General features: G+C 51.4%; 3 protein-coding genes across 9 annotated transcripts in view; 2 read left to right on the top strand and 1 right to left on the bottom strand.

Annotated features, from left to right (window-relative positions):
* Nucleotides 1-7,670, top strand: part of TRIP10 (thyroid hormone receptor interactor 10) — an 8,960-nt gene extending 1,290 nt beyond the window's left edge. The window contains exons 2-15 of one of the 2 annotated variants that reach the window (XM_086699287.1): nucleotides 53-168; nucleotides 254-310; nucleotides 1,157-1,304; nucleotides 1,386-1,448; nucleotides 1,664-1,768; nucleotides 1,897-2,025; nucleotides 2,613-2,759; nucleotides 2,874-3,068; nucleotides 4,130-4,297; nucleotides 4,572-4,681; nucleotides 6,447-6,579; nucleotides 6,806-6,951; nucleotides 7,030-7,151; nucleotides 7,271-7,670. In XM_086699287.1, coding sequence (XP_086555413.1) covers nucleotides 53-168; nucleotides 254-310; nucleotides 1,157-1,304; nucleotides 1,386-1,448; nucleotides 1,664-1,768; nucleotides 1,897-2,025; nucleotides 2,613-2,759; nucleotides 2,874-3,068; nucleotides 4,130-4,297; nucleotides 4,572-4,681; nucleotides 6,447-6,579; nucleotides 6,806-6,951; nucleotides 7,030-7,151; nucleotides 7,271-7,419 — 1,788 coding nt within the window. In that variant the 3' untranslated portion in view covers nucleotides 7,420-7,670. The remainder of the gene's footprint in view (nucleotides 1-52; nucleotides 169-253; nucleotides 311-1,156; nucleotides 1,305-1,385; nucleotides 1,449-1,663; nucleotides 1,769-1,896; nucleotides 2,026-2,612; nucleotides 2,760-2,873; nucleotides 3,069-4,129; nucleotides 4,298-4,571; nucleotides 4,682-6,446; nucleotides 6,580-6,805; nucleotides 6,952-7,029; nucleotides 7,152-7,270) is intronic. The other variant, XM_086699288.1, reaches the window with a different exon arrangement.
* Nucleotides 7,671-7,862: 192 nt separating this feature from the next.
* On the bottom strand, nucleotides 7,863-18,669 carry SH2D3A (SH2 domain containing 3A). 3 transcript variants are annotated; one of them, XM_086699291.1, is made up of 10 exons: nucleotides 18,540-18,669; nucleotides 15,033-15,169; nucleotides 13,176-13,525; nucleotides 12,726-12,802; nucleotides 10,661-11,145; nucleotides 10,421-10,536; nucleotides 10,074-10,248; nucleotides 9,884-9,995; nucleotides 9,418-9,603; nucleotides 7,863-8,556 (listed from the first exon to the last, which is right to left on the bottom strand). In XM_086699291.1, exons 2-10 carry the CDS (start codon nucleotides 15,099-15,101, stop codon nucleotides 8,396-8,398), a joined length of 1,731 nt encoding a protein of 576 aa, XP_086555417.1. In that variant the 5' UTR covers nucleotides 15,102-15,169; nucleotides 18,540-18,669; the 3' UTR covers nucleotides 7,863-8,395. The 3 variants fall into 3 exon arrangements, with proteins under 3 accessions (XP_086555417.1, XP_086555415.1, XP_086555416.1); XM_086699289.1 differs by having other exon boundaries at nucleotides 8,439-9,603; nucleotides 10,421-10,566; XM_086699290.1 differs by having other exon boundaries at nucleotides 8,439-9,603.
* Nucleotides 18,670-21,185: 2,516 nt separating this feature from the next.
* On the top strand, nucleotides 21,186-68,085 carry VAV1 (vav guanine nucleotide exchange factor 1). Of its 4 annotated transcripts, none has more exons than XM_086699286.1 (27): nucleotides 21,186-21,489; nucleotides 42,140-42,256; nucleotides 42,779-42,837; nucleotides 42,954-43,022; nucleotides 43,942-44,053; nucleotides 44,158-44,253; nucleotides 45,234-45,302; nucleotides 45,451-45,554; nucleotides 46,129-46,228; nucleotides 46,868-46,963; nucleotides 47,165-47,233; nucleotides 47,503-47,589; nucleotides 47,700-47,785; nucleotides 48,113-48,245; nucleotides 48,569-48,678; nucleotides 49,624-49,725; nucleotides 49,967-50,064; nucleotides 50,151-50,173; nucleotides 50,346-50,391; nucleotides 52,916-53,052; nucleotides 53,382-53,447; nucleotides 57,502-57,533; nucleotides 61,176-61,292; nucleotides 62,796-62,883; nucleotides 64,693-64,807; nucleotides 66,006-66,154; nucleotides 67,779-68,085. In XM_086699286.1, exons 1-27 carry the CDS (start codon nucleotides 21,286-21,288, stop codon nucleotides 67,830-67,832), a joined length of 2,538 nt encoding a protein of 845 aa, XP_086555412.1. In that variant the 5' UTR covers nucleotides 21,186-21,285; the 3' UTR covers nucleotides 67,833-68,085. The 4 variants fall into 4 exon arrangements, with proteins under 4 accessions (XP_086555412.1, XP_086555410.1, XP_086555409.1 ...); XM_086699284.1 differs by having other exon boundaries at nucleotides 21,187-21,489; nucleotides 64,693-64,813; XM_086699283.1 differs by having other exon boundaries at nucleotides 21,187-21,489; nucleotides 64,693-64,813; nucleotides 66,003-66,154.
* The last annotated feature ends 472 nt before the right edge of the window (nucleotides 68,086-68,557 follow it).

Below are 68,557 nucleotides of genomic sequence, written 5' to 3'. Positions count from 1 at the left end.
GCCGGCAGTGGGGTCCCAGCGTCTTGTTCCGGATCCCCACACCTCCTTCCAGGATCAGTTTGAGGTGCTCGAGCGGCACACGCAGTGGGGGCTGGACCTGTTGGACAGATATGTGAAGTTCGTGAAAGAGCGGACCGAGGTGGAGCAGGCTTATGCAAAGCAACTGAGGTGAGACCTTACGGTGGACCCGCCCCGGGGCTTGGGGGAGCTGTTGGAGGGCCAGGGGCTCAGCCTTTCTGCCTCCCTCCGTTAGGAGCCTGGTGAAAAAATACCTGCCCAAGAGACCTGCCAAAGATGACCCGGAATCCAAGTAAGGACGGAGAGGGATTGCAGGGCTAGATTTGGGGGCCCCGGGGGTGTGGGTCTCACTTCCTCTCCCTCACTAGGCTACCCCAAGCAAGTCCCTTACTTCTTGCTTCAGATCCCACCTAGAGGGCTGGGCATGGTTGCAACAGCCAGATTACCTGGGTCAGAATCCTAAATCCACTCCTTTCTAGCCCACCTGCTTTGGGCAACTGACTCAAGTTTTCCATTTTACTCTCCTATCAAGTGAGAGAGAGGCTCTAACAGTTACTAAATGAGTGAGTCTGGGCAATTGACTTCTGTTTTATGCCTCTGTTCTCCTCACCTGTGACACGGGGATGATGATGGTGACCTTGTAGGGCGCATGCGAAGATTAACTGAGATAATGCATTGAAACGGTGCCTAGGCAATAGTAAGTGTCATAGGAGCATTTCGCTTTACCCCAGGTCCCCAGTTCCAGAATCCAAAAAGCTCCAGAAATCAAGATTGTGTGGGTAACTTGTCTGGCAACAACCTCTGACCTAAACTGACTTGATGTTGATCACGTCCTCGGTCTTTATCCCACTTAGTGTGAATATTAATGCCTCTGGCTGCAAAAATACTGTGTTTGATGCTGCTCTGACCCCACTGGGGTGATGCAAAAAGACATCAGCATTATATCCCCTTTCTAAACCTGAACAATTCTGAGTTCCAACATGTATCCCACTGAAGGGTTTGGGGTAAGGGATATGGACCAGAATTTAAGGTTGCTTACGGGAGGAATGTGTTGGGGCTTTTTTTTCCCTTTCCTACATGGAGGTGGGTCCGGGGGGGACCTGACTTTGGCTTGCTGCCCCCTCCCATCCTGCCCCAGGTTCAGCCAGCAACAGTCCTTCGTGCAGATTCTCCAGGAGGTGAATGACTTTGCGGGCCAGCGGGAGCTGGTGGCCGAGAACCTCAGCGTCCGCGTGTGTCTTGAGCTGGCCAAGTACTCACAGGAGATGAAACACGAGAGGAAGATGGTGAGCGATTCCCCCTCCCTGGGTCTTCTCAGGGGCCGCTTACCGCAACCTAGGTGAGCCTAACCGCTTCTGTTGGCACAGCACTTTCAGGAAGGCCGTCGGGCCCAGCAGCAGCTGGAAAGTGGCTTCAAACAACTGGAGAATGTGAGTCTGTGGGTGTGGAGAAGGGTGGCTCTGTCCCTGAGGGCCAGGGGGGGGTTACTGATCCATGGAGCTGTTGCATTGTCTGGCCTGCAGCCCTCTCCCCTGGGGGCTTCTGCCGTGCCCCTCATCCCCCGTTTGCTGGGTCACTTTCCGCCAGTCCCTGAAACCTTGCTGTCTCAACCTACTACCTCCTTCTGGTTCTGCCCCCAACACAGAGTAAGCGCAAATTTGAGCGTGACTGTCGAGAGGCTGAAAAGGCAGCCCAGACTGCTGAGCGACTCGATCAGGATATCAATGCCACCAAGGCTGATGTGGAGAAGGTACTTGCAGGGTCTGGGACGGGCTTGGTGAGGGGAGATGGGGGCGGGAGGCGGGGGGGGGGGGGGGGGTGTGTCTGGCCGGGATGCGGCCAGGACCCGGCAGCAACTTCTACCTCCATGCTCCTCAGGCCAAGCAACAAGCCCACCTTCGAAGTCACATGGCAGAAGAAAGCAAAAATGAGTACGCAGCCCAACTACAGCGCTTCAACCGCGACCAGGCCCACTTCTATTTTTCCCAGATGCCCCAGATATTCGACGTGAGTGTCCCAGGCCCCCAGCCCCATCCTCCTGAAAACCCCCCCAGAGTGAATCGACTCTTACACACGTGTCGGAACCTCAGCAGCAATGTCCCGATCTCTCAGCTGAAAAGCGGTTAGAAAAACAACCAGGGTCTGCGAGCTCTGTCTTTACTCAAGCTGTTCTTTCTGCCAGGGACGTCTTCCTTTTCCTTTTGGAACGCTCTGTCCGTTCTTCTAAGCTCCAGCTCTAACCTGCCCTCTGAAAGGTCTCGCATTTCCCCTCTTCTTCTTCAGCCTTCTGGTCTACTCTTTGTCCCAACCCTGGGACTGGCAGTGTCTGTGTGAGGTCTGCTTTTTGAGCACGGTCACCCACTTTGAGAAGCCTTTCCTGACTCCCCTGGCAAGGCGGGAGCTCCTCAAAGTCCTCTCTGAAATCTCCCCTGTCCCATGTCTCCTCCCATGACCACCCTGGGGTGGGGTCCGTTTGATTCTGTGTCTCCCCCACCAGACGGCTCGGGGCTGGGCCAGGGTGGAGCCCCATCACGATTGTGAGCTGGATCGCTGCTGCTGGCCCCTCGTTAGTGCCCCTGTCTCTGTCCCCGCAGAAGCTTCAGGACATGGATGAGCGTCGGGCCACCCACCTGGGGGCTGGGTATGGGCTCCTGTCAGAGGCCGAGCTGCAGGTGGTACCCATCATTGCCAAGTGTCTAGAGGGCATGAAGGTGGCTGCGGATGCCGTAGATGCCAAGAATGTGGGTGTCTGGTCCCGGGTGAGGGGGCTGACAGGTGGGCAGTAGGAGGACCCCAAAGGCTGAGCATCTCGTCTTGCCCCTGACTGCCCCCCCGCCCCCCACCGCCCCCCACAGGACTCCCAGGTCCTAATTGAGCTACACAAGTCAGGCTTCGCCCGCCCGGGTGACGTGGAATTCGAAGACTTCAGCCAGCCCATGAACCGCGTGCCCTCAGACAGCAGCCTGGGCACCCCCTCTGATGGACGGCCTGAGCTCCGAGGCCCGGGCCGTAGCCGTGCCAAGCGCTGGCCCTTCAGCAAGAAGAACAAGGTGGGGGCCGGGGCCCTTGGGACGGGGAATGTGAGTAGGGACAGGGGGGCCCCCACTGAGTCAGCCCCAGCCGCCAGGACGCTGAGTCCCAGGCAGGAATTTTCCTCTTGGCTGCTGGCCCGGGCTGGAGGGAAGGGAGGCGGCCGGGTGATTGGCCTGGGAGTCCCCCAAGGCTGAGTGGGGTGCAGGGAGGGGGCCTGTGGTGTCTGTGTGCTGCTTCTCAGGATGCTAGGAGAAGACCTGCTTCTGGGGTTCAGGGCTGGATGAGGGCTCGAGACGCTGGCCCTGGGGACTCCCCTGGAGTCTCTCCATCCTGCCAATGTGACTCCAGGCCTGTGACCCTCAGGCTGTTTTTTCTTGGGGTTTTTGGCTTTTAATATCAAGCACATACCTGGACACTCCTGTTTTATAACTTAGACACCCCCCACCACGGTTATATCTTCAGACACCGTCCCCCGGCCCCACGGTTATATCTCATGACCCCTGTTTTGTATTTTTGATCCCTCTTGACATATAATTTGATACCCCTTTTCAATTTGTACATGAGACTCTCCCAGCTTAAACCCCACCTGTAACCCTTCTGATCCATCGTGACTTCTGTCCTTCTCTTAGCTTGCCTTTGACCTCTGTGGCCACGTACCTGTCTGAGACCTTGATTCCTGCATGTATCTCCCTCTACCTTCTAGACTGTGAGCCCAGAAAGCTGGGTGCACGGAAACCTGGGCCTCCCTGCCTCCCACCCCCCGGCCCCATTCTTAGGTACTGGATATGGGATTCAACGGTGGTGCAACATAGGGGGTTAGGGAGGGGTCCAGCCTTCTGGCTCACAGTCTAATGTCCTCCCCACCACATCCCAGATTTTTATGTTGCTCTTTGCATGCATTTTCTGTGTGTGATTGTGCATCTTGAGTTCTGGTTTTCTTACCGTTTTTTTTTTTTTTTTTCTTTTCTTTTCTCCATTTTGTTTTTTCTCTTTTCTTTATTACGTCCATCGTCCATCCTCCTTCTCTACATCCTCCCACCCCTCCTGACCCAATCCCCTCCCCTGCCCCCGCCGGTAGCCACGCCCTCCACCCTTCTCCCCCCTGGGGGGCCCCCTGCCCTCGGCATTGCCTAATGGACCCCCATCCCCCCGCTCCGGCCTCGACCCCTTGGCCATACTGAGTGAGATCAGTAAGTCGGTCAAACCGCGGCTAGCATCCTTCCGCAGCCTTCGAGGCAGCCGTGGGGTAAGTGAGGCCTCGGGGGAGGAGGAGGAGGAGGAGGAGGGGGCGGCCCCAGCCCGCCCAGCAGCTGGGTGGCGGGACCCTGGGCTCGCTTCCTGCCGCCGGCCGGGCCCGCTCCTCCGGTTGCCAGACCCGGACCTGCTTTGCTCTGTGCATGGCCTTGCCCCCCAAGAACCGTGGGTGGGGAGGAAGGTGGACTTGGTGTGTCTTAGCAATGTAGAAGAGCCTGGAAGCTTAGCATTCCTGATCCCAAACGCAGTGTCTTCCTACCTTGCAGACAGTGGTGACAGAGGATTTCAGCCACTTGCCCCCAGAGCAGCAAAGAAAGCGACTTCAGCAACAGCTTGAAGAACGGAGCCGTGAACTACAGAAGGAGGTTGACCAGAGGTAAGGTTGGGGGCAGGCAGGCAATGACCGAAATACAATAATAAGTGAACTGTACCGGAGTGGTGTTCGAAGATCTTGCCAATAAACCCCAGGCCTCGGTGGTTTTATAGGTGATTCCTACCACACTGAAAAGGAAAGCGTTACTTCCCCTCTTAAGTCACTCCAGCAAACAGAAAAAGTGAAAGCTGCCAGCTCCTTTAGGAGGCTGGTGGAATCCATTCCCATATCGGTTAGCAAGAATTCAAGGAATTGAAATTTCACTTATGATCTTAGATGCAGAATCCCAGCCAAACAAATCCAATGATGTATTTTAAAAATGATGTATCATGTGGTGGCAATGATTGCACACAGCGTGGATGTAATTTAATGCAACGGAACTGGACTGGATGCTTCAAAATGGTTCCAATGGGGAATTTTGTGTTCTGTGTATTTTACCATAATGGAGAAAAAAAAATTTTTTTTAAGTGTTATTAAAAAGAGAGAGAGAAACTACGTGCGAGTTCACGAGCAGGGAAGGGGCGGAGAGAATTCCAAGCAGGCTCCAGGCTGTCAGCGCAGAGCCCAACGTGGGGCGTGAATTCACAATCCGTGAGATCATGACCGGAGCCGAAGTAGGACGCTTAGCCAGCTGAACCACCCAGGCGCCCAAAAAAACGACCTTCTTAAAAGACGAGTCATAATCAATTGGGTGTTATCCCAGTAATGCAAAGATGGTTCAATATAAAAACGTCTATTAGTCTCATTTACTACATTAATTGGCTAAAAGAAAAAAACCATATGGTTACCTATTTAATACTTCAAACGCTTAAAATATTAACAATAGAAAATCTGCCAGATTGAAAAAAAGAAAATCTTTGCTCACTTCTTCCAAGCAACAAGATTCTCTTCCCAGTCCCCTTACATAATAGGAATGACGTTTGCCACTGTGGACAGGCAGCCAAATTCTGTTTTGCCGTTTGCACAGAACCTCTTGTACAAAAACTTTTATTGGTGTAGGGTTCCATATGGAACTTTGTCGTCCCTGGGTTTTTATGGTAGAGGGGTTAAGGGGGCAGCTTTGGAGCCAAGACAGACCGGCCTTGAATTCCAGCTGGCCCACCTCTCTGTACCTCAGTTTTCTCATCTGTAACATGGATCCCGTATTAGGACGGGGAAGAAGTTGAAACCAGGATTGCCATACTCCAGAGCTCTATGCTTGTCACTACTACTGCCTGTGTATATAGTCCTGGAGGAGACAGGGACCGGAGGGAGGCTAATGATAATGATAGTTAGCATGTATAGAGTGCTTACCCTATGCCATACACTGTCTCAAACCCTTTACGTAGATTCACTGGAATTCCCACGTTTTCCTGAGACTGAGCAGAGGCAGGACCCTGATTAGGGCTTGTTTAGGGCTATTATTTCAGATGCCTGGAACGGCGCCTGGTATGTGATAGGTACTCTGTATGTATTTGGATAAATAAAGGCACTGTTATAGTCTTGAGCTCCCGTGAGCTGTACGTATCGTCATCCCCGATGTTCCAGATTTGCATCCTGAGACCGAGGTTCAGTAACTTAGTCCAGACTCGCTAGGATATGTGCCCAGACTGGGATTCAGACCCAGGCAGTGAAGCACTAACGTTTGAGATTTAACCTCTTGTCTTGCTACTTGTTCCTTGAAGCAAAGCACATGTTTTGTTTTTGGTGTGTGTGTTTTTTTTTGTTTTTTTTTTGGCTTGTTGAGTCCCATGGGACTGTTGTTTCCGATCTGTCTGTGTCATCCTAGAGAAGCCCTGAAGAAAATGAAGGATGTATATGAGAAGACACCCCAGATGGGGGACCCTGCCAGCTTGGAGCCCCGGATCACGGAAACCCTGAACAACATCGAGCGGCTCAAATTGGAAGTGCAGAAGTATGAGGTCAGGGAAGACCCTGGGGAGGGGTGGGGGCCAGCGGGCCTGGCTGAGTCACTTCCTGGGGGGGGGGGGGGGACAGGGAGGTGTTGGTGGGAGGGGGGTTGCTCCAGCTGTGTCTCATCACAGCCTTGGGTGTGCATGGGTGATCTCAGGGAACCTCCAGGCCCGGAGTGGGCCGACCGCGGAGGAGCCCTGCCCTGGGATTGACTTCGTGGCTCCCTCCTCTCAGGCTTGGCTGGCAGAGGCAGAGAGCCGAGTCCTGAGCAATCGGGGAGACAGCTTGGGCCGCCACACCCGGCCTCCAGACCCCCCAGCCAGCGCCCCACCAGACAGCAGCAACAGCAACAACAGTAGATCACAGGATAACAAGGAGAGGTGAGCGGGGGGGACAGAGTGGGTCTGCCCCCAGGACCCAGGAGGCCCATCCTTACCCGCTTCGCTGTCCCCAACCAGCTCTGAAGAGCCCCTCTCAGAGGAGGGTCAGGATGCCCCCATCTACACAGAATTTGATGAGGATTTTGAGGAGGAACCAGCATCCCCCATAGGTCACTGTGTGGCCATCTACCACTTTGAAGGTGAGGACGGCTTGTGTGTCGCAGCTGATGGGGTGGGTTGGGCAGGGGGTGGTGTTTTTGGCTCGGTTCTGTTTCAAGGCACGGGACGCACATCCGAGCCCACTGCTACTCCATGACAGGGTCCAGTGAGGGCACCATCTCCATGGCCGAGGGTGAAGACCTCAGTCTCATGGAGGAGGACAAAGGCGACGGCTGGACCCGGGTCAGGCGGAAACAGGGAGGTGAGGGCTACGTGCCCACCTCCTACCTCCGCGTCACGCTCAACTGAACCCTGCCACAGGCGGGAAGAAGGGGGCTGTTGGCTGCTGCTTCTGGGCCACGGGGCGCCCCAGGACCTACGCACTTTATTTCTGCCCCCGTGGCTTCAGCCGAGACCCGTGTAACCTGCTGCCCCACCCTCCACCCCTTCCGAACGGACCCGCTGTGCCTTCCACTGTTGATGTACATACTCGTGTTTCAGATCTTTTCTTCCTGCCGCTGGGCTAGGGCCATTTTGTTTTATATAAAAAATTACCTAAAGCTTTTGGAGTCTGAGCCTTATTGGTAGATTTAGATCCCGAGGCTGGATAAGCAGATGGCACCCTCCTTCCTGGCCACAGAGGGCATGAAGAAAGGGAAGTAAACTTGGGCAAACCTTGGACAAAACTTCCCCAGAGCTGGGTGCTTGTCTGTGACTTCAATGTAGGGGATAAAGCACCAAACGTCCTTGCCGTGTTTGTTCGTGGCAACTTTACTGAGAAAAGGCAGTGTTGAACACCCACCGCGTGCCAGGCGTTCTCCACCCGTGATCCCTAAACTCCCGAGCTTTAATCCCCGTGACAACCCCCAGAAAGTACACGGCCTCACTTTTACGTTGAAGGCAGACACAGAGAGGCTGAGCCATTTGCTAGAAGTCACACAGCTTTTAAAAAGCATTTGAACTCTGGCTTCCGACTAAGAGCTCTGCAAGTTCTCGTCCTATCAGAAGCCTCATGTTCACCATTTGTAGGTTACAGTGTGGGGAGGTGGGGGCTGGGATAGGGGGTCCAGAGCCTCCAGACACCTGGGTCTTCTAGTGGGGGGGCGGGGGAAGGAGGCCGTCCCTCACGCTAGGATTCATGTACACTTTTAGGGAGCAGGATGGGTTCTTGCAAATCTGGCCCCCACTTTCTGTGAGGCAGAATGGGTTTCCACTGCGATTGGCTGCGTGAGCAGCGTGGGGCAACTGCATGGGTGTCCCCGTGCGAAGAAGGGGGTCTGTGCTTTCAACCATCCGGCTCCAGGCGCTGTGAAAGGACACTGAGGACGCGCTGGAACTTCTCAAGACGTGCAGCTTGCGGTGCCCCCACGCCTCGGCTTCCCCAGAGCAACCTTTGCACGAAGCCTGTGGTCAGGGCCTCCCTCAGCTGCGGGTCCGGACGGAATCCTGGGGGCGGGGCCAGGAGGGCTGGGGGCAGGGCCCAGGCTCCAGCCTTGCCCCTCCCTGCACCTGCCTTCTCCCAGGGGAACTTTCTCCCAGCAGGGACCTGGAGGGACTCTGTCCAGAAGCTCTGGGCAACTGGGCGGGGTTGGCGGGGAGGGGGCTCTCAGAGTCGCTGCAGGAATCGGGGTGGGGTGGCTAAGGAGCTCGGTGGAAACAAACTGCGCCAGGGTGCATGGGAGCAGTCTGTTCCAGGTGCGTGATGCTGGGGTGGGGGCTGGGAGGGGGCCTCGGGGCTGTGCCTGGAGGTGGAACCGCCTGGGGAGGGGGCAAGATTTGGAGTCTGGGCCACCCAGCACGGCACATTTTGGGGGAGGTTGAGCCTTTTTGGAGAGAAGAGAGCTAAGGTGGCCAGCGAAAGCGGGAGTAACTCAGGTGGGGATTCTGAAGGCTGGGCCTCCCCCAGCACGGGAGGAATGGCTCTGAACGCAGTGGGGGTGCTGTTCTACCAGACCGAAGGAAATGACTCATTTTGGAGAGGGCTAGGCATTACTGGGGGGATCGAGATCCTCTGGGGGCAGGGCCATCTCAGGTGGGAGTCGGGGACTGGGACTCCGTGGACGTGGCTCCGGGGCCTCTCTTGGGGTGGACAGCAATATTCCTGTCAACACTGTTGGCTCGGACGCGCGCGGCCTTGGGGCGAGAACTCCCTGGGGGCCGGGTCGGCCCGGTTTGGGTGGGACTCCGGGAGGCGTGGCGGAAGGCTCTGGTCCCTGGCCGGGTGGGCTCTGGGGCACACAGTCAGAGCATGCGGGGTGCTCGGAAAGTCCGGACGCGCTGGCAGCCGGGAACAGAGGGGGAGCTCACCTCGCAGGCGCCGGGCCGCCGCTTCGCGGAACTTGGGCGCGTCCTGAGCCATCTGACGCGCCCGGTGCAGGGTACGCAGCAGCCGCTCGCAGCTTTCGTCTAGCGGCCCGGGGAGTTCCTCGCCCTCCAGCAGGCGCACCGCGGGCACCACGTGCGGCAGCGCCACCTCGCCGGGGTCGCAGGGTCCTATGCGGGAAGGGCTCTGGGCTAGGCTTGGGGCAGAAGTGGGGTCTAGGGTGAAGAGGGTGGACCCTAGAGTCGAGGGACCCTAGAGTCTAGGTCCTCCTAGAGTCGAGGAGGACCCTCAGAAGCCCAGGAACACGGGTTCGAGCCTAACAGAGCAACCGGGCCAGGGGCGTGGCCTAGGACTGGGGGCGGAGCCTAGGACAGAAACAGGGGCGGGGCCTAAAGCTGGATCGGGATTGCGATTAAAGGTTGGTGTGGACCTCCGAGTGATGCCACTCACCGGCGCCCTCATCCAGCGCCCGCATCAGAGGCTTCAGCTCCTGCTCGAAGGCCAGCGCGGCCTCTGTGTGGCTCCTTCGGAGCTGGCGCCACGTGCGTTCCAACCGGGACACCTGGGGGAGGAGCCCTAAATATGCTTCCTCTTCCCTCTTCCCTGCACTCAGGCTTCCTCATTTCCGCTCCCCACGCACCTGGGGCATGAGCAGGGCGCCCATGACCGCGGCCAGTCCAGGCAGGTCCCCCGCCGCCCCTGGCCCCAGGGCCAGTGCCAACTCCACCAGGCCCCGAAGGGTTGCCGCGCGCTCCTCCAGCGGGCCTGCGCAGCCCAGCACAGCCAGAGCCCCAGCCAGCGCCAGCGCCTCATGTCTGCGGGAGTGGAGGGCAAGGGTCTGGGGGCAGTGGGAGGTTTGTAACTCGGAGCTGAGGCGTGTGTGTGTGGGGGGGGGGGGAGGCATGCCCACCCATCTCACCTCCTCCCTGGGGGACTGTAAATGGGGCGAGATTTGAAGACCCTGGGGATTCCAGGCGGCTGGCTCACCTCTCCAGAAGTTCCAACCTCAAGCGATGCCCATGGGGAAGCGTGAGCAGCTCCAGGCCAGAGGCAACCCCCATGGCACCCCGCTGAGCCTTGGTCACTCCTAGAAGTCCTGTAGCCTGGGCAGCGGGAGTTAGTGGGGATGTCAACTGAGCAGAATGAGTATACGGGTTTGAGGTGCCGTTCGGCCTTGGCCTGGCTTCAGCCCCTGTCTAAGGAGGAGGGACCTGGTAGGTGACCCACCTGACAGTCCACCAATAATAGGTGGAGGGCAGTGCTCCCAGGATGGTGCTCCAGGAACAGGCCACGGAGAGTACTCAGGACTCTGGGTTCCAGGGGCCGATTCTGGGGGCCCAGCAGGCAGGAGGGGTTGTTAGGGGGGCAGAAAGAGACCTCAGCCTGTGGTCTTGCAAAACTTCTACTCTCTTCCTCCTCTTCCTCTTCAGCTTCCCACCATGGGGCCTCTGTCTCCGGGCTGCTGGGGCCAGGGGGTGTTCCTTGGGCACTGGGCACTCGGGGCACCAGCTCACAGTACGTTGGGGGGCGTCCAGACGCATCACGCAGCACCAGCGAGGGTGTTCGAGGTGGCTTGGTTGGTGCCTTGGCATGAAGCTGCCCATCGGAGGCCCTGAGGCTGTCAGCAACGGACCCCAGGGGAGCTGGGGTCTTTAGCAACACGGGGTCACTACCCATCCGAGGGAGGGCACACATGGGCATGGCTGAGGCTTCTAGGGGTCAAACAAGAGGGAGTGAAGGGGGTACACAGAGAAGATAGCTGGGGCCCTCTTGGTTCATGTCGTCAATAACTAGGTATCTTGGGGTGGGTTTGAACTTAAAAACTTCATTGATCTAAATGCGATACACTTACCAATGGTTTGAAAATGAACTCTCTTTGACACTTATGTATGAATTCTGAATACTATGGTTTAAACTTGAATTCTTTTGGTTTTGGCCCTCTGGTTAAAGATGGGAAGCACATACAAAACTAAAACAGAAACAATTCTTCAAAATTCACAAAACGGCAAAAGCACCAAAGACACAGAGTTGATCAAACTTTCAAATGATGTCTTTTGTTAAGCTTCTGATGTGTCTACTTCTGAGGTTATTAGAACTCAAAGCTGCACCCAGACTTTTGGGAGGCTCTGTATTTGCCAAGCATATACGTAGACCCTCTTATAGGGGCTCAAAACCTTCCCATGGTTCTAGCTCACTCTGAGTAAAGGCCAAAGTTCTCACAGTAGCCAAAAAAGGCCCCTGATATCTGAATCTCAGATGGTTCAGCTATACTCACCTCCTTTTGGCTGAATCGACAGTTCAAACTCTTGTTTTGGCCCCAGGACCTTTGCACTGGCTCTTCCTACCTTTTTTTTTTTCTTTTTTTAAAGTTTATTTGTTTATTTTGAGAGACAGAGGGAGAGCGAGAATCCCAAGCAGGCTCCATGCTGTCAGCCCAGAGCCCGATGAAGGGCTTGAACTCACAAACCATGAGATCATGACCTGAACCGAAATCAAAGAGTCGGATGCTTAACCGACTGAGACACCCAGACACCCCACTGGCTGTTCCTTCTCCCTGGGCCACTCTTACCTCCAGATAGTCACATCATTTCTTCCTTCACCACCTTCAAATCTTTCTCCACGGGGCCTGTCCGGACTACTACTAAAACTGTAATACTCTCATCCCTCTCCTCCCAATCTGCCTGTTTTACTTTTAAGTTTACCCCAACTTGACTCATTTTTGTTGTCAATGTCCATCTTCCTTTAATGGGATGCTGGCACCACCTGTGCAGAGATCTCTGTCTTCCTTGGTGAGTGGTATATCTCAGCATTTAGCCCAGTGGCTGGCATGCAGTGAGGGCTCATGTTGAATGGGGGGAGGCAGGACAGATGGGACAGACAAGCCGCAAGGAGAATCGTAGGGTGGACGGTTAGGGTCAGCTGCTTTGAGAAACCAAGTTAAATGAGAAGTCAGTCAGGAAAAGATTAGGGGAATGGGCTTCCCCGTGGTGAGGATAGCAAGTGCAAAGATCCTGAGGCAGCAACAAGACGGTGTGGCTGGAGTGAGGAAGGGGTGTGGCAGGAGTTATTAGAGAGGTCAGCCACGGTCAGAGCACACAGAGCTTCTGGGAATAATCATAAACCCACATTTTAAAGCCCTCACAAAGTTCCTGTGTATTTGTTAATCACCATGACAATTTTGAAAGCATTATTGTCCCCATTTTCCAAGAGGTTAAGTCACTTGCCCAATATCACTCAGGCAGTGAGAGGCACAGCCATCTCTGAGCCATGTGCTGTCCTGGTGGACCCTTACCTGGTCCACAGTGATCTTCTCTTGACCGCCCCATGTGCTCCAGCCCTGCAGGCTGACTGTCACTCCACTTTCTAGTCCTGGGGGACAGAGATGAGGGAGACGTGTAGTCCCACCCTGAGCAGGGCAGCCCCCACTGATGCCCAGAAAACCCTATATCCACTCATTCAGGATCAGTGGACCTCAACCAGGATATCCTACCCACAGGGGACACTTCACAGGGTCAGGAGACATCTTTTTTTCATTGTGGCAACAAGGGGGTGGGGTGGAGAAGATTCCACGGGCACCCCATAGATAGAGGCCAGGGATGCTGTTCAACATCCTACGATGCACAGGACAACCCCCCACAGGCAAGAGTGATCCGGCCCTAAATGTCAATAGCGGTTAGTGCCCAGGTAGAGGAATTCTGGGGGGAACTGGATGTCATCTGAGAAGTAGGGAGCCTGTGATTACCTGGGCAACTCTGTCAGAGCTGGGCTGCCTCGGAGGGTGTCCTCACTAAAGCTGCGTCGAATAGGTCCTTGCCGTATCACGGGCCTGGAGGCCAAAGCCCCGGTGGCCTGGGAGAGCGGACGTTGCCCGGTCACATAGCTGAGAACCAGGGAGGTCAGGCTTGGGAAACGCTCATCCTCCAGCTGAAAGAGGGCTGTGGGTCGGCCTGGTCGGGGACGCAGGGCCACACGGAGCACCTCAAAGTGCAGGGCTGAGCCCTGCCAGCGGCAGGAGATCACTGGGTGGCCCCCACGGGACCCGGAGGCACGAACCAAGAAGTCTCCATCTTGCTGAAGGAGGGCCTCAGCCTTCTGGGGAAGGAGGACAGGGGCAGAGGGCTTAGGCATGAGCCCAGATCAGCAATTAATGGTGATGCCCCACCCCCAGCCAGCCCCCACCCAAGAAAAGCCACCCCAGGGACGGGGTAGTTTTACACCAAACCATCCCCCCTTTTCTCAGGGGCACCCCTCTGGAGTACATTTCCCAGGTTCCTTTGCAGCTTGTCATCATTCAATATGATCTGGCCAATAGGAGGAGGGCAGAAGTGCAGCTGGGAACGTCCAGACCTGGCTCACAAGCCCCTCCTGCACAATCCTGCACGTTCTGGCCCCTACGTGTCAGGGAATGTCCCCAAAGCCCTGGTGGAAGGAGGAGCCACAAGATGGAAAGAGCCCGGATCCTGACCGATTTCTGGAGCTCCGCACTCCCCACTCCTCAACCACCTCATAGTGCTGGCTGACATTGACCAAAGCAGCTTTCCACCTGAGTAAATGCACTAGGCTTGGTACACAAACGTGGCTTCAAACAAAAATGCCATTAGCTGGATCCTTCCAAACTGACTGTGGCCTGGAAATCCTCCTTTATTAAAAGTTTTAAGCAGTCTTATGCCAGCCATGGTGGTGGTACCACAATAGGGGCTGGGGGCCGTGACACCAGAGGGGGAGGCAAAGCAGAGTTGGGGACAGGGGCTGGGGACTGAACGATAAATACGGTGGACGCACATATAGCCCTTACTATGTATCGGGCTACATGCTGTAGGCATATGAACTCATTTAATCCTTTACCAAGGTTAAGCAGTAGATACCATTACTCCCATTTCACATATGGGGAAACTGAGGCCCAGACAGGTCAAATACCTTGCTCAAGGTCACACAGCTGGGGTTTGAATCCAGGAGGTCTGGCTCCAGGGTGTGGCATTTTAGCCAATAAGCAATACTGACTCTCACAATTTGACTGGATGCCCAGGGTCCTAGGACTCCCGAGGGTGACAAATGAGTTGGGGATGAGGGTTGGGGAGACTTGGGTTGACAGGGAGATGCTGTGACTGCTCAATACTGATTGAGCACTCACTGTGTGCCAGGACCTGTCCTAGACCCTGGAGACACAGGGATGAGTGAGACCAAGGCCCTGCCCTGCGCCGTCTGGTGGGCAAGATACACGAGAGGCAAGCACACGTGAATTGTCCAAGAGTAATCAGTGAAGGTAATAAAAGAGGGAAATGGGGTCTTGGTGGCCACAGGTACTCGGGACCCAGAGGGAAAGACAAGCAAAGCCAAGGAGTCGGACGGGGGGGGGGGGGGGAGCATTAGGACCCACTTAATCTCTGTCACCCTTGTCCATACCATCCCAGAGAAAATGGTCATTTACGTGTAAGGAGTGGCATGATACCAACCAAAGTTCGTCCCCAGACCCTCAGCCACCTCTTCCAATAGACCTTGACCATAAGTCCCTCATCCAGGACCCAGGAATCCCCAGCAAGTCAGGGCGGGAGAGGCTCCCCATCAGACGGTCCTGAGGCTCTGTAGGAAGCAGAGGTACCTGACGGGACAGGGGGCCGTGGTACCAGGGCTGGCTGGCGAAGTCTTCTCCATCCTGTGGCACCTGCATGGAGCTCTTGGGGGCAGAGGGTACAAGGGCTGAACTCTGTACTTGCAACAGTCCTCAGTCTTCCACATCTGTAAAATGGGAATAATTATTCCTTCCTCCTGAACTTCCTTAGTGGCCAGGTCAGCCCTTCCATGGTCCTCAAGCCTTACAATGCCACTCTCTCTCTCTGTATATATATAAAATAGCCATATTCGAAATTAAACAAGTTATTCAGTCAAAATATATATATATACACACAGCAGATTTTGTTTATATATGTGTGTACTTATATGTATACATTATATATGGTAGATACATATAATTGGGCTATGATTAAGATTAACTTAGAATTGGCTGTGATCTCATGCAAACAGTTGTGCATTCACTGGTATTCTTGCAAAGGGAGAAGACCTAGACATTGCCTTCAAATGTAATGCAATTTTTAAAGAATGTTTGTTTGTTTATTTGTTTTGAGAGAGACAGTGCGTGAGCGGGGGCGGGGGGGGGCAGAGAGAGAGGGAGAGAGAGAATCCCAAGTAGGCTCTGCACTATCAGCTTGGAGCCCAAGGTGGGGCTCCATCCAGGAACTGAACCATGAGATCATGACCTGAGCCGAAACCAAGAATCTGACGCTTAACTGACTGAGCCATCCAGGAGCCCCTGTAATGAGATTTTTATGCAGATGACATTTTACAGAAATGTCATTAACTATTTCACTCAAACTAATATCTATGGGGCACTCACTGTGTGCCAGGTACATACTCTAGGCACTAGAGGCCCAGCAGGAACTAGACAGGGGCATCCTTGGGGAGTTGCTGTTCTAGTGGGGCAGAGAGCAACCAAGAAAATAAGTAAGTAGGGCACCTGGGTGGCTCAGTCGGTTAGGCATCCGACTTCGGCTCAGGGCATGATCTCGCGGTTCGTGAGTTCGAGCCCCACGTTGGGCTCTGTGCTGACGGCTCAGAGCCTGGAGCCTGCTTCGGATTCTGTGTCTCCCTCTCTCTCTGCCCCTCCCCGACATGCATTCTCTCTCCCTCTCTCTCTCTCTCTCTCTCTCTCTCTCTCAAAAATAAATAAACATTAAAAGAATATTTTGAAGAAAATAAATAAGTAGATGATGGAGTAGATAGATTACAAAGAGATAAGCAGAAAAATAAAGCCAGGGATGGGATATGAAGTTACAAGGGGTGGAGATAAGATTTTCCATAGGGTGGCCCGGGAGGGTCTCAATTAGTACCAACTGGGAGGATTTTGAGGGAGCGAGCCAGGTGAAAGAACATTCCAGGCCAGAGGGAATCTATGTTATTAATCTATAGCTTCTTAGCCATCTATGTGCACACTCAAGAATTCTTAGGATGTAGGAACATCTGACCCATACATGGCTTTCCCATGTCACACCATTTTTAAAAACTTTATGTATGCATTCTTGTATTCTGCAAGAGAGAGAGAGAGTGAATGTGAGCGGGAGAGGGGCAGAGGGAGAGAGAGAAACTTAAGCAGGCTCCACACCCAACATGGAGCTGGACACAGGGCTCAATCTCATGACTGTGAGATCATGACCTGAGCTGAAATCAAGAGTCACCCACTAAGCCACCCAGGTGCCCCTTAAATTTATTATTATTATTATTATTATTATTATTGTCATTATTATTATCTTTACACCCAATGTGGGGCTCGAACTCACGACCCTGAGATCAAGAATTGCACACTCCTCTGACTGAGCCGGCCAGGCCCCTCTCCAACATAATACCATTTTCAAGGACAATAAAACGTCACATTTTGTAGAAATGTCAGCAAACAGCAATTTTGCCTTTGCAGATTCTTACATTTTGGAGCCCATACGCTTTGTTATTCTTGTGGCCAAATTTAGGTCTCTGACATTTTGGGGCTCCCTTGATATTGTGCAGGCCTCAGGCTCTGTGTGTCTGGAGTCTGGTGGAGAAAACCTGCTCTGGGTGGGAGGGAAGCAGGCGGTCTGCTTCTCACTGCCTCCACCCCTAAGGTCTCCTGCGCCTGGCTGTGCAGGGAAGTAGCACCAGGATTCTCGTTTCCTGAGTCAGCAAGGCTGAGGGCCAGAACCGGGCAGGAAGTTCCCAGACCTGCCCCAGGTGGCTTTAGGGGTGGGGAGCTGGGCAGGGAGCTGGCTCCAGGTGCTGCATACCTGAAAGGCCAGGTGTGCCTCCTGGATGCCTGTGTACTTCCTGTTTGTCAGCTGGGCCAGGCCAGCCTCTGTCTCGACTCCCCTAGCCTCAGCTCCCTCTATCTTGTGCCCTCTTTAGTGGGCATGCAGGTGGGTCACCGACAAGGCTCTGGCTAGTTTGGTGGAGGGGAGCTGGGATGAGGGAGGAGCTCAGGGTGGGCACAGGTCAGACTCAGGGCAACCAAGTCATCCTCCTGCCCTTCATCCTTTGGAATAATTTCTGGATATTTGGGCAGGGGAGAGAAGGGAGCAGAATCAGGAAGAGGGTGGGGTAGGGTCAACCATGGGGAAGGGAAGAGGGTTATTCATGCCCTACAGACCATGCCAGTGTGCACACATATGCAGGGGGGCAGCCCCCTACACACAGACACATGGACACAGATAGACATGGGTAGTCAGACTTGACATGGAGCAAACGCTGATTGGCTGAGCACTTACTGTGTTCAGGACCTGTTCTAGACCCGGGAGATACAGTGATGAATGTGACTAAGGCCCTGCCGGGTGCTGCCTCATGGGCAAGTCACACAGCAAACAGCACACAAATGAATGAAGAAGACAAAGTCTAAGAATAATCACTGAAGACGATAAAACAGGAGCGTGGGATAAAGAAGGTTGGAGGAGGCAGCTACTGTAAATAGTGTATAATCAGGCAGCTTTCTCCCTCCATGGAGGGACTTTGGAGCTGAGATCTCAGTAAAGGGAAGGAGACGGTTACACAAAGGTTTGGAAAAAGGGCAGTCAAGGTGGTGGGGGCCGGGAGAGCGGGTGCAAAGGCCTGGGGGTGAGATGGAGCTTACTTCTAACATTTTACACCATCAAGAGGCCACTGTGGCTGAAACGCACTGAGCAACCAGCTAAGTGGAGAGCGGCGAGGTCGACAGGCGTGAGACCATTCTGGTGGACCCGGAGTTTTCATCTTAGTGGGATGCAATGGGGGTTAAAGAAGGGTTTTAAATGAGAGAGGGCGCGATCTGGTTTGTGCTTTAAAAAGATTGCTCAGGCAAAGTGGCAGCCTGGAGGCTTTCCGTGTTCCACAGGTAACACGCTTAGAGGAGCACTTTCAGGTACGTCCAGGTACACGGTCACGCGTGACGCACAGCGACCCAGTCAGGCACTCGGCGACCCCTTCTATGTCCTCGGCTGCTCGGGGACCGACACCCCGACCTTCCCTTCCGGCCGGGGGCCCCACCTGGAAAAGAGAGGACTCTTCCACCCCAATAATCCCCTGATTCCAGATGTACCTGCGTCCCCTCACTCACCTGGGCCGGGACCCGCGGAGCTGGCGAGAGGCTGGGGCCGGGACGAAGCCTAAAGCTCTGCGGCTCCGGGCCCCTCCCTCCCCGCCCCAGCGGGCCCAACCTTCTCCGGCCGCGCCCGGCGGGAACCGAGCCCATTCACCTGGCCCCGCCCCCGAGGACCCCGCCTCCAACGGTAGCCTTCCAGGCTCTGGCCCCGCCCCCGCGCCCCGTCCCACCCCTTCAGAGGCGTTCTTGGCGCTAACCTCGCCCCCTTCGGAGAGAGCCTCCCTCCCATAAACCACGCCCCCTTGGGAACCCCGTCCACCGCTTCCACGAGGCCCCGCCGCCTGGGGCGTCGCTCCGCCCCCAGGAGCTGGCCACGCCCACACGCTCTTTTTCCCTCTCTCAGTCCCGCCCTTTAGAGCTCCGCTCCTCTCTTTCCCGCAAGGCTGGTCCCAAGTATCCCTGACCCCTAGGGACGTGGTAAGGGGTGTCTCTCTCCTCGCCTCCCAGGGGCCCGCGGGGGGACAGGCCGGCCCTTTACGGGCTCACTCTAAGCGCGGGGGCGACGGCTGCTGTGACGTAGAGAGAGGTGCGCTTCCTCCAGACCGTCCCCCTGGGTTTCCCGGAAGGGAACTCCAGTGGGTGTCGGGCTTTGTGGAGACAGATGCGGGAAAACACGACAGCCTCCACCAGTAACAGCACGAGGGGAGAGGAGCTCGACTCTGGGGGCTCACGGTGGGGAGACATTCAGGTGGTTTCCCTGGTGGGAGGAAGGAGGTGGGAGGGGGGCTTCCATCGTGATGCTTGGAGCAAGCACGGAAAGATTTGGAACAAGAGGAAGGACGCTCTAGCCACGTTTATTGAGAGCTCACAATAATAGCAGTTTTGAAAGCACTAGCCGCAACTAACACTTACTGAGCGCTTACTGTATGCCAGGACTCTTCTGCTTGCCTGACCTGCTTCAACGCATTTAATTTTCACATAGACCTGTCAGTGAAGGAGGTACTAATTTTCATCACCCCCATTTTCCAGATGCAGAAACTGAGGCGCGAGGCAGCCAAGCCATTTGCCCAGGTTGACCCGGCTTGCGAGTGGCAGAGGTGGGATTCATACCCCGAGCCCTGGAGCGCCATCCTGTCCTCCTCGCTTTCATCCGTGCAGCCCAGCCCCACCATCTCTGATCTCTACCATAATTCTCAACGGTGAAGGTTACCATCACCCATTTTACAGATGAGGAAATTGAGTCGTAGAGCGCCAAGGACGCTTGGGGATGAAAAGTTTCAGTGCCTGCGGGATCGCAAAGCTGGTGATTTCCAGGCTTGGCTTCCCCCTCAGCGAAATGTGGAAGAGACTCGAGGCTGCGGAGGAGGAGCTGAGGGGAGTGTTTTTTTCCTTGACCCCCTCCCGCCTAGTTTCGGTGCAGAGAGTAGAGCGGGGTGGGGGGTGGTTGTCCAGTGTGGGAGTCTAGCGCCCCCTAGTGGTTGGAAGCATTAAAAAAAGAAAATCTGAGGGGCGTGCCTGTGAGATGGGCGGGAGTCTACTCAGCTTAGTGGGGTGGAGGTGGAGAGAGAGAGACCTTGTAGACGAGATGTTTTCAGGTGGAGATAAGGGCTACGAAGATGGTGTTTGCTAAACGAATAGACTAACGAAGAACACCATCGATGTCTACAAGGAAAAAGATGGTGGGGGCCAGGGCCATGGCAGTATATGGATGAGCTTGGGATAAACGTCAGAGGTGGAGCCAAAAAAAAAAAAAAAAAAAAAAAGCTTCCGACCATTTATTTATTCATTCAAGAAAGTTTTATAGCGCGTGTATATGCGCCAGGTGCTGGGAACAAATGAGACACATTTCTAAATAGGCAACAAAGAAACAAGTGTATAAAATGTCAGGTTTGTTGGATGGTGGTCAGGGCTTAACACGGGGAAGTGGGAAAGAAGGGCTGTGATTTAAAATGGAGAGATTTGGGAAGATTTCCTAAGAGGGTGACATGGAGTAAAGAACTGCTGGGGCCGGGGAGCTAGCCATGAAGTTGCTTGCCTAAGGCAGGGGGGGAGCAGCATGTGCAAAGGCCCTGTGGCAGGATTTGGAGGCAAAATTCTGCGGTGGCCTCATGTGTTGGAGAAACAGTGAGGAGGCCTGCGTGGCCGGGGCAGGCTGAGTGAGGGAAAGCGGTGAGTGGGAGACATGAGGGCAAGGAGGGGTAAAGGGATGTGTCATGTGGGGCCTCGTTGGCTGCAGGGAGGTGGGCTGTAAGAAGGGGGCATCACGACTTGACCCGGGTGCTCACAGGTGTGCTCCTCTGTGGGGAGGATAGACTGTGGGGGGGGGGGCAAGGTGGGGAGCCTGGGGACCAGGGTGGAGGGGGAATGTGTTGATTCAAGCTAGGATGTTGGGGGGCCAAGCCAGAGTGGAGGCAGAAGAGAGAGGGTTCAGAAGAGAGCAGATTTTGAGTATTTTGCCCCGGGGGGGGGTACTGCTCGTGGGTTGGATGTGGCTGAAGGCATCAGGCCTCAGGAGCTCCAGCAGCAGCCCCCCACTCCTAGGTGCGCTGTGTTGGGCGGGAAAAGAGTCCTGTACAGGGGAGGCCGGACTGCTGATGCTCCTGCCTCTCCCCGCCCCGCCCCCCCCATGGCTCCGCCTCCTCTACCCCCTCCGGGGCGACAGTTACAGGCAAAGAGGAAGTGGTAGCCGGCTAGCATAGGCAGGCAGGCAGGCAGGCGGTGGAGGCCGCGAGGGCGCGGGCCGCCCGGCGAGGCAGCAACCATGGAGCTGTGGCGCCAGTGCACCCACTGGCTGATCCAGTGCCGGGTGCTGCCCCCCAGCCACCGCGTGACCTGGGATGGGGCCCAGGTGTGCGAGCTGGCACAGGCCCTGCGGGATGGCGTCCTTCTGTGCCAGCTGCTCAACAACCTGCTGCCCCACGCCATCAACCTGCGTGAGGTCAACCTGCGCCCCCAGATGTCTCAGGTGAGCCAAGGGCTGGGAGTGGGGGGGTGTACCCTGGGGGGGCACCGGGAGGGGTAAGGCACTGAAACTCTGGGCTTGTGATGTGGAAGGGAAGCTCTGGGGCTGGCGTGGAGGGGAGGATGGGGGGGCGGCTGGAGGGGGCGGTAAACTCTGAGATTCTGGGGTATTTCACCCAAGGTTAACAGGAGTGGGTTAACAGGCTCTGAGTTAGTGCACGTCCAGGCTGAGAACTAGCAAACTCGGGGTTAACGCTCTCGGGTCCCGGACTGAGTCCACTGAGGTTCAAGCCCCAGGTGGGGCTGTGTGGGGGTTATTGAGGGACACCTGGGAACCCCCAGGTGTCCAATGGGGTGCCTGAGGTTTTGGCCTCCTTTGACATCCCCCCCTACTTCTGCCTATGGGGGAGGGGCCTCCACCAACTTCTTCCCCCACATGTGTCTCCTCCTCCCGGGCCTGGGCCCCTTCCTTCCCCTCACATCTTCTTCCCCTTCGCTTCCTGCCTGGGCCTGGGGCGTGTGGGGCGCATGGGGTGGGTGGGGGGCTGTGGGCCCCTGGGCTCTGGTCTTCCTAGCTCTCTCCATCCCTAGGTGGCATTGAGAAAAGCCCCTGGTCCTGAGCCCGAGAGTGGATCCTGGGGTCTTGGAGTCTAGAAACAGCTGCCCTTTCTCTGTAGGGCTTTCTGCAAGGGCCCAGGTCCGGGGAGGGTGGATGGACTGAGCTGGCCCTGCCAGTCTCAGGAAACATATTCAAATCCCTATTTGAATGTGGTGGGGGTGGAGGAGATAACGTGACTGGGGCCACTGTCTGTAGCACCTTCTCTGGGCCGCTGTGGTCTCCTGGGTGCAGGGTGGAGGCCGTGCGTGCTGGGGTCTGGGGGCTCTGGTTGCCTCACCTGCCCTGGGAGTCTGAGGGGACCCTGGCCTCTGGCCCTCAGGCTCCACTCTGGAATGAAAGCTTTGTGCCGGGATCTGTGCATTGTTTCATTGTTCTGGGGCCTTTTCTCTGGTCCGAGAGGCCATGTGCATATTAGGGGACTGGGCCCATGGCGGGCGAGGGGGGGGGGGGTCCCTGGGGGCATTCCCCAGGGACAGGGCCATGGGGTGGGAGAGGTGGGTGGCCCACCCTCCTTAGCCTAAGCAGGGCTTCCTGTAAGGGTGAGGGAACTCCTGAGGCCCAGCCCCTCTGGCCACAGGCCATCCCAGATTTGCCTACATTTGCTTACCTCCCAGCTTCCAGCCAAACGTCGTCCCGTCTGGCCCCAGGCTGGCAGGCAGTCAGGGTCCCCAGTGAGGCTCTAACAACAGCTGATCAGGAAGTGGGTAGACTTGAGCATGAACTTCCACCCTGCCTGCATCTAGCCTACAGCTGGTTCCCCAAAGGAAGGGCACGGGGACGTGGAGTTACTGTCTAGGAGGGAGGCTGTGGGGGGCTGCAGGGATACAGCTTCTGTCTTCGTGCCGGGCCGTGCGGAGGACCCAGGCGTGGCCTTCCGGGTGCTCCCAGGCTGGGAGACACAGACACCCCTAGCCCTGTGTTGTCAGGACTGGGACAGAGGGAGAAACCTCTGGGCTGGGGGCCCTTGAGGCAAAGGCAAGACATTGCCTGGTGATGTCAGGCTTTATACAAGAGGGGACATTTGTGTGCTGTTTTGCAGCATGAGTAGGAGTTCTCTCGTTGCTCTGGCTTCCTGTGCCCAGCTGTGTCAGGCCCCAGGCTGCACAAGGGGGTCCCCCAATCCTCCCCATCTGGAGCTCTGTGCCTTCCTGCCCCTCCTCGTCTCGTCTCCCCTCGAAGCTCAACCCCGTGTGCTGTTCCTAGCAGGGATGTGTGCAGGAAGCTGAAAGGTGGCTCCAGTAAGGTGGAGGGAGGTGAGGTGCCACATGAATAGAGCAGGGCCCCGTCTGTCAACTGATATAAGCTGGGGATGTGGACTGCCTGTGGGATGTGGCAGTGGCATTTGGGATACAGAAGGGCGAAGGGCAGAGGGAGAAGTGGGGAGGGGTGGGGATGCCCCTGGGCTGAGCAGCTGGCTGGAATTTGGATACTTCTCCATTTCTCTCTTTTCCTCTTCACAGTTACTCTGCTTTTTCTCGGTTGTTTCCAGGGAAGAGGGCTGGAAGAGGGCATTCACTCATCACCAGTTACGATGTATGTCAGGCCTCTTCTTGGTGCTGAGACGGTGGGAAGGACACACACACAGAGCCCCGTCGCTGAGGAGCCCGAATTGCAGTGGGCGAGACGGACAATGTCTAACTTGTGGGGAGGGGAGGGACAAAACAAAGCAGCGGAGGAAGCACGGGAGTGTGCGGGTCACGCTTTTGAACAGGGGGTCCCGGAAGCCTCGCTGGTAAGGTGACATTTGAGCAGAGCCCTGGGGAAAGTGAGGGAATGAGCCTTGTGAATTCAGGGACACAGTGCTCCTGGCAGGGGGTGTGGCCAGTGCAAAGGCCCTGAGGTGAGAGCTTGTGGGTGCCCACAGAGTCTGGTGGGAGTGGTTCATGACTGAGGTCGGACCAGGGGGAGTCTCTAAGCTGGATGGTCCCTCTGAGACCTGAGATCTGAGGCTGGATGGTCCCTCTGAGATCTGATATCCTCACAGACGGCACACTGAGCCGCAGACAGCCTAACTCAGCTCCTTCCTCTGGGAGTCTGGGTGGCAGAGATGAAAGTGTAAGGCCAAGGGACTGGGGAGGGAGGGATGAATGTGACAGTCATTGTGGGAAAGACCCGCCAGGGCGTGGGAGCTGATTAGATCTGGCAGGGACAGGCGCTGGGCCCTGGATGATGTCAAGGTCCCCAGCCTGTGAATGCCCCGGTCACTGGCAAGGCAGTGGAGAGGGCAGGAGAGTTAGAACAGGGCCTCAGCTCGAGGGAGGTGGCTCTGAGGGGCCAGAGTTCAAATTCTGACGCACCACTTCCTGGCTTCACCTCTCTGAGCCTCAGTTTCCCCATCTGTGAAACATGGGTACAAATGGCACCTTTATTTGGGAGGACGGTTGTACTATTTCAGCACTGCTTAGCACGGTCTGTGACACCTGAAAACGCCTGATAAACTGTCTGTTTAGGAAGGACGGGGGGTAGCAGGAGGGTGGGTAGCATAATGGCAAGCAGGAATTTGGGTTGGGGTAGTATTTCTCAGCTGGGGTGATTTTGCGCCCCTGGGGCATTTGGCAATGTCTGGACACGTTTTTGGCCCATCATATCTGGGAGATGCTACTGAAATGTAGTGGGTGGGTATCAGGGATGCTGCTCAGTATCCGACACAGCAGAGAATGATCTCCCCAAACATCAATAGTGCTGAGGTTGAGGGGCGCCTGGGTGGCTCAGTCGGTTGAGCATCCGACTTTTGATTTCGGCTCAGGTCATGATTCCAGGGTTGTGGGATCGAGCCCCGCGTCCACTCAGTGTGGAGCCTGCTTGAGATTCTCTCTTTCTCTCTTTTTCTCTCTCCCCCTCTGCCCCTCTTCTGCTCATTCTCTCTCTCTGTCTCTCTCTCTCTCAAATTAAAAAACAATTGAAAATAGTACCAAGGCTGAGAAATTCTATGCTAGGGGACAGAGAGCCTGCAAAAGGCTTTAAAATATTTGGTTAAATAATACATTCATATGGTTCAAATATTAAAACACATGAAAAGGTGCACAGGGAAAAGTTTAACTTCTAGTCCTGTCCCTCAGATACCCAGCTCCTTTCTTTCCTCATAAGTAACTTTTTTCTAAGTTGACTGTATATCCTTCCAGAATTTATTGCAAACATAGGCAACTAGAAATGTAGGTTCTTATTTCCTACCCTACTCCCTTAACTTGAAAGATGGTACATACAACTGGTTCCTTTATATCTTGCTCTCCTCGCTTTGATAATCGTCTTGGGAATCTTTCCAAATCAATATAGAGAGAGTGTCCTCATTCAAAAAAAAAAAAAAAATGACTGTATGATATGCCGGATAATCCATTTGTTAAACAAATTACTTCTGTTGAGCTAACTATGTGCCAAGCATTAGTCCAAACCAGGGGCCACCAAACTACAGTCCAACAGCAGAATCTGGACCACAGCATGTTTTTATAAATAAAGTTTTACTGGCACCCAGCCATCCCCACTGATGCATGTATATATCGTCTATGGCCGCTTTCCAGCTGCAGCTATGGAGTTGAGCAGTCGCCACAGAGACTCCTCCCTGTGGAGCTGGAAATATTTACTATACAGAACTTTGTAGAAACAGTTTGCAGATCCCTGTTCTAAGCACTTTTTACATTTGTTTAGTTCTCACAACACCCTGTTAGGTGTAATTATCCTCATTTTTCACATGAGTGATGGAGGCACAGAGATGTTGAGTAACCTGCTGCAGGGCACCCAGCTTGGAAGCGGCAGACTTGGGGACTGGAACCGTGGGCAGCCCGGTCCTGGGGTTCTTGCTGTCCGCAGTCACCCTAAAATGCCTCTGTCCCACTGCTCAGCTGGGTGATCATTTATTTTATCATCCTTTCTCTCAGCAGACACTTGGGTGGTACCAGGCTTTTGTTATGATACATTTACTGCAGCCATTAACCTTGTCCACGAATCACTTTTTGCTGACTCCACCCTGTGACCTTGGGCATGTTACCTGTCTGTGCCTCAGTTTCCTCATCTGTAAAATGGGGATAATAAATCCCTATCTTTAAGCCTCATTGTGACAGGTAATGGATTACTCTAAAGAATGTAGAAAAGTCCCTGGCTACATAGAAATCTTACTATTGCTGCCATACACATGAGCAAGTGTATTCATGGCATACGTTCTCAGAAGGACTTGCTGGCCCAAAGTGTGTGAGCCTTAGTGTTTCTGGCAGATGTGGCCAAGTTGTTCTCCATATGGGATTGTTCCCCGGTGGACTGTTCTAATTACATTACCACTAGCAAAGCATAAGAGTGCTTACTGTCCTTGGAGCTCTGCCACCTTAATGGGTGATAAAGCTCACTATAGATCAATTTACATTTCTCTTATTCTGAGTGAGGTTGAACCTCTTCCTTTGTCTAAGAGCTATTTCTATTTTTTCTCGGCAAAGTAATATCTGTTCATTTCATTTGCCCATTTTTTTTTTTTCCCTTTCTGGGACCGTTTGCCTTTTTTTCTTATTGATTTTTAGAAACTCTTTACATATTAGGCTGGCTTGAATTTCAAGTCAGGTACTTACTACCTTTGTGATCTTGAAGGGAAAAAAAAATGTTTCTTACTCTGTCTGAGCCCTGGTTGTCTTATCTATAAAGTGGGATGTGAATAGCACCTTTAAGGCTTGGGTGAGCCTTAAATGTGATAGGTTAAGTTAAATTCCTTTTTAATGTGATTGATGTGCTGAATTTAGCAAATGCTAAAATGGTGGAGGCACTCTTTTGGTTAATTTGATTTCAGTCAGTCTGAGTTGGCTGTACGATGTGGCGTAAGTCAGCGTGTGTGATGTTAGCTGCTGTAACAAACTGTTCACTTCGCTGGCAATAAGAGTTTACTTCTTGCTCCACAAACTGGACCACAATCCAGTTTGGGTCAACTGGGAGCTTAAGAGGGTGGCTCTTCTTTACAAAGTCCCTGTAGCACCTGGGCTCTCCCCATCCCATGGCCCTTCTCTCCCTAAAGCCCTTGGAGCCGTCTCTATCCCAGAAGGTAGGGGAGAGGAGTGTGAGGAGGGAACCCATGAGAGGCTGTCATGGGCCAGGCCCAGATGTGGTGCTGTCATCTCCATTCTTGTTCCATTGGCCAGAACTCCATCACATGGCCCCCTCCAACTGCAAGAGAGGCTGAAAATGGTCTGGCTGGGAGCCAGGGAGGATAGGAAATGGGTTGGGTGGACATAGAAAAGTCAATGTCGTAGAACCCCGGAGTGATGCCTCGCTGCCTTCAGAGAGGCAGGTCTGGAGGGGTTGGCTTGGAGGAGTCCATGGTGGGAAAAGGAATAAGGAGGGCTTGAACCAAAGCCACAGGGGAGGGATCCAGCTAGGGATGGGGAAGCCTGGGTGGGAGAAAATTGCAGCAAAGTAGGTTGGGTTGGGTTGACCAGAAGATCTTCTCTGAAGATATCTACTACGGCTGATGGGGCTGGAAGTCTGGGAGCGTCAACATTTGGTATTGTGCCTTCTCTTCTAACGTTTTATTCTGTGTACTGACCTCCTTCTGGGTCTAGTACTGGGAAATGTCACCCTTCAGGACTTTGTTTCCTCACTCTATTCCAGCCACAAGAGCCTCCTTGCTGTTCCCAGAACCCACCAAGCCCCATCCAGTCTCAGGGCCTTTGCATGTCTGTTTTTTGTCTTGTTTTATTTTTTTCCGTAGCACTTACCGCCCTCTGACTTACATAGATTTTACTTGTTTGTTTATTATCCACTTCCCCCCACTGGATGTCAGGGAAAGGCTTTTTGTCTGTTTGGTTCACAGCTGTGTCCCTGTGCCTAGAACAGCACCTGGCACATAGTAGGTGCTCAATAAATATTTCCTGACTATTCACTTCATCCATCTATTCATTGTCCCTTTAATACAGGAACAACAAACTATCACTTATCAGGTGGCTGCCTCATTTCAGAAACAAAATTTAATTGACACAACAAATCACACATCTACGGACGTTTTGTCTGGGGCTGATTTCATGATATGACTAGTCATGACAAAGACATGAAGCCAAAAAAAAAATTTACTATCTGTCTCTTTACAGAGTTTTCCAATTGATCCCTGATATAATGGGTATTTGTTGAGTGCTTACTTATTATTGGTTAGTGGTAGTGGTTTAGCAGTGGTTAAGAATGCATTGCTTGGGATCAGTCCAGCTTCTACTAGTTCCTAGTTATGTGACTTTGGGCAAGTGTCAAGGCCTCTTCTGCCTTTGGTTTTCTCATCTATAAAATGGGGAAAATGATGATGATGCTAGTAATAATAACGATGACACCACCCACGTCATAGACATTTCCTTTTATTAGGCCATGTGCAGGATGATAGAGAATTCCATGATGAACGAGACACAGACCCTCATGCAGCTCTTTGAAGTAGACCAGGAAATGGGCAGTTACAAAGGAGCGGAGCACAGTCCATGATGGGTGGGTGGAGCCCAGGGCATTGTGGGCACAGAGAGGAGGAAACCCCCAGAAGCAATCAGGGTAAGCCTCCTGGAAGAGGAGACATGCTGATTGAGTGTGGGAGGTTGGGGCATATTTGAGGAGCCAGAATAAGTTCTGTTTGTCTCCCTTGTTAACACTAATGGCCAGGAAGTGGGCAGAACCTGAGGCTGTGTTGGGTGGGCATAGCTGAGCTCCTAAAGACCTCACCACAATGCAGCGATGAACTGTCGACCTTTGATAGCAGGGATGGTGTTCTGAGACCTGGACTTTAGGAGGAACTTGGGGGTCAGGTCCCCTGGGGAAGAAATAAGGGATGTTCAGTCAGAGAAGTTTGAAATTTGAGGAAATTCTGAGCTCAGTCTGCAGAAATTTTAACCAAGAGTTTTAGACCGTGTGACAGAAAACCCCACTGAAACTGGCTTAGTAAAAAATCGGACTTATTAGCTCCCATAAGTGAAAAGCTTGGGAGAAAACGTCTTCAGGTCCAGCTGGATCCAGAGGCTCTGACGGTCTCAGGAACCCCTCCCCGCCCCCATCTCTTGGCTCTGCTGTCTTTTGAGTGTTTTCCTGCATTCTTGGCCATTCTTTCCCCTCATCGTGGTGGGCAGGGATGCCCAGCTGCTCCAAACGTATTGCCTGCAGTTCTGTGTGCAGTGGAAAACGGGCACTCAAGCCCAATCTGTGCTTTCATTGGACGAGATTTCTTTGCGGGGGGCGGGGGTGTGTGTGTCACGTGTCTGTTCCAAACCAATTGTTGCGCTTGGTAGAATACAGCGTTCTGATTGGCTGGGTTGAAGTCACACACCCATTCCAGCAGCTGGGGAGGAGGGGTCCCCATCCAAAGGAGCAAGATTAGGAGGAGGGGGCATGGTTCCACAGGGGACACCGAGGGTCTGCTGGCAGAAGAAGTGGGGAGTAGATGTCAGGAGGCCCCCCACGTTTGTATTGGCTTCAAGTACTAACTTCAGCACAGATCTTCACCGTTGACATTGGAAGCTGCATCTTTCTCTGTCCTGAGGGCTGCCTTGTGCCTTGCAGGATTTTTGGAGGCATCCCTGACCTCCACCCACCCCATGTAGCACCCTCTCCCCTGCAGTTGTGACAACAAAGTATCTGCAGACAGTGTCCAATGTGAAAGTGTCCAAAACAGAAACTCTGTTTTGGAGGGAGTGAGCTTCCTGTCTTGGGGAGGGTCCAAAGAGAGGTGCATGAACAATTACTGTCTGAGGACAGTAAAGAAGAGATTGTGAGCTTCTTTGAGTTAGAATAATCATTTATTTTAGTATCAGCCACAGGCGCTGTGCTGAGTGCAGGGCTTATGGGACAGGACACAACAGATACACTCACTGCTCTCCGGAGTTCATGGCCTTGTGGGGGAGAACGGTAGTGTACTTGTTTCCTGTGGCTGCCCTAATAAAGGATCACAAACTGGGTGGCTTGAAATAACAGAAAAATATTGTCTCATGGTTCTGGAGATTAGAGGTCTGAAATCAAGGTGTGGGCAGGGTCAAGCTCCTTCTGGAGCCTCTTGGGGGCAAACAGTTCCTTGCCTCTTCCAGCTTCTGGTGGCTCCAGGCGTTGCTTGGCTCCTGGCTGTGTCACTCTGTCTTCACAAGGTTGTCTCCCCTGCATCTGTGTATCTGTGGGTCTCCTCTGTGTATCTTGTGTATGGACACTTGTTGGAGGATTTAGTGCCCCCCTCCCCAGTAATCCAGGATGATCTCATGATCTCAAGATCCTTAACTACCTCTTGCAAAGTCCTTTTATTATTTTTTTTTTTCCTGAATAATGTCACATTCATAGGTTCTACGCATCTGATGTCACATCTTTTGGGGAGGGCCACCATTCAACCCACTATAGACAGTAAACAAGAAAATCAACAAAATATGACAGTAAGTGTTGCAGACCAAATAGGCCAGGGGTCAAGCTGGAGAAGAGGAAAGGGTCATGCTTCTGGAGGGTGCTCAAGACAAGCTGAAAGATGTAGGATAAGGAGCTAGTTCTGGGAAGAATGGGGGGGGGGGGGCAAATGCTGTGCAAAGGCCCTGTCGTGAGGAGGGTCTGAAGGAAGGTGAACGATGAAGGGAGAGAGCTGGGAATAAGATTGGGGAGGAAGGCGCTTCACTCGCCTGGCTGTGGGTACGTGTGCAAAATTAAACGTGATGGGAAGTCCTTGGAGGGTTTAAGCAGACTGGTAGGTTGACGGGGTCCTACCAGCTGCTCTGTGGGGGACCAGGCTGTAAGGGTGATAGAAATGGAAGTGAGGGGACATGGGCAGAGGGAGTCGATGGAGGTGTCCCACAGGGATGTGATGGTGCCATGGACTAGGACTTGGGACTAATGGATGGGCTCCCATTTTGGTGGTTGTGCCAATCAGAGTTTCTGATGGTCCAGATGGGGGAGGGGTAGAAGTGAACGAAAGGAGGCAAGATATTGTCTAAGCTTATAACTTAGGAACCTGCCCAAATGGGGACATTGTCTGCTAAGATTGGAAGGCTGGGGAGAGCCAGGTTTTGAGGAGTTCTGATGGGGCTGAGTTACCATGGAGAAGGAAGGCGGCATAGCCTAATGGTTAGTGCGGTGGGGAGTAGCTCTGTCCTCCCAGGGGACATTTGGCAATGCCTGAAGATATTTTTGCTTGTCACTACTGGAGGGAGTTGTGTGCTCCTGGCATCTAGTGGGTAAAGAACAAGGGTGCTGCTGATATCCTAACTGTCCTATAATCCCAGGGGCAAGGACTCTAGCTGCATGGGGGTCTGAGTTCCAGTCCTGACTGTGGGATCTTGGATGACTTACTGAAACTTTCCATGACTCAGTCTCCCCACTTTTCAAATGGGGGTCACGATAGCCCATGCCTTATAGGTCTGTCACAAGAATTAAGTGAGCATAATGGTTGTAAAGTCGTCACATGCCGCAAGCAGAACCTATTGTGATTGGTAAACAAACTCATTCGGGTGGATGAGATCATCTGGAGAGGGAGGGGGGAGAGAGAGAGAGAGAGAGAGAGAGAGAGAGAAGGAAAGGGGTCTGAGTCCCAGGGTGCAGCAGCATGGAGAGGTCAGGGAGAGGAGGAAGAAGCAGCCAAGGAGTCAGAAGAGAGCCAGTGACTCAGGAGGGAGGAAAGCCAGAAGGATGTAGTATCCAGAGGCCAAAAGAGGAAAGTGTACTCAGAATGATCCCCACCTGAGTACAGTGAGGTGTTGGTACTCGGAAAAGAACAGTTTTACTGAAGTGGACGGGAATAGTGTTGGAAAGTATAATAAATAACAATAGAAACAGGTCTGATGTATGGAGCCCTTACTATGTGCAAGTGTTGTCCAAAGTACGTAAAACTTATTACCTCCTTTGGTTTTCACAGCAAATCCATGGAGTAGGTGCCATTACGTTCAGGTTACCTCTTCTGTGAATCGGAGCACAGATGACATCCTACTTGATGATGTAGGACAACCATTTTAGAATTCTCACAGATTCTGTGAGTCAGGAATTCAAATGGAGTGTGGAGATGATGGTTTGTCAGCCCCACGATGAGAAGCCTTGAATGTCTGAGGGCTGGAATCAGCTGGAGTACCCTTCACTCACGGTCTGGGCTGGGGTGACTCAAGGCTGAGCTCAGCTGGGGCTGGTGCCTGGAGCACTGGCATGCAGGCTCTCTGTGTGGCTTGGGCTCCCTCACAACATGGTGACTGGGTTTTGAGAAGGAGTGCGGAGAGACCAAGTGTTTCACAAGGTGGAAGCCGCTGACCTACTTGGAGACCACGTAGTGCTGCTTTGTTGCAGTCACCAAAACCTGCCTGGATTCCAGGGCCGGGGAATCAGACTCCACCCCCTGAGGGTGGTGTGACAAATCACACTGCAGAAGAGCTTGCTGCATGGGTGATATGTTTGTGGCCATCTTTGGAAAGCACAATCTGTTACTGATTATTAACCCTAGTCTCACAGATGAGGACATGGAAACGTGGAAAGTTTAAGTGAGTTGCCCAAGTTAACAAGTAGCTATGTTGGGATTTGAAACCCCAAACCTGTGACCGCCATAAGCACTATATGAATATTGCCTCTTTGAAGGGACATATGAACCTTAGAAGATAGTCTTGGCTTCACATTTCTGGTTTTCTCACTCAGGGTTTAGCCAGGAAAGCAGAAATCATCTTAGATCTTTCAGAGAGGATTTAATCAGGGAATGGCTCATGGATGATGGGGGAGCTGAGCAGACAGATGGGGAATACTGAGGCAACCCAGAGAGTGGCCACTAGGCTAGAGAAACAGTAGAAGAGGTGACGTGACTAGGATCCAGAGGCCAGAACCATGCAGGGGATCCAGGACGTTGCTCAAGAGCTATTATTATCAGGGAGCTGAGACCAGGAAGGAGACATATTTGTTGCTGTGAAGAGGCACAGCAAGAGAGGGAGAAATACCCTGGTTTCTCTTTCTCCCGCCCTCTGGTTTCCTGCCTGGGCATCCCATTGGCTAAGCCTACCTGGAAGTCAGGGTGCAAAGGAGCCTGGGAAATGTAGTTCCCTTTGCTACAGAGTAGAGCAAATGGCAGACAGGGAATGGCTCTGAGAGCAAGCAGGCCAACGGTCCTCATAGTGACTGCCTCTTTGAGCTCAGTGTATTATCTCAACGGGAGCAGCTGCTACTGCTATTTGCCTGAGAACAGACGAAACGCAGCGGTTTTAATTTGCAAGGCAGGGTCCTTTTTAGCTCTAATGGCTCTGGTGGTTTTGGAGTTCAGCTCAATCTTAGATCAAACCCAGATCTCCTTTCTTTTAAATTTTTTTTTCAACGTTTATTTATTTTTGGGACAGAGAGAGACAGAGCATGAATGGGCGAGGGGCAGAGAGAGAGGGAGACACAGAATCGGAAACAGGCTCCAGGCTCTGAGCCATCAGCCCAGAGCCCGACGCGGGGCTCGAACTCACGGACCGCGAGATCGTGACCTGGCTGAAGTCGGACGCTTAACCGACTGCACCACCCAGGCGCCCCCCAGATCTCCTTTCTTAGGATTCTCCACCAGCACACAGCTCATCAGCCTTCCTCTAGATAACCCATCAGAGATCTTCCTGCTGTCATTATGTCCCCGGCTTCCTCCAAGTCACCTCCAGGCCTGGTGGAACACCACAGCACCTTCATGGCTGCTCAGTGGATAGTGTGTTTCCAGAAATCCACCTGGGGTTGTCTGTCTTGTGCCTGTTTGTCCTGGGGCCTCGGAATGATCCCCACCTGAGTACAGCATCCAGCACCCCAAGAGATGTGCGGCTGTTCCCTTCAGTGTGCTCTGTGTTGGGGCATGGGACTGGGGGAATTGGGGGAAAGGCATCAATCATTTGTGCTTCCCTCTCAAGGACTCAGAGATATGGCCAAAGGGTGGGGTGCTTGGGGGACAAGCACCTGCCCCATTTTGATGGCACAGTTTTGCTCTCCAGTTTTGGCAAACACTACCCTTTGTTCACTCCCTCCCACTCCCCCTTTCTCATTCTGCTCCAGCCATAGTGGCCTCTGACCTCTTCTTCCTATGCACCAGGCAGCATCCTGCCTCAGGGCTTTTGTCCTGGCTTGTCCCTCTGCAGGCAGGCACCCACCTGGATCATTCCATCCTTCAAGGCTTTGCACCGACATCACATTCTCAGTGAAGCCTCCCAGACCTCCTTATTTAAAACTGCACCCCCTCCTGGCATTTTCCATCCCTTTAATCCCACTTAGTTTTCTTCCTTAATACCTCCCCCCCCTCCACATATGTATTCGTGTAACACTTTGGTTGTGTGTCTCCTTCTGCCAGAGCGTCAGCCTCGCACGGGCAGGGGTGTGTATCCCTTTTGTTCACAGCTGTATCCCCAGCACTGGAATCAGTACCTGAGGCCTAGGTGATGCCCAATAAATATTTGTTGAATCAATGAAGGGGTGGTTGCAAAATTAGAGTGTTCTCTCATGTGACATCATCTGATCATATGTTATGTACCCTTTTAGTTTACTTCTTTTTTTTAAATATATTTATATATTATTTTATATATTTTATAAATTCTATAAATTAAATGTAGTTTATATATTTATTTAGAGGGAGAGAGAGAGAGTATGAGCAGGCAAGGGGCGGGGAGAGGGAGAGAGAGGATCCCAAGCACGTTCCGTGCTGTTAGTGTGGAGCCCGACGTGGGGCTCGAACTCAGAAACCGTGAGATCCCGACCTGAGCAGAAATCAAGAGTCGGAGAGTTCACTGGCTGAGCCACCCGGGGCGGGGTAGTCTGCTTCTTTCACTCGGCACCTTCTTTTGCGATTTATTGTAGTGCTGTGTGCATCAGTCCTTCCTGCCTTATTCCTGAGTAGTATTCCAGCACACAGACGCCCCCCCACTTTGCTAATCCTTTCTCCCGTCGATGGACACTTTGGGTGGCCATGTTTTGGTTACCACTGGTGTGGTTGCTGTGAACGTTTGCTTTCATTTCTCTGTGTAGACGCCGTGGGGGTGGGGAGAATGCATTGAGTGGTAGGTGCAATGTCTAACCTTTTAGGAAACTGCCAAGCCATCCTTCCAACTTGGTGGTACGGTTTGACATCCCAGCCCCCGGGGTGTGAGGGTCGCCTGGAGCACTGCTCCTCCCTCTTCGCCACCCCTCGGTCCTTGGCTTTATCAGACACCTCTGCCATTTCACCAGATCCCTCCCGTGGCTCCCTGTGCTGGTTCCCGTGCTCACTCACCACCGCTGTTAACGGTGTCATGTCGCTGTCTGTTCAGTGTCTGTCTCCCCACTAGACTGTGAGCTCTGTAGAGACGGGGTTCGGTCTGTGTTGGCCACCACCGGGTCCCAGGCCTTGGCACACAGTAGGCACTCAATACATGCTTGATGAATGAATGAATGAATGAATGAGTCTGGCTGTTGGGCCAGGTGCTGGAGTGGAGATTCAGTTGGTATTTTCATGCCCAGAGTGAAGATGAGGACCCACCCCCCCCAAGTTGGTGCAGTGACCCACCCAAGTTTCTTCAGCGGGCAGCCGCTGGGCTGGGAGTTGAACCATGTCTCTCTGACCCCCTTGACAGGCCCTGAGAACCTGAGTGTGTGCTGGGGTGAGAGGGGAGGAGAGAGAAGAGAGACAGGCTGGCGTGGGGGGTAGGTTTTGAAGGCCAGGATGAGGAGGTGATGCTCTGCACCCCTGCTTCCAGGCTTCAAAAAGAGTGCACAGCATGCCCAGCCTCTCTGGTCTGCAAGATGAAGTCTTGCAGTCCCAAGATTAAGGGGCTTCAGGGCTGAACACGGAGCCCCCCCCCCCCCCCCCTTCCTCTGTCTCCCTGAGCAAGCCCTGGTAACAGGCATTTCCTGTTTCCGGTGGCTCCCTGGGCTGGGCTGGGGGTGGGGGAGAGGATTGCGGCACTTGTGCTCAGCTGTGGGTCCCTCTCCTGCTCCCTGCCCCCAGCCACCAAATGGGGCCTCCGTCCCTGCACACTGGTTCCCTGGAGGAGGGTGGCAAGCTAACCAAACTCTGTGGCTCTTTCTTTGTCTTGGGCAGGGGTGGTGAGGGGCCCGCAGGCAAAGGGGAAGTGTCTGGGTGCTGATTTGCATATGGGCAAGATGCCAGCCCAGCTCTCCGATATTCTGGTGGAAGGGGGAGGGGGGCTGAGGGGTTCGCCTCACCAATGGGGAGGAAATGTATTCACACGCCCCTCCTACCTTTGGTTAAAAGGCCTCCTGTCCTTTGCCACCTTCTCCCACGCTTTGGGCTACCGAGAAGTCCTTGCGGTGGTCTAACCTCAGTCATTCCTGCTGTCTGAGGGAGCCCCCCGTTTTTCAGCTGGGCCTACCCCATCCAGGAGGGCCGATGAGTCATAGCCCCTTTCGCCCCTTGAGATGTCACATGACTGGGGGGAAGAAGTCTCAAGGCTCAGCTGATCTCCCTGAGGTCAGGAGGGAACTTCCTCCCTCTGGCCAGATGAGGCCAAGTGCTCTGTTGCCCCTGGTGACTTGAGAGCCCTGTGTGGAGTCAGCCTACCGCCGTGCAAAGGCTGCTGGGCAGGAGAGTGTTACATGTGGTTCCTGTCATGTGCCGAACCTCTTTCGTGGCATCAGGAGGCAGCCTGGTGTGGTTCAAAGAGGTGCAGTGGTACAGTGGTTAGGGGCATGGCCTCTGGGCTCCGAGAACTTGTATCTGGCTTTTCATTCCTTCCTGTGTGGCCTCAGGCAAGTGATACATCCTCACTGAGGCTCAGGTGTCCCATCTATAAAATATGGGTTCACGCATTCCCCAACTTTTGTTGAGCATCTCCCGGGTACCAGGCGATGTACTAGGTGTTGAGGCCACAGCAGTGAACAAACTATACTGAGAATCCTCTCCTAGTGGATGTTCTAGTGTGTGAAGGGGGACAGACTGACAATAACAAAATAAATAAGAGAAATACACGGTGCCCCAGAAAAAACACAAGGCAGAGGAGAAGATGGAGAGTGCTAGGTGTGTGTTTGGGGGGGGGGGGGGGCGCAGTTTTAAGTAGAGTGACTGGGAAGGTCTCATTGAGAAGTGACATTTCATCAAAGGCCTGAAAGAGACAAGGAAGGGAGGCACTGTGTTAACTGGAGATGGACATTCTGATCAGAGGGAACAGCCTGTGCAAAGGTCCTGGGGCACTACTGTGCGTGGCATGTTGGAGGGACAGCAAGGAGGCCTGTATGGCTGGGGCAGAGAGAGTGAGGAGGAGGGAGGGAGGAGGGGAAGGTGGGGAGGGGATGGGGCAGGTCGTGTGGGGCCTTGTGGTTGGCATCTGGGTAGGGTGGGAGTCTTGGGAAGATTGTGACAATATTTGAAAATAAATGATATGGGTCCAAGGGCAGAAGCAAGGATACAATAAGGAGGCCATTGCAATAAAGCAGGTGAATGATAATGGTGGTTTGGGCCAGGCAGGTGCAGAGAAGGGGCGGGATTCTGGCTGTATTTGGAAGGCGGAACCAACAGGATATGCTGATGGATTGGAAGTGGATGAGAGAGAAACAGAGGAGCCAAGGTGACCCCAACATTTTGAGCTCGAACAACCAGAAGGACAGATGGGGTTAGAGCGTGCCTCCTAGACCTCAGTAGCAACATTGTTGGGAGGATCGAACAAACCTATGCGTGCCAAACTCTTCATCCCAGCTTTGGAAGAGGCTACATTCTCAATACAGGGTGCCTCCCCGGAAGGGCTGGGGGCTCCAGGAGGCAGGGACTGCCTCACACAGGCAGTGCTGTTTCACCGAGGCACGTGTGTGGGTTTCTCATGAGGCTGCAGTCATCTGAAGGCTCAACTGTGGCTGCAGGGTCTGCTTCCTAGGTGATTCAGCCACACGGAACCTCCAAGTTCCTCTCCCCTGGGACCCCTCCATAGGGCTGACTGAGTGGTCTCAACATGGCGGCCGGTCCGTGATCCAAGAGGCCAAAGTGGGAGCTGTAATGCCTTTTGTTACCCAGCCTTGAAAAGTCACGTATTGTTACTTCCAGCATACTTTGTTAGTCACACAGGGCTAATCGTGAGAGAGGCAGTTACAAAAATGACACAAGTCCTGGGATCTGTGGGCCATTTGGGGGCCATCTTGGAGGCTGACTACTGTTGTTACATTGTCTTAATTACTGTAGCTGTATTCTGAGTCTTGATGTGAGTAGTCGCAGTTTACTTTTCCCCTCGGCTTGACTTGTCTTGGCTATTTGTGACTATGCATTTTAGGATTCCTGCACCAAGTTCCATGAAAAAGCAGTTTGAGATTTTGACTGACACTGCATTGGGTCTATGGCTCAATTTTTGAGAAGGCTGAACAATTTTAAATGTTGAGTCTCTCTGGACAAGAATTAGTATATATTTCACTCTACTTGTACAGACCTTCTTTCATATTTTTCAATACAATTTTAATTTTCTTCATAAAAGAGTTTTTCACTTCTTTTTGCTAGATTTGTTACTCATCACTAGCTTTTTTGTATGTTTGTTTTACAATTTTTAGGCTACGGTAAATGGTATCCTTTTAAAATCGAAGTGCCATTTTCGCGCAGTGAAATGCTCAGTTCTTCAAGTTTACCATTCAATCAGTTCTAGCAAATGTATACACTTGTGCAACCCACACCCTTATCAGGACACTGAGCATTTCCATCCCTTGTGGCCTTTCTGAGTCAATCTCCGCCACCCTCCCCACCCCAGAAGCAACCACTGATCTGATTTCTATCACCGTAGATTAGTTTTGCTTATTCTAGAATTTTGTAAATGTTTTCTTAAAAAAAATAACATTTTATGATTAATTTTTGCTAATGTACCATCACACAGTAAACTTTGTGTGTTGATTGTGTATTCACTAGCATTGTTAAGTTACTGTATTGATTCTGGTTATTTATCTGTATTCTTTTGGGTTTTCTGTATTGGTGGCACCTTCTGCAGAATGCCCTTTCTCTCTCCTTCCTTCCTTCCCTCCTTCCCTCCTTCCCTCCCCCCTTCCTTCCTTCCTTCCTTCTTCCCATCCTTCCCTTCCTCCCTCCTTCCCTCCTTCCCTCCTTCCTTCCTTCCTTCCTTCCTTCCTTCCTTCCTTCCTTCCTTCCTTCCTTCCTTCCCTTCCTCCCTCCCTGGCTTCCTTCCTTTTTTCCTTTAGTTTTGTCTTGTAGTGCAGGCTAAGATCTTCAACGCAGTGTTGCCTAGAAATGGTAATGGGAACAGCCCTGATTAGTTTTGATTTCAAATGCCAGGGAACCTTTTCAACATTTCCACCATTAAATACAATGTTTTGCTTTTTATTTAAAACAGAGGTTTAAGATTTAAAAAAAATTTTTTAATGTTTTTATTTATTTTTGAGACAGAGAGAGACAGAGCATGAGCGGGGGAGGGGCAGAGAGAGAGGGAGACACAGAATCCGAAACAGGCTCCAGGCTCTGAGCCATCAGCCCAGAGCCCGATGCGGGGCTCGAACCCACAGACCGCGAGATCATGACCTGAGCCAAAGTCGGTCGCTCAACCGACTGAGCCACCCAGGCGCCCTGGTTTAAGATTTTTTGAAGATGCTCTCTTTATCAGATTACAGAAATTCCTTTCCATTCCTACTTGACCAAGAGTCATTTTTTTCCCCTTTTCTCTCTCTCTTTATCACAAATGGATGTTGAATTGCTGTTTCTTAGGCATCTCTTACTGTTGCTAATCTCTTTTGAACAGAGAGAGAACAAGCCTTGGGTAGGCAACAGAATATCCAGCTGGCACTTAGTAACATTGTTTACATCACATTGATTTTACACTGGCTTCTTTTCATAGCAAATGATCCTAGGGTTGTTTTTTTTTGTTTGTTTGTTTTTTGTTTTTTTTTGATAGTAGGGTGTAAGGTTCTCTTCTTAAATACATTTATTTCAGTTAAGGTTTATTTAAAGTTCATGTTACATAGATAATGGGTTGGGTATACTGTGGAGGCAGCAATTATGTTGCTCTGGCAAAATGCTTGCAATCACACTGCCTGGGTTTGCTTTCTGGCTGGCTGGCCGTGCCTCAGTGTCCTTCTCTATAAAATGAGGCTATAACATTACTTGCAGGATTGTTGCAAGAATTCCGAGAGAGAGAGAGAAAGAATATGAGACAGGGGAAGTGGGAGGGGTGAAAGGAGGAAGAGAGAGAGAGAGAGAAAGTCAAACTCATAGAAGCAGAGAGTAGAAGCTTAGTAGGCACTGGGTGGGGGGAATGAGAAAAATGGGGAGACGGTGGTCCAAGCATCCAAAATCGCAGTTAGGTAGGATGAGTCAGTCTAGGGATCTAATGTATGGGCATGATGTAGCTGCCGTCCTGAATAATACTGTCTCAAGCACTGGAAAAATGCTAAGAGAGTAGATTTCAGGTGTGCTGAGCTACACACAATGGTGACTGTGTGAGGAGATGCGATGTTAATTTGCTGGACTGTAGCAATCATTTCACTATGAATACGCATATCAAATCATCACATAGTATGCCTTTAATGTATACAATACTATATATACATATTAAATATATATGTATATAGAGAGAGCTGGGATTGGGCACATGGTAGATGCTCCTGCAAGGCAGTGAGATAAAACTGGTCAAGAAATTTGGTTCGGATTCTGTAGGATCTAGGGACCTTAGAGCCCATTGGGGCATTTGGGTGAGTTGACATAAGGCAACAATAGAACCAAATTCCCCAAACCCAGAGGGACATCCTGTAGGTCTGACTGCTACATCAATTTATATCTTCTGGTTACAAGTCACTACAACCCAACCCAGACTGATTTAAACAGGAAAGGAATGTGTTGACTTGTGAAATTGCAACCTTCAGAGATGTTTCCTATAAATGGCGCCATACGATATGTGACCTTTTGTGCCTGGCCACTTTCACTGGGCATCACAGTTTTGAGGGTTATCCATTTTGTAGCATGTATCAGTACTTTGCTACTTTGTATGGCTTTATAATATTCCATTGTATGGATATGCCCGTTTTGTTTATCCACTTATCAGTTATGGACATAGGTGAATACGTAGGGACAGAAAACAGACACTGGTTCCCAGCGAGAAGGAAGAGAGTGCAGAATGACAGGTGACTGCTTAATGGGTACAGGGTTTCTTTGTGGGCTGAGAAAAGTGTCTTGGAACTAGATGAATTGATCATTGCATGACATTGCAAATATGCTAAATGTCACCGAAGTGTACATTTTAATATGGCTAATGGTTGGGGGCGCCTGGGTGGCTCAGTTGGTTAAGCATCCAGCTTCGGCTCAGGTCATGATCTCGTGGTTCGTGAGTTTGAGCCCCACTTTGGGCTCTGTGCTGACAGTGTGGAGCCTGCTTGGGATTTTCTCTCCCCTTCTCTCTCTGCCCCTCCCCTCCCCCCCCCCCCCAAATAAATAAACTTCAAAAAATTAAAGTGGTTAATGGTTAGGTTTTTTATTATGGTAAAAGATACACAATATTATATACATAAATAGAATGATACAAATATATTTGATAACTATAAATACAAATTTATATAAACTGGAGAATATATAAATAACAGAATACTTATCATTTTAACCATTTGTAAGTGTACAATTCAGTAGCATTAAACCCATTCACAGTGCTGTGTAAGCATTACCACGGTACCCAAAACTGTTCCTCTTCCCCAACAGAAACTCTGTCCCCATTAAACACTAACTCCCCATTCCCTCCTCCAACCCTGGCTCCCACCGTCTACTTTTTGTCTCTATTAATCTGCCTGCTCTAGGGACCTCATGTAAGTGGAATCATATAATCATTTTTCTGGCTTATCCTTCTGTGTCTGGCTTATTTCACTGGGCATAGTGTTTTCCAAATTCATCCATGTTGTAGCATAAATCAAAATGTCCCTCCTTTTTCTGGCTGTGTAATATTCCATTGTAGGTACGGAATACATTTTGTTATCAGTTAATGGTTACCTTTATGTTATGTGAATTTTGCCTCAATAAAAAAAGATTTCAGGGGTAGATCAAGCTTCAGGTACACTTATCTTTATCAGAAGAGGGTGTGAGAGGGAGGCTGTGCCTTCTTTTCTGCCTTCCATGCCAGTGCCCAAGTCAGACTGCCTAGGGTCCAGCTTCTCCCCTGTCCTGTTATGTTCCCTCCACCCCCATTTCTGTCTCTCCTCACAGTTCCTGTGCCTTAAGAACATACGTACCTTCTTGTCTACCTGCTGTGAGAAGTTTGGCCTCAAGCGGAGTGAACTCTTTGAGGCCTTTGACCTCTTTGATGTCCAGGATTTTGGGAAGGTAAGCTGGTGCTGAACTTCCCGCAAGCTGGGCACAGACAGGTGGAAGATTGGATTTCTGTTCTTTTCCATGAATATTTACACTGGGAAATCTAAGTGCTGTTGGGGGGAAGGACAGAGAAGTCAGACCAGGCCATACACCAGATGCAAAGGGGTTGGCTTGGGGTATGCACAACTGGGTTCTAGTCCCTGCTTTGCTACTGGTTGTGTGACCTCAGATCTGTGGCCATGCCTCTCTGAGCCCTAGGTGCCTCCTTTGTAACACAGGAATAATACCATCCTATCCTTTCTGAGTGGTTATGACGATTGCATAGAGTTAGGGGATCGAGTGGTGGGTGCTCAGTTAAGGGAACCCTGATCTGCTCACACAGAGGAGTGGGAAGGGGGAGAAAACCCTGAATTAGCTCCCAGGGGCATGGAGTATAACTGTGATAGTCTAGCCTTGGGGGTTGGAGCCTGAGCCTGTGTTCTGGCACGTGGGTGGGCAAGGGGCTTACTGAGTGGCCCATGGCCCTTGTCACAGGTCATCTACACCCTGTCTGCTCTGTCCTGGACCCCGATTGCCCAGAATAAGGGGATCATGTGAGTAACCATTTCAGCTGGCATCCTTGGGCTGACCTGGCTCCAGTCCTACCCCTCCTGCAAGTCCCCATCCCTGGCCCCCAGGCCTCTGGCTCATACCGTCCTGGCTCCCTCAGGCCCTTCCCCACTGAGGAGGAGACCGTGGGTGATGAAGACATCTACAGTGGCCTGTCTGACCAGATCGAGTGAGTGTCTGGGACCACCACCCTGTCCTGGGGGGTCGGAGGGGACATGGCCCTGCCCTGGGGGGTCGGAGGGGACATGGCCCTGCCCTGGGGGGTCGGAGGGGACATGGCCCTGCCCTGGGGGGTCTGAGGGGACATGGCCCTGCCCTGGAGGGGTCGGAGGGGACATGGCCCTGCCCTGGGGGGGTCAGAGGGGACATGGCCCTGCCCTGGGGGGTCGGAGGTGACATGGCCCTGCCTTGGGGGGCCTGAGGGGACACGAGTTTGATCTGGGAGGGGTCTGAGGGGACCCCTGGGGTCTCCCCTGGGGGTCTGAGGGGACGTGGCCCTGCCCTGGGGGGTCTGAGGGGACACGAGTTTGATCTGGGAGGGGTCTGAGGGGATATGGTTCTGCCCTGGGGGTCTGAGGGGACGTGGCCCTGCCCTGGGGGGTCGGAGGGGACATGGCCCTGCCCTGGGGGGTCTGAGGGGACATGGTTCTGCCCTGGGGGGGGGTCTGAGGGGACATGGCCCTGCCCTGGGAGTCGGAGGGGACATGGCCCTGCCCTGGGGGGTCTGAGGGGACATGGCCCTGTCCTGGGGGGTCTGAGGAGACATGGCCCTGTCCTGGGGGGGGGGGTCTGAGGGCACATGGTTCTGCCCTGGGGGTCTGAGGGGACACGAGTTTGATCTGGGAGGGGTCTGAGGGGATATGGTTCTCACCTGGGGGTCTGAGGGGACGTGGCCCTGCCCTGGGGGGTCTGAGGGGACATGGCCCTGCCCTGGGGGGTCGGAGGGGACATGGCCCTGTCCTGGGGGGTTGGAGGGGACATGACCCTGCCCTGGGGGGCCTGAGGGGACACGAGTTTGATCTGGGAGGAGTCTGAGGGGTCCCTGGCCTGGGGGCTCCGGTGGCCCTAGCTGACCCCACACCCCGCAGCGACACGGTGGAAGAGGATGAGGACCTGTATGACTGTGTGGAGAACGAGGAGGCGGAGGGTGATGAGATCTACGAAGACCTCATGCGCTCCGCGGAGCCGGTGCCCATGCCGGTGCGTGGGGCGGAGCGTGGCGTCTGGGAGGCCTCATGGCGGGGGGGGGAGGGGGGCGCACAGTCCCGGGCCCCCCAACACCGACCTGTGCTCCCCACTCTCAGCCCAAGATGACAGAGTATGACAAGCGGTGTTGCTGCCTGCGGGAGATCCAGCAGACGGAGGAGAAGTACACGGACACGCTGGGATCCATCCAACAGGTGCGGGGCTCCAACCCAGCCCAGGGGGGGCGCATGCGCGGGAGCTGGGCGGGCAGGTGCGCGTCCCCCGGCCCGAGCGGCGGCCTCTGGGCCGTGCGTAGAAGCCCGTGTGTCCCAAGCGGGCCTCTGTGTCCCCATTGTTTTGTTTCTTCTCTCTCTCTGCCGCTGGTTTTCTCTTTCATGCCATCTCCTGTCTTGAGCGGTCTCTCCTTCCTTCTTCCTCGGTCGCTCTTTCCCTGGGTGTCCCTCTATCCCTGTCTGTATCTTTTCCTGTGTCCTCACCTCTGTCCACCTGTGTCTATTACTGTCTCTCCGACCTTCTATTTTCTTCCCTTTGGCCATTGCTTTTTCAACAGCTTTATCGAGATGGGCTCAACATACCATACAATTCACCCCTTTAATGTGGACAATTCAGTGGTTTTTGGTGTAGTCACAAGGTTGTGCGACCATCGCCACTGTTTAATTTTAGAACATTTTCGTCATCCCCCCCCAAAAGACACCCGGTACCCTTTAGCCATCACCCCCTACGCCCCCGTCCTTCTGCAGCCCCTGGAAACCGCTAACCTACTTTCTGTCTCCGTGGATGTCTCTGTTCTGGGCATTTCACACACGTGGCATCCCACACGACGTGGCCCTCTGTGTCCGGTTCTCTCACCGAGCGTCGTGTGTTCGGGGTCCGTCCACGTGTGCCAGTGTCGCTCCTCTTCGTGGCTGAGCGACATTCTGGTGGGTGGGTGGACCTCATCTTGTTACCCGTTCACCCATCGCTGGACGTTCGGGTTGGTCCCTCCTTTTCGACTGTTGCGAATAACGCTGGCGTGAACAGCCGTGAACAGGTGTTTGGGTGGCCGTTGTGCATCTCTGTCTCTCAGCCTCTCTTTCTGTTGGTCTCTGACTCTGTCTCCTTGTCCCCGGCTCCCTGGGCCTGGTCCGGACGGAGGGGTCCTGCCCCCTTCATCCTGCTCTCCCCGCTCCTGCAGCATTTCATGAAGCCCCTGCAACGGTTCCTCAAACCCCAAGACATTGAGATTATCTTCATCAACATCGAGGTGAGCTGGCCGGTCCCCAGCCCTCCCGGGCGTCTGTCCAGTGGGGACGACCTGCTGGCTCCACCTGTGCCTGGAGAGTGGGGGCTGGGAGTTGAGCACTGCAGGGTGGGCCTCCTGAACCCCAGCCCCCACTCCTTCCTCCGAGTAGGACCTGCTTCGTGTGCACACTCTCTTCCTAAAGGAGATGAAGGAAGTCCTGGGCACCCCAGGTGCGCCCACCCTCTACCAGGTGTTCATCAAATACAAGGAGAGGTGAGACCCAGCCGGCCAGCCCAGACCCCCGGAAGTCACCCCGTCCTGCCTGCGCCGGGCATTTGGACGACCTTGCCCTCAGAGGCTACCGGACAGGCAGGGCTGTTCCCTCTCTGCTCATGGGCAAGGGAAGGGACTGCCCACTTGTAGGTCAGTCCCCAGCTCTGCCTCTGCCGGGCTGTGTGGCACTGTAGACTCACTGAACCTCTCTGAGCATCTGCTGCCACATCTGTAAAATCAGCGTGGCGCAGAATGTACCTCCCAGGGTGACGATGAAATAAACGGATGCCTAAAGAGCTTGGCACAGGGCCTGGCACACAGTAGGTGCTCCGTAAGTGCTTGTTAGATGAGTGAACATTGAGGAGACAATATACCGAGTGCTAAGCGTGTCTTATGCATCATCTCCCTCCGATGCTTCAGTGGCTCCATGCGGGAGGTGCCATTGTCATGCCCATTTTACAGATGGGGAGACCGAGGCTCAGACCATCTGGGAAGAGGCGGGCCTGGACTGACACCCAGATTTGCCTGACCATGGTGCGGGCCACCATTACCCGGCCACCTGTCCTTCCCTCAGGTTCCTCGTCTACGGCCGCTACTGCAGCCAGGTGGAGTCAGCCAGCAAGCACCTGGACCATGTGGCCGCCGCCCGGGAGGATGTGCAAATGAAGCTGGAGGTGGGGCCCGGGCGCCATCTGGGGGGCTCTCTTACCCCTTCCCAGGCCCCAGGGGCAGTGGGGAGGAGACAGAGCTGGTGCTGCTACTTTCCACCGCAGCCCAGCCAGGGTTTGGGGTGGGAGGTACTGACCAGCTGAGTGGGAGAAAGGGAGCAGGAAGAGGTGGGCGGGAGCCCTGAGCCCTGACCCCCGCTGAACCCCGACTCTGGACTCAGTCCTGACCCCGAACTCAGCTCTGACTCCAGGCTAACCCCCAGTCCAGCCTGCGCTGAGTCCCAGCCTTGGCCGTGCCCCAAGTCTGGGCTGAGCCCCAACTCACACCGAGCCCTGATCCTGGGCTGAGCACCCCCCCCTCCCCTGCCCCGGAACCAGTGTATCTACAGGGCAGAAATGAGGACGGGCCACCTGCATGCACCGTCCATCCGGCCTCGTCGGTCTCCACTGTGGGGACCCTGCAGTCCTGTCCCCCGCTCCCTCCCCAGCTCCACTCAGCTCCTGGAATCCCGCCTCAGGCAGTGTTTGCCAGCCTTCCAGGAAATTCTTCCTTCACTATTTCCCCGATGATGCTTCAGGTTCTAGAAAAATCCACACCTGTCTCCACCTCATCGTGCTCATCTCTTTCTCTGACCCCCCCCCCAGGAATGTTCTCAGCGAGCAAACAACGGGAGGTTCACCTTGCGGGACCTGCTGATGGTGCCCATGCAGCGGGTGCTCAAGTATCACCTCCTTCTCCAGGTGCACAAGTGGGGGCCCCCAGGCAAGGGCTTGGTTTGTCTCCCTCTCCATGTCATAGGCGTGGGGGCAGAGCTGTCTTCCCGGGGCTGGGGCCTGGCACCCTCTGGGAGGAAGGAGGAAGCTGGCAGGCCAGGCTTGTCTGGAGGGTCCCCAAGAGGAGAGGGCAGGCCCAGGTGATGTCTGTCTCCATGGGCTGTGCAGGAGCTGGTCAAACACACGCAGGATGTGATGGAGAAGGAGAACTTGAGGCAGGCCCTGGACGCCATGAGGGTGAGTGGTCACACACAGGCGGTTACACGTTGGAGGCAGTGCAGCCCGGGGAACGCGGTCACACCCACGGGCAACCCCTCCTCTCATCAATGACCACACACCCATGTGACCAGTGAGTGATTCCTAGCGTCTCCTTGGGGACAGTACATGCGGGGATGCCCTTTCTACGCCTCCTGCCAGCCCCTGGTGGGGGGCTGACCCCCTACACCCAACCAGAGAGGGGATTGGCCAGGGCGGGGGGCCCAGGCTCACCCCTGCCCTACCCCCAGGACCTGGCACAGTGTGTGAATGAGGTCAAGCGGGACAACGAGACGTTACGGCAGATCACCAATTTCCAACTGTCCATCGAGAACCTGGTGAGGGGGCAGGGCAGGACGGGCCAGGGGTGTGGCCGCGGGGGTGGGGTGGGAGGGTGTTTGGCCTCCCCCTGGGTGGCCCCTTGCCAGACCCCCTTCCTGCTGCGTAGGACCAGTCTCTGGCCCACTATGGCCGGCCCAAGATCGATGGGGAGCTCAAGATCACCTCAGTGGAGAGGCGCTCCAAGATGGACCGGTAAGCAGAGCCAACAGATGCAGCAAAGAGCTGGAGCAGAGGCGGGGCAGGATTTCCAGTTACACCAGGGGGTGGGGCCTAGGTGGGCGGGCGGGGCGGGACCAGCGTGGACGTGTGGGTGGAGCCAAGACCAGCAGGTGCTGGGACCCGGAAGGACCTTATGGCCGAGGTCAGGATGGGTAGGCCAATCCTGCCAAGCTGGCCACAGAGGAGGAGAAGGGCGGGAGTCCTAGACGGACGGCCGGGTGCGGCTAGGAAGGTGGAGCTGGTGGGGAGGAGCTGGCCGAGGGGAGCCAGACGGAGGCCCCTGACCCAAGTTGCTCTCAGGTACGCCTTCCTGCTCGACAAAGCTCTGCTCATCTGCAAGCGCCGAGGGGACTCCTACGACCTCAAGAATGTTGTGGATCTGCAAAGCTTCCAGGTTCGAGATGATTCCTCTGGAGAGCGAGAAAACAAGAAGGTGGGGCTCCGAAGCCAGATCTGGGGTCCCCAGTGCTGGGAGAGCTGAGGCTCTGCACTCGAGCTTTAGAATGCCCGTGTGTGTGTGTGTGTGTGTGTGTGTGTGTGTGTGTGTGTAAGACACACATGGTCTTAGATTTGTGCACGTATGTTTGGTTCTCCCAGGCAGACCCTTACAAGGGTGCCCGCACCCAGTTTCTCCGAGGGGCAGAGAAGCTGTTACGAGGCTGACCCTTTCCTCCCCACAGGGGTAGGGGTGAAGAGGGTGTGTGGTCCCATCCTCTGCAGACTGGGTGTCTTCATTCTGAACCCTGTTCCCTGCAGTGGACTCACATGTTTCTCCTGATCGAGGACCAAGGTTCCCAGGGCTATGAGCTGTTCTTTAAGACACGAGAACTGAAGAAGAAGTGGCTGGAGCAGTTCGAGATGGCCATGTGAGACCCGCCTCCTCCCCCACCCCCGTCCTCAGAGGACTCTGCAGTGGACAGGGGCTGAGAGGCAGTTGTGCTCTGTTCCGTAGGGCCACTCTGAACCTCAGCCTCCCCATCTGCGAAATGGGAAGCATAGGCTTTTAATGCTGTCTGCGTCCTCAGAATGTCAGTGTTCTGTGTGTGAGCTTCAGCCGCCAGCCTGAACCCCTCTTCCTCCTCCTTTTTCTTCTTTTTCTTCTCCTCCTCCCCTTCCTCCCTCTCCCCCTCCTCCCACTCCTCTCCCTCCTTCTCTTCCTTCTTCTTCTCCTTCCGTTTATCCTTCCCCTTCCCTTTCCTCTCCTCCTTCCTCTTTTTCTTCTTAATGTTTGTTTTATTTATTTTGAGAGAGAGAGCAAGAGTGTGTGTGTGTGTGTGAGGGAGGGGCAGAGAGAGAGAGAAGGAGAGAGAGAATCCCAAGCAGGCTCTGCACTGTCAGCACAGAGCCCGAAGAGGGGCTCAGTCTCACAAACGGTGAGATCGTGACCTGAGCCGAAATCAAGAGTCGGATGCTAACCTGACTGAGCCCCCCAGGCTCCCTTTCTTCGTCTTCTTGAGATGAAGCTCACGTGACAAAAATTTCGCTATTTTAAAGTGTATGATTCAATGGCATTTAGTGCCTTACGATATCGTGTAACCACCACCTCTAAGTTCCAAAACATTTTCATCCCCCCAAAAGGAAACCCTGCACCCATGTAGTACTCAGTCCCCATTTCCCCTGCTCCCAGCCCCTGGCAACCACCGGTCTGCTCTCTGTCTCCACCCAAATGCCCATCAGTGGAGGGCTGGAGACATGGCTTCTGGTTTATGTATGGCTGCCCCGATACGTCCAAAGGGCAGCACGTGTTGGTACTTCATTCCCTTGTGCGGCTGAATACTGTTCCGTCATGGGGAATTCTCTCCCCTCTCCAGCTCCAACATCTACCCTGAGAACGCTACTGCCAACGGGCACGACTTCCAAATGTTCTCCTTTGAGGAGACCACGTCGTGCAAGGCTTGCCAGATGCTGCTGAGGTAGGGGTCTGGGGGGATGGGCCCGGGGCCTGGGTGCGGTCAGCTCGTCCCCCTCAGAGGGGCTTCTCTGGCTGTCTGTCCCCTGGGTTGGGAGGTGGGAGGCTCTCCCTTGGGCTTCCGCTTCTGCATCTCTCTCTTGCCCTGAAGGGAACCCAAGGGCACCCTTCACGTTGTTGGCAAAATGATCGGCTGTGTCCAGTCAACATCACTGACGTCCCTTAATCTCCCCTTGGCATCCCAGAGGCACTTTCTATCAGGGTTACCGTTGTCATCGGTGCCGGGCACCTGCACACAAGGAGTGTCTGGGAAGGGTCCCTCCATGTGGCCGACATGGGCAAGGTACCAGTGGGAGAGACTGGGGCAGATGGGCTTGGTCCTGTGGGGGGGATTTCCATGCTAACTATTTCCTTCCCCGCCCCCCATAGATTTTTCAGGAACTATGAAGAAGGTAAGACCCCCATTCTCCTTTCTCTGTATGAGAAATCATGGGGGATAAGGAAGGGTGACCCAGGAGACCCCAGCAGTGGGCATGGCCCTTTGCTGGGTGCTCACATAGGAGCTGAGGGGGCCCCAGGCTGGGCCTGGGGAGCCACACTTGCAGTTTCGCTGTCTCCCTCCAGGATAAGCCACATCGCCGACCTCAGGACAAAAAGCGGAATGACCTGGGTGAGTCTGAGGTGGGGTGGGCGTTGTGTGGGGCAGGAGGAAGCCTGGTCTCTGCCCCAGATCTCAACAGTTATATTAACGATCACATAAGGTCCTGCTTGTAAAACTGTGAGCCATTGGTTGCAGTCCTAGAAACCCGAAAGGAATTTAAAGATAACCAACTGGGGGCGCCCGGGTGGCTCAGTCGGTTGAGCGTCCGACTTTGGCTCAGGTCACGATCTCGCGGTTGGTGGGTTCGAGCCCCGCATCGGGCTCTGTGCCGACAGCTCGGAGCCCGGAGCCTGCTTCGGATTCTGTGTCTCTGCCCCTCCCCTGCTCATGCTGTCTCCCTCTCTCTCTCAAAAATAAATAACATTAAAAAAACTTTAAAAATGACCCAAATTATTTACTTGCTTTGCTCAAACACTAGGAAGAGAAGGCATGGGGCAGTAGCCATCCTTGCAAAGGTGCTCTTTATCTTACTGTCCAATTTCTCCTCTTCACTGCCTCTTTTTCCTTGCTTTCCAACGCGGCACGCCTCTGGTGGTCCTTACCTCCTCTCCTCTTGATTCTGTGCCACAGAATCTTATCATGATGTATAGTTTCAGCAGAGTGCCCTCCCCTCGAGGATGGGGAAGTGGAGGGCACAGATTCATTTTAGCCCAATGGCAGGGGGGAAAGGCTGGACTCATTCCTATGTTGATGAATTTTGTGGCATCACAGCAGTGATGGGTGCCTTGTGTTCAATATCTACTGTATACGTGGTCACATCTGGGGCCTCTCATCCTCCAGAAGCTCTGAGACCAGTGGTGAGGGAGAGAATTTTAAGACATTACCTTGTAGTGGGCGGACTAGAAGGTTCTCTGGAACATAGAACCTGGGGGACTTGACAGATCTGAGCCCTCAGGGAAGCCTTCTCAGAGGAGGAGACATTTAGGCAGACATTTGATGGATGAGAGGGTTAGGCAGGTGAGGAGGAGGGCAGGGGTGTTCCAGGCAGAGGGAATGGCATGCGCAAAGGCTGGGAGGCAGGGAAGCCAGGCAGCATTAAACACGTGAGAACAGTTTGGTGTGGCTGAGGAAGTAAAACCTTTGCTCATAATAACACAGAGTCAGTGTGCAGGCTCAGATTTCATATCTATCTATCCGTGTCTATGTATATTCATATATAGATGTCAATGTACAAAGATCTATAGATATCTATAATCTGTGTCTATAGATAGATATAGATATCTCAGCTTTATTTGAAATAATAAAAAATTAGAAACAAATGATTCAATAAGAAGAATGTATATATAATTACACGTAGATTTATATGCGTTGTATAATCCGTTTTATACAAAAGTGTATGTCAGCTTTATTTGTCAAAAACCAGAAACAACCCAAATGTCCTCAATAGAGGGAAATATTTATGTGTGTGTGTGTGTGTGTGTGTGTGTGTGTGTGTGTGTGTGTGTGTAGGGGTACCTGGGTGGCTTAGTTGGTTAAGTGTCCGACTCTTGATTTTGGCTCAGGACATGATCTCACATCAGGTTCTGCACTGCCTGCTTGGGATTCTCTCTCCCTCTCTCTCTGCCCCTCCTCTGCACTCTCTCTCTGTCAAAAATAGATGCACATTTAGAAAAGTAAGTGTGTGTATCTATTATATGTATTTATATCTATGCATATTGTATATATATTACTATATTATATTAATATAATTATATTTAATATATATGATTATATTAATTAATATTAATATATTATATACACTTATATTAATACACACACTTGTACATATCCATTATATATATGCATACGTATATATATATATACACACACACACACAGTTTATTGAGATAGAAAATACATACTGTAATGTGTATAAGTGAGCAAATCTTAACTGCATGGCGCCATGAATTTCTACCCCTGTAACCACCACACAGATCAAGATATGGAACGTTTCACTGAATTCTAGAACTACACTGTCCAATGCAAATTGAAACTAATTTAAATAACCTTAAAACTCCCGTACTCAGCCACACTAGCCACATTGTGAGCTCTCGCTCACCACCTCTGACTAATGACTGCCCTGCTGGACAGGAGAGATTATTCAACTCCTCCACACAGAAGGTTTTACCAGACTGCTGTTCAGTCCCCCCCCCCCCACCTGGCTCTCTGAGGGGACCACTCTTAGACCCCTACCACCATAGGTCAGTTTTGCCTTTCCTTGAACTTCGTAAAAATGAAATCATGTGGTATGTCCTCCTCCTGCGTCGTGTTGGTGAGACTCATTGACGTGGTTGCTTGTGACAGTAATTTGTTCGTTGCTGTGTCACATTCTGTTGTGTGCTTCTGTCACACTCAGTTTATGCATTCCATTGAGGCCGTTGGGTTGTTTCCAGTTTGGGGCTCTTGTGAAGACAGCCTGTCTCGGACTTTTGGCACACACGAGGGTGTGTTTCTCTTGGTCTCTAATTTTCGCCATCCTGGAGGGCAGTGAGGCTCAGGTCTGAAAATCCGTGGCCGCCAACCGCACTGAGCCACCGCCTTCCCGTCCCTCCAGGCCTGCCCAAGATGGAGGTGTGCCAGGAATACTATGGGCTTCCCCCACCACCTGGAGCCATTGGTCCTTTCCTGCGGCTCAACCCTGGAGACATCGTGGAGCTCACCAAGGCTGAGGCTGAACAGAACTGGTGGGAGGTACAGGCTGGGCGGTGGGAGTGATGGAGAAGGATCTGAGTGTGGGGTCATGGGTGTAGGCGGTCCCGGGAAGGCTTTGGCAAGGGGAGGCTGGTCTGGAGGAGGCATCTGGGGAGGGTGTTATACATGGGGATTTCTAGGGCTCGCCTGGCCCTTCTGAGCTGGCCGTCTTGCCAGGTGGTTGATACTGGCTAGAACTCCATGGGTCATGCGGGCACAGAGGGATGGATGGGTGGGCAGATGGCCAGTGGGTAGAAACGTGGGCACACACACATGCACGTGAATGCAAGTAACTTCTGCGTCCGTGTCTTTCCCTCCCGGATTTTTAGGGCAGGAATACGGCTACCAATGAAGTTGGCTGGTTTCCCTGTAACAGGGTCAAGCCCTATGTGCATGTAAGTGCCTCAAATCTGGATGGAGAGAGGGCAAGGGGGGTCTGGAGAGGGTCCTGCAAGGGCGGGAAGCCTTGAATTAACACCCCTGAGATAGAGAGGGGCTGCCCATCACGGTAAGTCATTCCCAAACTCTGTGCTCTGCCTAACGTGTCGACCGAGCCCGGAGTGGAGGCGGGGAGGCGGGGGGCACATGGACAATGATGACCAATCCTTTCCCTCTTGATTCTTCCTGTATGAAGGTCCTCTCCCTCGTACTGCAGAAAATCAGGGGTGGCCAGAAGGCTGGCCAGTCGCTGGCTTCCTTTCAGAGGCAGCGAGTGCTATCCCATCGGGTGCTGGGGCCACCCAGGCCTCTCGGCCCAGCTCCTGTGGACGCACCTGCCCGCACTGTGCCCAGTCTCTGCTCACCCAACCCCCTTGCTCTACGATGACCTCAGGTCTCTCCCATCTCCCCAGACCTCTCTCCCTCACTGCAGATACCCCTCTGCCTGCTTCACAGCCTAAATAGGAACCCGCAGAGGGAAACTCCCCTTCTGTTGCTTGAATTTTGTATCATTTCAGACTTCCAGAAAGGTGGCTACAATAATGCAAGCAACTCCAAATAGCCTTTCCCAGATTCACCAGCTGTCCACATTTGTTCTTTCTCTGCACATTTTATTTAAAAATTTCATATTATTGTTTTCCTGAGACATTTAAAATTAAGTTTACAGCTATGTTTTCCCTTCACCCTTAAATACCTCCTGAGAACAAGAACCTTTTCTTACATAACCATAGCGTGATTTTAACAACCATGAATTTAACACTTGACATTGACATTATACTACGATTTAACCTGTAGTCCATATTTAAATTTTGACAATTTTCCCTAAATTGTCTTTTAGAGATTTTTTTTTTTTTTCTTTTTTGGCCTGAGGTCTCCCAGGTTTCTCCACTGTGGAGCTATGCATTTCCAACGTCATTGTTCTGTCCAAGTTTATTAGAAGATGTAAGGATGAGCTGCCTCCCTTTCTGTCAGTCAGTCAATCAATCAGTCACTCAACCTACCTATCAATCAGGCATCTGTATATCTAATGATCAGCTATATATCTATCTGTGTCTCTGTGTGTCTATCAATTATTTATGTATCAATCTATATACCTATATATGTATCGAACATCTATAATTCTATGTAGGCAGGTATCTATCTAATTACTAATCAATCAGGTATGTATGCATGTATGTATGTCAGGAAATGCCTGTGGATTCTTATTCTAAAAATGGTCCCAGCTTTGGCCAGCGGGAGCCCCATCAGGCTGGCTCATCTGTCCTTTTGATATGTCCCCATCATTCTCTGAGCTGTTCCTTATTTTCTGGCACAAAACCAGACCTACCTTGTACTTCCCATGCCTCAGTCTTGGAATCACCTGTTTTTCCAAGGAGCCCTGGTCCTTTCAGTGGGACACGGCATTCAGAAGCCAAGATCTGGGCATCTCTCCAATTTCTGCCTCCAAATGTACTGCCTTCTTAAAACTACACCTGTCCTAGCCTCCTTCTCTCTCATTACAATGAAGGCTCTGAGAAAAGATAGAAAAAACGACAATTCTCCTTTCTACTGAAGGATTCCATCCTCCTGGTCCCACCTACCTTACAAGATAGCTACTATTGTATTTGTTTTATGAGTGTCTGTCTGGAGTTTCTTAATATACATACTAAGTCGATATGAATAGCAATTCTCATTTGCCCCATGATTTATTCAGAAGATTTAATACTATTTTGCAGCCCCCTGCTTGCCTTTTAATATATCTTGGGATCTTTTCATACTGTGCACAGAATATTTCATTCTTTTCTTCCCCTTTAAAAAAAATTGAGGTGAAATTTGAAAAACATAAAAACCATTTTAAAGTGCACGCTTCAGTGGTATAGTACATTTTGCAATCATTTCATTTATGTGAAATGTCTCAAATAGGTACATCCACAGGAACAGAGAGCAGATTGGTGGTTCCCAGATGCTGGAGGTGGGGGGCTTTGGGACCGACTGTTTAATGGGTGATGTGTTTGGGTTTTCTTTTGGGGTGATGGTTCAGAACTAGATACAGGTGGTAGTTCCACATTCTTTCCATTACTATTTTTATTTTTGTTGTTTCTTTCTAAGTTTATTTTTTTATTTGGAGAAAGAGGGCAAGTCGAGGAGGGACAGAGAGAAGGGAAGGGAGAGAGAGAATCCCAAGCGGGCTCCAGGCTCTGAGCTGTCAGCACAGAGCCCGACACGGGGCTCGAACCCACAGACTGTGAGATCATGACCTGAGCTGAAGTCTGACGCTCAACTGACTGAGGCCCCCAGGCGCCCCATATTATTACTATTTTTAAATTATGGTCAAACACAAATTGTATAAAATTTACCATTTTAGCCATTTTTGGGTATACAGTTCAGTGGCATTAGGTACATTCGTATGTTTGTGCAACCACCACCACTGTCCATTTCCAGAACTCTCCATCCTGCAGAGCTGAAACACTAAGTCCCCACCCCGTCCCCCAGCCCCTGGCTCCCACCATCTACTTCCTGTCTCTGTGAATTTGACTCCTCTTAGGGACCTCGGATGAGTGGTATATGTGTCCCTTTGAGACCAGCTTTTGCAGTGAGCATAACATTTTCAGAGTTCATCCATGTTGTAACAGGTGCCAGAATGTCCGTCTTCTTATGGCTAATAATCCATTGTGTGTGCATGCCACATTTGGTTTATCTGTCCATCTGTTGATGGAGACCTAACCCTCTGGCAATCGTGGGTAACGTTGCTAGGAACACGGATGTGTAAATGTCTCTTCGAATCCCTGCTTTTAATTCTTTCGGGTAGATACCCAGAAGACGAATCGCTGGGCCATATGGTAATTCTATTTTTAGGTTTTCAGGAACCACCGTCTGTTTTCAGTAGTAGCTGTGTCATTTCACATTTCTGCCAGTAACGCAACAAGGTTTCCAATTTCCCTATATCCTTCCCAACACTTGTTATTTTTCTGTTCTTGTTTTGTTTTGTTTTGTTTGTTTTTTGTTATTTTACAATAGCCGTCCTGATGTGGAGGAAGTGTGCACTTTTACATGTATTCAGACCAGGGGCTGGGCTTTCTGTAAATAGACAGATAATATAGATTTTCATCTTTGTAGGTCAGATGCTCTCTTTTGTGATTTCTCACCTCTGCTAAAATGGTACAAAAGCAGCACAGACGATGTGCAAATGAGTGAGCCTGACCATTGTCCCAATAAAACTGAATTTCTGGACCTTGGCATGTGAATTTCACCCCATCTTCACATGCCAAGCAATATTATTCTTCCTTTGATTTTTGTCAACCATTTAAAAGTGTAAAATCCATTCTTTTTTTTTTTAATTTTTTTTAACGTTTATTTATTTTTGAGACAGAGAGAGACAGAGCATGAATGGGGGAGGAGCAGAGAGAGAGAGGGAGACACAGAATCCGAAACAGGCTCCAGGCTCTGAGTCGTCAGCACAGAGCCCAACGCGGGGCTCGAACCCACGGACTGCAAGATCATGACCTGAGCCGAAGTCGGCCGATTAACCGACTGAGCCACCCAGGCGCCCCATAAAATCCATTCTTTTTTTTTTTTAATTTTTTTTTTCAACGTTTATTTATTTTTGGGACAGAGAGAGACAGAGCATGAACGGGGGAGGGGCAGAGAGAGAGGGAGACACAGAATCGGAAACAGGCTCCAGGCTCTGAGCCATCAGCCCAGAGCCCGACGCGGGGCTCGAACTCACGGACCGCAAGATCGTGACCTGGCTGAAGTCGGACGCTTAACCGACTGCGCCACCCAGGCGCCCCATAAAATCCATTCTTAACTTGAGGGTCATGCTACAATAGTGGCTGGACAACCCCTGACTGGAAGTGGACCAGTCTCTCCCATTAGATTCTGAGGCTGTGTCTTCAATGAATAGCACAGTGCCTGGCGTAAAATAAACACTCAATAAATGATGGCAGAGTGAATGAGTATATGAGTGACGCACCCTGCACTCCGTTGCTAACCTTGGCTCTTTACCCTAAGTCTTGGTCTCTGTGTCCCCAGGGTCCCCCTCAGGACCTGACTGTTCATCTCTGGTGAGTGGAACTACCTTTCTTATTTTCAACTTGGGCCCCCTGGGGTGGGTTCCCTGGCTGGGCACGGAAGGCAACTCCAAACCAATATCTCATTCATTTTTTGAACTCTGGGCATCGACTGCTGGATGGAGCCCTGGGCCCAGGGCTGCTGAGGCGCGAGCAAACAAAAGAAGGTTCCTGACTTTGGGCGATTAGGGCCTCACTGGAAGGAAAATGATGGTGGTGATGTTACCAGCAGCCCCTCGCCCCTGTTTTTTGAGCACCTATTGAATGTAGAGCAGTGAGGGGCAGGTGTTTACAGTGTTGCTTCTGCAGCCCACTGACAGGGTTCAAATCCTGAGTCCAGTATTTCCCGGCTGTGTGACCTTGGGCCAGTAACTCAGCCTCTCTGTGCTTCAGCTTTCCTTTCCGGAAAATAGACTAATACCGACTTATGCTTCCTAGGGCTGTTGTAAGGCTTTAATGGGCTGTTAGTCCTGTGCCTGGCACACAGTAAGCACTTTTTATTTTTCATGTTTTTAACATCTCTGACATTGCAATGGCTCTTACAATCGACGGAGTATCAGTCTTCTGCCTACTTTTATGGGTAGTGGTTTTTATTTCATAATGGCCCATGAAGGAACAGTGCCTTTTACGATCACTGGCCTCTGAGATGATGTAACACGGGACTGGTTTTATGGCTGCTGTGTCCGTGCTTTAGGGAGCGCGTTGAATTTTCATACCAACCCTTGGCCTTTCCTTTTGGGAAAGAAGGAGGCAACCGAGGCTCAGAGAGGGGAAGTGACTTGTTCGATGTCACACAGTGAGGAAGGGAACGGAGATGGGATGGAGCCCATCTGCCTGACTCCAGAGTCTGACCTTAGTGCCTCTGGAAAGTCATGATGCTGACAGACCACGTGTTAGGCGCCTCAGCCTCGTCCGGTCAGAAATGTCCTCTGCAGAGGGTAGTTTTATCTTCCTTTTTTTTAGAAGAGAAAACTGGGGCTCAGAGTGTGGCAAAGTCAGCTCCCAAGGTCACAGAGCAGCCAAGTAGCAGAGCCAGGATTCAGACCTGGTGTCTGCCCTCCCCTGCTGGGATGTGGTCACCAGGCGTGGAATTGTATCAGGAGAGCGAGACCCTCACTTTAGGTGCAGAATTGGAGGAGGCAGCCAAACACTCAGGCATTGAGATCCGTGATGGTTCAATGCGGCATTTAAAATAATCGAAAGCAAGGGAAACTAAATCCATGATAAGCAAAACATCAAAACTGTAAATAAAGACAGGACCTGACAGGGCTGGGGGTAGAAAGAGTTGAACCCAAGAGTATGGAGGTGGATCTTGTCTTTATTTAAAGCCTTGGCATTTTGTTCACCATGGATTTTCTTTTGCATTCATTTCAAAACCTGAGGTGAAATCCACATAACGTACAACTAACCGTTTAAAGTGGCGTTTATGTTAGTATTTATGTTTACATTACATATTCACATGCATATATCGTATACAGTTATATATTACCTCAAGTTAATGGTATATTATTTGTTATATGTTTACATTTGCAGCATAAATATATTCATATCCACATTTATATATCATCTGTAATTACATATCATTCAAAACTAGTAAATAGTATGTATGTTACGTATTTACAGTTATAACATAATACATTCATATTCACATTTATGTGTCATGCATAATTGTTTATTATCTATAATATATATTAATATATTATATGGTATATTAATTATAATATAATTAATTAATATATATTATAGTATAGTATATATTATATAATATACTATATAACTATATAACTATACATTATAATTATAATATAGTATATAATATATAGTCATATATTATAATTAATTATATATAATAAATTATATAATAAATTATATAATTATAATTTATATATAAAAATATATATAAATTATAATTAAATTATATATATTATATTATATAATTATATAATAAATATTAATATGATATAATAATAATATGATATATAATATATATAATATATATAATTATATATATAATATAATATAATATAATATAACATAATATAATATATAATATATATATTATATTAATATATATAATATATATAATATATAATATATTAATATATATTCTTTATGTTATATATTTACATTATGGCACAAATATATTTATATCCAGTGGCATTTACTACATTCACAAGGTTGGGTGGCCATCATCACTATAAATCTAGAACATTCCATCCCCCCAAAGGAAACCCTGCCCCTGTGTGTGGTCACCCCCCTGCCTCCCCAGCCCCCAGCACCTTCCTCTGACCCCTTCCTGTCTGTGGATGTGCCTTTTCTGGACATTCCACACACGGCTCTCTTTTCTGAGCATCCTATGTTCGAGATCCATCCACGAAGCGGTGCATGTCAGAGCCTTGCTCCCTTTCTGGCTGCTTTGGCAATCATTTTGACTTTTAAAAGTATTGCATTAAAATACTCCTTCCTTCATTTGCTATCTTTTACCTTGCTGGCGGAGTATTTTGGCTCCCGCTTCGCAGTTGGTCTCTGAGGCTAGTGTCTCAGCCCTCTCATCCAGCTTGTGTCCTGGTGGCCACAGAGACAGGCAAGGAGTGTGGATGCGGTAAATGCCCGTCCCAGTAATGCCAAATTCCAGAGTAAAGGGGAAAACGTCTGCTTTTTTATACTCACAGTCTCAGCCGAGCGTGTGGGTTTTTCCCCACATCTACGCAGTTCTGCAATTCTCCCCTCTCAGCTGACTGTCATGCAGTTCAGTTCGTTTCTGACACTGCCCACCTAGAGATGACTGCAGTCCCCACCGGTTAGGGGTCGGTTCCCAGGAGACTGCCAATGTCCGGTCCAGGCTTCCAGGACTTCCCACCGACCGGCTGTAAATTAGAGGTTCCCACAACGTCGTCCCCAGTTTGCTAACACAAACTCCCAGAATGCAGGAAAATGGTTTACTTAGGAGATTACCAGTTCATTATAAAAGGGCATGTCAGGGAGCCAGAATTCCCGTCCCCTTCAAGGTCCTTCTAGGGGAACTAAGAATCAGATTGACACGACACAGAGTGAGAGGAGAAAAGTCAAATTGAATTTTGTGTGTGTGGGGACGCCACCCAGACGCTGAAATCCCAAGACAGTCGGGCAAACGGAGGCATGTACGTCATTCTGAACCAAGGAGAAGGGAGCAGTGGTGTGGGACTTGAAAGGGAAGCAAGGCACTTCTCTGGAAGATGAAGAAGAGGAAATCTTTGGTACACGTTCGCTGGGCCACTCAAAAGCCGTGGGTCACAGAAGAGTTGATCAAACAGGACCTGCTAGGTTCCTCTGTGTCTGTGGTACTTCGTTCGTAGACTAATGGACGTGTCTGTGCTGACAGCTCTTTGCCCCCAGCAGGTGCTCTGTCCGAATCCGTTTGGGGCAGTTTCTTTTTTTTTTTTGGTCGGGTGGGGTGGGGGGGAAGATAAAGAGTTTTGATTGCTTTTTAACCCAAAATAGTCTTGACACCAAAGTGGCCCATTTTGGAGCAGCCCGCCCTGGGACTGTCACCTGCTGAAAAATCACAGGATGGGGGAAAGAGTGGCCTCAGTATGACAACGTGGGGGCTCAAGCATAGGGGCCGTGTGGACCTCTCTCCCTGATGTATCCTGACAGGTACGCTGGCCCCATGGAGCGCGCCGGGGCAGAAAGTATCCTCACCAACCGCTCGGATGGGACGTTCTTGGTGCGGCAGCGGGTGAAGGACTCAGCAGAATTTGCCATCAGCATTAAGTAACTCCCCCACCCCTGACTCCCTGTGATTTGGGTGCGGCAGAAAGGAGCCTGGGAGGAAGGGAATGAACTATCCTGACAGCCATCTCTCACTGAGCCCTGTGGCGTCCTGGGTGTTTTTATCCGTCTTATTCCTTCTACTTGACTGACACCTACAAGAAAACGACATGCCTCCCAGACAGTCTCCAAAAGGCATTTAGCTCATCCTAGTGAGAGGCAGAAATGCCACCTGGACCCAAGGCTAGTGGGTCCCTTCACTCATGTCTGTCTGTTGTGTGAGCTTCTCACTCACGGTGACTTGTTTCCTGGTTGGTTTTGTAATTTTGTCTTTTTTTCCTTAAGTTTATTTATTTATTTAGAGAGAGAGAGAGAGAGAGTGGGGGAGGGGCTGAGCAAGAGGGAGAGAGAGAATCCCAAGCAGGCTCTGCACTGTCAGCACAGAGCCCGACACAGGGCTCTATCCCACGAACCGTGAGATCGTGACCTGAGCCAGAATCAAGAGTCGGATGCTTAACCAACTGAGCTGCCCAGGCGCCCCTGAAATTTTGTCTTGTGATCTCGGGTGGGGCTTTCCTGGTGGCAGTCTTCTGCTGCTTGGGTCTCCAGAGCTTTTGCATTTGTTTTCATTGGGGTCACCAACAGGTGGATTTGTTTTTAGGTTAATTCTTTAGCTTCCCAGGCTGTACATGTGGTTTAAGTTCAAACACCAAAACCTGCATGAGGGCAGGTCTGAGGTTCTGAATTCACAAGGGTGACTTTTCTGTGTTGAGTCTGAGACAGACCTTTTTTATTGGCTGTCTGTGCGATGGGTGGTTTTTCTAGAGGATGTAGCATTTGACCGTCCAGGCTTATGGGGTGTAGGCAGGTCTCACTGCTAACTCCACCTCCATGGACCCAGTAACTCATCCCATGTCTCTGTGGGGTCATCAAGGCATAAGATACTTGGTGACTAAGATAAACAAACCCTGTAGGGTAGCAGTTCATGCAATAAGCTTGGTTTTTAGTTTCAACCTCATTTCTGGCCACTGGGAATTTCCCTTGCTTTTTTGAGAGCTCAGCATTTTTTTTTCTCATCATTTCTAGTTTTCTGTAGTCAGATTTTTGTTGTTGTTGTTGTTGTTGTTGTTGTTATCTAGGTTTCCTTGTTGGCAGATGTGAATATCTCTTCCATGCCCTTACTGACCTGTGGTCTGCCATCTTGGTGGAAATGGGTCTCTTTTCCCATCCTATAGATTCTAGGTCCTTCATCTTGGGGGAAGGATAGATCTCATCTTCTCTGTTATAGAACGTGTCTTTCTTTACAAGATCTTTGTGACTTCTTAACAACCCTCTGAATCAGGGAAGGTGATTCAGTGGTCTCGCCCTCCCTGAATTTGTCAAGATTGTGCCTTCCGTGGTTGGGGGTGTATAGACTGGGGCTGACACCTGGCAGGGGACAGATGAGCTTGGGTCCCCAGCCTCAGGGCCCAGTGACCATCCGGGCCTCTCTCTCACTGCTTCCAGGTATAATGTTGAGGTCAAACACATTAAAATCATGACAGCAGAAGGATTGTACCGGATTACAGAGAAGAAGGCTTTCCGGGGGCTTACGGTAAGGGCCAATCTACCCCGTCCCCAGTCTCCCAGAATCGAGGCAGGGCCCTCCCTGAAGCTCCATCTTAGGACCCCCCCCCCTCACCTTCACACACTCAGAGAAGCCTCTCAAAGAACACTGTGGAACAACTGGCTTTCAACTCATTCCCCTGATGGCTGATGATGAATGGCAATGAGCATTTATTGAGCACTTAGTGAGTGCCAGACATGCTGTAGAAAGAACTCCAGTGTTCCCTTAAGTCACTGTGGGACATCCCATTTCACATGCAGGTGAAATCGATGTTTTGTCCTTACCTTGTGTCACAGAAGAGCATTGGTCTTGTTTCAAGACCTCATCTGTTCAATGATCTTTTCACTGAGAATTCAAATGCCTGTTTGGTGCCTTGTAATTTTGGGCAATCTTTTAGACATTTTAAGCCCATGGGTCTAAGACACACGGATGTTACCTACGGTCTGTGGATCCTTGCCGAGCTTTGGGTCCTCTGGTAGAACATCCAGAATTTTGCACATACCTGAATGTATTTTTCTTGGAGGCGAGGGTCTCAGATTTCACTCGATCCTCCAACGGATCCTTGGCTTCCTAAAAGGTTAGGGACTGTTAATTTATTCTACAATTTTTTTTCCTCCCCCAAACTTGTTTCTGAAAATTTTGCTCCTCATTTTTTTTTTTTTTTATTTCTGAAAAATTTCCAAAAAGTTGCTGGAATAGTGAGAGGAACATTCATGAATCTTTCATGTACATTTACTAATTGTTACCTCTTTTGTGCCCTCTGTTAATCCCTCCCCGCCCCCTACACACATTTAATCTGCTGTATATAAGGGTAAGTTGCAGGTGTCAAGACCCTTCTTCAAAAAATACTTTAGCATGAATATCCATAAGAGCCAAGACATTCTGGTACCTCATCACAGTATCATTATTATACCCAGGAAGTTGAGCATTGCTGCAAAATTTATGTAATATGCAGTCCAATTTCCAAACTCTCTGATGGCCCCATATATATCTTTTATAGCTCTGTTTTTCCTCCAGGATATAATTAAGGATCACACATTGCATTTAGCTTTTGTCTCCTTAGTCTCTTTTCATTTGTAATAGTTTGTCAGTCTTTCTAAAATATCTCTCTCTCTCTCTCTCTCTCTCTTTTTTTCTTTTTTTTTTTGGTCTTTCATAATACTGGCATTTTTGAAATCTAGAACTCCAAACCATGAGACATTTTGTTTTGTCTTAGCCACTACATTCTATTGCCCCTTTCCTCCAGGGGACTGTATTCTGGATCTGCCCTTTTCCAGATATGAGACCCTGGACAAGGAACTTGGCTTCTCTGTGACTCAGTTTCTCCATTTTTAAAATGGGGGAATCATGAATGTATTCCTTTCACGGTTATTAGGACATTCTGATGATGTGTGATCGCACACTGACCAGCACATAGTAGGTGTTCAATAAACAGAATTATTATTCTTATTATAATAATTAATTATAAAAATAAGGTTCTTGATATCCATGGCGGGGGGGGGGGTTGATTTTGGTGAGCTGGGTATCAGGCAAGTTGATTATTTGTTAAATTTATTATCAAGTGAGTTGGCTGTTAAGAGAACCAGCTTTAGGCAATGTGATCTCTTCCCCATAAAACAGTCCTGGTTGCTCAGGAAGGGAATGAGCCCCCCGTCACGGGGAACAGTCCAGGAGTCACTTGCCAGGGAGGTCAGAAGAGGGATCTGCTGCACCCGAGGAGTTAGCTGTAACCCCTTCCAGCCCCGGCCCCTCATGGGCCGGCCCACTGGCAGAGCTTCCGTCCCTCTGTCCCTCCAGGAGCTGGTGGAATTCTACCAGCAGAATTCCCTGAAGGACTGCTTCAAGTCTCTGGACACCTGCCTGCAGTTCCCCTTCAAGGAGCCTGAGAGGAGAGCCATCAGCAAACCACCAGGTAGAGGTCAGTATCAAGCGCTAATGAGTATCTGTAACCTTCTCCCACAAAAAGGCAAAATTGCCTCTCTCACCCATAGGTTCACTGACATTAATTATCTGGGATGTTGGATACAGTGTGCTGTGAACTAAAATAATTACAACATATGCTTAAGGAACTTTTTCTTAACGCTTGCATTTGACTTCTCAAATACAATATCAAGAATTATTTAGCCTGTGTCTGTATTTCTTGTTTTCCATATTTTTCTTTATTTTTTAAATTCCTTACTCTGACCTACATTTCATTTTGCTGGAGTGCATCCTGAAGTTTCTGAATTCTTATACATCCAGAATTTTTTTTAAAAAGAGGGATTTAAAAATTAATTATTGTGGGGCGCATGGGTGGCTCACTCAGTTGAGCGTCCGACTTCAGCTCAGGTCATGATCTCACGGTCTGTGGGTTCGAGCCCTGCGGCGGGCTCTGTGCTGACAGCTCGGAGCCTGGAGCCTGCTTCCGATCCTGTGTCTCCCTCTCTCTCTGCCCCTCCCCCACTCTCACTTTGTCTCACTCTGTCTCTCAAAAATAAATAAATGTACAAAAAAATTTTTTTAAATTAATTATTGTTAAAATATTACGTTTTTGAAAAAGCAGCAGCAACATAACATCAGGACTCCAATCCTTAATGGAGGATCCCCATCACCCAGTGAAATAAATGTATCTGTCTGCACATTGCTGATTTGCCCTGATGTATACACGGATCTCAGCACATTTGCAGAAATACTACAAAGTAGTTTTACATTCCACAGTGTTGCTTAATATTTTACTATGAAAAGTTTACTATGAAAAGTTCCCCCCCCACCTCTTGTTCATCTTTCTTTTATTCCTCTTTTTATACCCTTGGTCCTCTTGAGGATAATTAATATTAACAGCGTAAAATGAATTTTTCCATAGCTTTCCTGTTTCTTTCATTATAGATATAGAGAAACCATTAAAAAAATACATAAATGGCATTATTTTCTAAATTTGGATACTGGTTGGGCTGGAAAGATGATTCCAGAAGTACAGTTGTGTCCTCTCAGGGCATCTAACCCTCTGCACAAAGAAGCATTGAGGGACTTTCCATCCTCCTGTTACCTTCCTGAAAGCAGACTGTTCCCAGATGGGGGGTGGGTATCTGCTCCAAGCCCTTTGCCCACTTCTGCTCTCCCCTACACAGCAGGAAGCACGAAGTATTTTGGTACAGCCAAAGCACGCTATGACTTCTGTGCCCGGGACCGATCAGAGCTGTCCCTCAAGGAGGGTGACATCATCAAGATCCTTAACAAGAAAGGTCAACAAGGCTGGTGGCGAGGGGAGATCTATGGCCGGGTGAGTTGGGGTGAATCTTGGCAGCCTGGGGAAAGGGCATGGGGGTGACCTGGCTATGGTGGAGGCGTGCTGGAATTGTGGAATGGAGCAGGTGGGGAGGTCTTCCCTGGTCAGAGGGGAGGAAAGGACATAAAGATTTCATTCCTTCACGTAACTTGCATTTATTTCCTGAAAGCCTACTATGTGTCGAACATTCTTCTGGGTGCTGAGGAGACAAAAATGAGGGCTGTTCAGGCACTGTCCTCATGAAACTCATAGTCTAGTGAAGAGAATAGACTTGTAACCAAGCAGGTACAATGCTGAGTGGTCAGGGTTGAGATGGGGAATCACAGGGCAGGATAGGAGCAGGTCAGAAGCACTTCAGAGAGGCCAAGGTTTTCCCTGAGGGATGAGTGAAGTTAGCCAGGTGAGAAGATCATAGAGGGGGTGGTGGGAAGTATTCCAGGCAGAGACCAGCATGTGCAAAGGCCCTGAGGTGAGAGAGTGGTTGGCATGTTTGGGGGACACGGAGGGAGGGATTTTTGTCTATCTTGTTAACTGCGGGGTCACCAGTGCCTGGAACAGCGTGTGACACATAAATATTGAATGCATGAAGAGGCATAATTGGAACTGACCACTCTTGCCTTTTGTGCTTTTTTGCCTGCTTGAATTCGGACTGTCAGGAGGGACCTCTAACAAATGAAGTTCGTTTCTACCTGGTTCTTATTTTTGTCTCACAAAGGCAGGGAGTCTGCTTTATTTAACCCATGAATTAATTCCTAGTCTCTAGAACACTGCCTCGCTTGTAATGGTTTCTCAAAAATATTTGTTGAATGATGATAAGGACACTGGTCAGGAGCTTATGTTCTACCGGGGGGGGGGGGGCATACATGAAAAAACAGCCTGGATAATTGCTTAGGTGAACATTTTTTTTTTTTTTTTAAGAATTGTGGAAGGTAAGCTCAGTATGCAGTGGAGGACAGTTGGGGTTTGAGAGAGCCTTTTGGGGGTATATGGGAAGGTGTGGGCTATGATGCATTCACCCATCATTGTATCCATCTACTCATCCATCCATCCATCCACCCACCCGCCCATCTACCCATCTGTGTCCCCACCCGCCCGTCCACGCATCCATCCATCCATCCATGTGTCTGTCCATTCATCCATCCATCCTTTTAAGAAATATTTATTAATCTCTTGTGTGCCAGAACTATTCTAGGCTCTTGGGAATCTAATGAATAATACAGACAGGAATCCCTGCCCTTGGGGAGCTCATGTGGTAGCGGGGGTATGGAGACAGACAACAAGCTAATAAATAAGTAACGTATATAATGAACAAGATGCTGACAAGTGCTATGGAGAAAAATAAAGCCAAGAATAGGGATAAGGGGTGTTGAGGTGGGTGGGGTTTGCAGTTTTAAATGAGGTCAGGAAGACCTTATGAATAGGGTGACATATGATAGAGAGCTCTCTGGAAGGCGGGGTGAGGGGGGTCAGCCATGTATACCTCTGGGAGATGTACTTTCTGAGGTAGAAGGTGTGGCAGGTGCAAAGGTCCTGAGGTGAGAGGGAACCTGCCCGGTGGGTTGGGGAACAATGGGGAACGTGCAGAGGCTGTCCTAACCACTTCCTCCTCTCTCTCCAGGTTGGCTGGTTCCCCTCCAACTACGTGGAGGAAGATTACTCTGAATACTGCTGAGCTTGGCGCACTGGCCAAGAGACGAGAAACTCCAGGCTCTGAGCCCAGGATGAGCAGGCAGCAGGGCCAGGGGGCTGTGACAGGTCCCAGCGGGCTGAGCACCGGTATGGATGGTGGAGGGCCAGTGTCCAGCTGGCAGGGCTCCTGGGATGATGCTCTGCCACGGTTAATTTATAACACACCGATTTCCTCCTGGGGCCCCTCGAGAAGGCGGGGCTCGAGGCAACAGCTTTTAATAAAATGTTGAAAGGAAGGACTGTAGTTGTTCAGGATGACAGGGAAGGGTGGGAGAGGACATGGGGACACCGATGAAAGCCCTCTCCCCGATCCCTGCCTCCCAGCTTTATCATCTTACCGTGCCATTTAAAATAAGACCCGACGAAGGAAATGGGGCCCCCATGAGGCAGGGAAGAATTTTACACTCACAGATTCCAGATCACAAAAAGTGTTAACTCTGCTTTGTTTTTGCCTGTGCTGGGCCTTCACTACTCTCCGATTCTGCTAAGAGGTGGAGACCTCGTGTTAGTCCGTTTCCCCCCAAGATTCCAGGGCCTTTGGCACTGGGGTGTTGGGCAGACAGCTGGTACGTGGAGGTTCCCTATCTCACTGCCATCTGCAGACAGATGTCTTTGCTTTTGCTTCACCTCTGTTTCCTCTACGTCTTCCGTGTCTCTCTTGGCACACGCAAGACATCTGGCTGTTTGTCCGGAAATGCCGAGTGGAAC

The sequence above is a fragment of the Puma concolor genome, chromosome A2 (genome assembly GCF_028749965.1).
Source record: "Puma concolor isolate L17-30 chromosome A2, mPumCon1.1.hap2, whole genome shotgun sequence".
NCBI lineage: Eukaryota > Metazoa > Chordata > Mammalia > Carnivora > Felidae > Puma > Puma concolor.
This window is presented reverse-complemented; position numbering and strand designations above follow the sequence as displayed.

Coding starts and splice junctions, on each gene's coding strand:
- SH2D3A (XM_086699289.1), bottom strand. CDS start 15,101: ATGCAGGTGCCACAGGATGGAGAAGACTTCGCCAGCCAGCCCTGGTAC. Junction 12,803..13,175: donor GCTCTGACAGAGTTGCCCAG/GTAATCACAGGC, acceptor TCTGTCCCCCAG/GACTAGAAAGTGGAGTGACA. Junction 10,249..10,420: donor AGGTTGGAACTTCTGGAGAG/GTGAGCCAGCCG, acceptor CCACTCCCGCAG/ACATGAGGCGCTGGCGCTGG.
- VAV1 (XM_086699283.1), top strand. CDS start 21,286: ATGGAGCTGTGGCGCCAGTGCACCCACTGGCTGATCCAGTGCCGGGTG. Junction 46,229..46,867: donor ATGTGCAAATGAAGCTGGAG/GTGGGGCCCGGG, acceptor CCCCCCCCCCAG/GAATGTTCTCAGCGAGCAAA. Junction 50,174..50,345: donor TTTCAGGAACTATGAAGAAG/GTAAGACCCCCA, acceptor GTCTCCCTCCAG/GATAAGCCACATCGCCGACC.